The sequence below is a fragment of the Rhinichthys klamathensis genome, unplaced genomic scaffold (assembly GCF_029890125.1).
Source record: "Rhinichthys klamathensis goyatoka isolate OS25496 unplaced genomic scaffold, OSU_Roscu_1.1 h1tg001054l_1, whole genome shotgun sequence".
NCBI classification, from domain to species: Eukaryota; Metazoa; Chordata; class Actinopteri; order Cypriniformes; family Leuciscidae; genus Rhinichthys; species Rhinichthys klamathensis.
In genome coordinates this window covers 129,247-201,335 of record NW_026607323.1, presented here as the reverse complement: position 1 = coordinate 201,335, position 72,089 = coordinate 129,247, and the positions used below count along the sequence as shown (strand labels likewise).

Genomic DNA, 72,089 nt, shown 5'->3' with positions numbered 1-72,089 from the left:
CAAATATAAAATAGAGATATGCAACAAGCACGTTTAAACAACGACAAACAATAAAATCAAAACCAGCGTTTCAGTTGTTCATTAGTTCAAGTGGCCTTAATGCATGCACGGCTTTTCAAAATTTCACAAAGCGTTTTGAGATTATTTTGAATGAAATATTGAAGTTTATAATTAAGTGTTTTGGCAGACCACGCCGAGTGGCCCTATGCATTTTTCTAAAGTCGGGTTTTATTCGAACTTTTGCTAACGACAAAAACAGTTTATCTGTCGTCTCTGTCTCCGGGAACTGCGCGTCACAAAAATGAACCGAAAGCCACTTCAGCTCAGTCACTATAAGAAATCGGCTCTGTCTAAAGCCTTTAAATGTCTAAATATTCTGGCTAATAAATGTTATCTGATTATGTAATCCATATGAAAACGAGAGGTACAGAGGATGTACTCAAACATGTAGCCTGTAAGCGCTTCCCAATGAGAAAATGACAAGGGTGAAAATCTCGCTCTAATTAAATGTAGCAGGCTAAATCGCCCTGAATTAAAATGTAAAAACAGATCAAATAATGTATTTGTTGAAATGTTGCGATATTGTTTCATTTAAGTTCATAATTATTCAATACATGTTATTTAATTTAGCAGCATTACCACGAAGCACCGTGGTTTGATATTTATTTGAATAAAAAAAAAAAAATAAAAAAAAACTTAATTCACAAATTGCATGCCTGGTTGAAAGGATCCAAAGATCCATGTAGACTTTAATATTGAGTTGAACATTTTGTTCATGAAAACAAATTAACATGCGTTTTTTTCAGATTATATTTAGTTTTGCTTGGAAAAAGCTGGCCCAAACCAGTTTTATTTCATCAATTACTGAAATAATGAAATATTTAGTAATAAACTTTTATGACAGAAATATCACTAGGCTACATGTAACTTAAATCATTTAATTCCTTCATTATCAACACTGTCTAGAATAGCGATTTAAGTGTAAATTGCGACTTCTCTTTGTGTTAAATCAGCCTCAGACTCCGATAGCCGGTGGGGGGTTGGAGGGACAGTTCAGTGCTGTATCAAGCGCGCAGGACAATAGGCATAGGTGTTAATGTTCCTCTTTCATATGGAGAGCGAGGGAGACTAAATAAACTTGTTAAAAAGAGATTCAGCGCGAGAGAGGCAAAGAAAAACGCATGTTTTAATTTAATTATGTTGCTTTGGACAATTTTCGTTTTGTAGGCCTACTGTTTTAATTGTTTAATATAGCTGTCATTTCTTTGGCAATACAAATTTAAAATGTCGCAAGAATAAGATTAGCCTAGTGTTTCTTATTTTGCATCGCAAAAGAAATAAACTCTAAACCCGATGCAACCCTGTTTTAAATTTAAAAAACTGTCCCGACACTTTATTTAAACCTTGAAATGTTCGAACTTGGTTTCAAACTTAAGTAATTTTAGTGTTCTTTTACATTACACAATAATTTAGCAGACTAAAGACGTGCTTCTTCATTTTCAGATGCAATCGGCTGACAATCTTCCTTCATCAGTTTATGTCCTTTGTGCAGCGCTGCGGTTCCAGGAATGTAGCAAATTTATGTTGTAATAATAATTAAACAAAACTCTTGACTTTAAATAAGTAAACAGTTATAAACAGTTAGCTATTTAAGCATCAAGAAGGTTAAATATAAACGCTGTTGGCCAACATCGGTTAACAACATGTATGCTACATTGAGATTCGATCTCGAGTCGATTGAAGCTCCTCGAAGCTCGTGTTGTTGCGTTAACCACTGAGCTATCGTCTGTACGTCTGTAAATGTTTTTATTGCAATGTTTTACTTTTTCATTATTTATTCAATTTCATTTCAGTAGCCTAATTTCAGTATTGTGATTATGAATTATTTTAACTACGTTTCACTTGTTGAATTCATCTGCTACCAGCTTTCAATCGCTCTGAATCAGTGCGGTGCGGCAGCAGATTACGCATTAGAGAGAATAAACAAACACTTTTCAGAGTCTATGATTGTAGCGCCTCTTGGCGGTAAAAGGCAGAAAATACACCCCACATTTTACCGCCGCGGTGGAACGGCTGATGTGGGCATTGTCATGGCTTGCCTCAACATTTGCGTTTGAATAGCGCGCGTCCTCCATGGGCGTGTCAGATTAACGCGTAATGAAGTGTAATGAGCTGGGGAAAAAAAATCTGACAGCACTCTCTTTTCATACAGATTACATAAACTGAGAATATTTGTTTTTTATATAAATTACATCATTGAAAAGAAGAGAATTCAAGCTTCATAAAGAAAAATCTCTCGTGCCTGTATGACAAGTATTTGCAGAGTTAGAGTTAATTTTTCGGACGTGTTTCAGAATGGACTGCACTGACAGAGAGAAGGCAAAACTCGCATCATGTTTATTTTTCTTTATTTGACAAAAAGCACAAAACTTTGTTTTTATTGTGAGTATACAGAAAAATAATAGACAATTAACAGGATCGATTGATGTATAACACTTATATGTACGATCAAAATCAACAGAGTATTTTAAGTCTATTTTTCTGCTATGTGAAAAAAAAAACGGCAAAACGCGCGGGCGCGTTTCTGGTCCCCAGAGGGTTAACTCTTTATTGAAATTACACTCGATCATCCGGATTCCTATAACACATTGAGTCTCGCACCAGCCGGCTATACAATCTCATAATCACAAACTCGTCAGTCTTGGTCATTAGCCAGAGGCGATTGACTAATATCCTAGACGTCCGTACTCTACTTACTCATTCTAGAATATATTATTAGTCCTTATAGATCTGTACACACTTAATTACCAAATGCAATTAGGTTGCTAAATTTGCACAATTCTTTGACCTAGATGAGTAGTAGTATAAGTTTTTAATTAGTAGTTTGTGTTGTTTAATTGTATGTGTATGTGGTGTTACCTGTATGTTTACCTGGCTGCAAGACAAGTTTCCCTTAGGGGACAATAAACTGAAACTGAACTGAACTGAACTGAACTTGGTCATGACCATTACCACAGAACCAAGCTGACCAACTTAACTTCTTCTAATGGTAACTTTGTATAATCATGCCATGGTTTCCCACGTACACTTAGTTAGAATAATATTACAATAATCAGAGGTTGAGGCTCTCCCCTATTTAGACTGGTCTAACAACACTCTGTTGCTCTAAACGGAAAACCCATTATTAGCCTCTACAGTCTAAGTATACATGACTAATGCCAATGTGTTAGTCGGAGTGGAGTGCTCCTTTGCTCCACCCAAACTGTATCCGTTACTAACCTGAGCGTAAATCTGTGGTGCTATGGACTTAACGTAATCTACTAAAGTGAATCATTTCAGAGAAAATCAGAATAAATCCAAATGTAACCATTTATTAATAGTCAAATGTATCATGCCAAATATATAATCAATTCAAAGATAACCAATACAAAACATCAAATGCTCTGGAATAGAGAATAAAAGAGGCATTAGAAAAAATACATGATGCTGAGTGTCTGAGGATTCTTCAGATTGAGACATCAGCTAACAATGGGGATTTGCATTAATCTTGGGGATTATATATAACAACTAGCCTATATAACAATGGGGATTTGCATATAAGTCTCCAGACATAGGTTAGAGAGAGAGATAGTGTGTGTGTTTTCAAGTAGCAACCGAGTTTCTCAAAAATTGCTTACTGTACCTTTAAACAAGCCCTTTAGTGTTTTGTTTTTTTATTCACAGCCCTCTTGTATCTTAATGCTTAAGTTATGCATAGCCTTTGTGTCCGTTTAGTTAGATAACTAGTACATACAAAGCAATAGATAATACGATTTTTATAAAAGATAAATATATTTTCTTTTGGTTGTCTATCTTGGGAGAATTATTGTTGTTGCAGTACCAACTTTGACCAGTAGAGCTCTCCCTTCTGTGATGTAAATTGTAAAGCAATGTGGTCAGATCTCTATCGGGCAGGTTGCAACATCATACATATATTCTCCTTGGTAACAAATTAATTAAACAGAAAAAAAAGTGAAAACAGTAAAACTCACAAAGTAGCCAATACTCAAGTGCATTGACGTGTAGCGCTGATGCTGAGCTGTTGTTGCATTTAGTTCATAATTAAAGAAATCGCCAATGAACCAGAGAGAGAGAGAGAGAGAGAGAGAGAGAGAGAGAGAGAGAGAGAGAGAGAGAGAGAGAGAGAGAGAGAGAGAGAGAGAGAGAGAGAGAGAGAGAGAGAGAGAGAGAGAGAGAGAGAGAGAGAGCAATAAACACAAGAAACACCATGCAGACTAGTGTGTGTCCAGTCCTCCGCTGGCCAAATCTTATTATCTGAGAATAATTGTTGCTTGGCTTAAAATTGCCTCCCGCAAACTGCCCATTCAAAACAGTCACAATAAAAGCTATTTACTGTTATTACTTTGAAGCAGCTGTTGCCATGGCAGCAGCGGTTATTTTTGGAGGGAGGCTGACTGTAATAAAGAGGCCAGATTTGCCTGAGAATATTTTTTTTAATGTGATAATTCTTCTTGTGGAATTATGATAGATGCTGATTGTTTGATTAATGTCTCTTTATGGAGGTGAGGCGGCTTCTGTCGAACGGTTGATGATGTGAACGTGCACGTCTGGTTTTATCAGATAAAAATGGTTCGCCTCTCTACATGAACTCTAATTTGTCAAGTTCCTGTCTTATTTTCTTGTCATAACTCCCCAGGGGCACATTTCTGTTGCTCGGAGGTCGCTCTTTCACGTCTCATGAGGCTTAATGGAGTTCTCAGTTAAGTTTCTGTGAAGTTGCAAGATGTTGTTTCTTCTAAAACACGGTTGGATGAATAAAAATAGTCTCAAACCAGACAATTAGGTTTAGGGCAGGCCTACTTCATGCGGACAGCAGCTCAGATCATTTGGTTGTGGATACATTTAATGAGAAACTCTTGAAATCTCTTTCTTCTGACTGTGGTAAAGTTGAGACTTTGCTGAGATTCGATACAGTGGCCAAAGGTGATGTCTGGAGGAGATATTTGTTTTAAATGACCCTACAAGTTTGATTAAACCATCAAAATATGAGGAAAACATTTATTTTTTAAATGTTTTAAATATAAGGAAAGACTTGGTTAAATGGTTTGTTTACCCAAAAATGAAAAAAAATTGATATTAATTACTCACTTTCATGTCGTTCCACACTGGTAAGACTCGTTCATCTTCCGAACACAAATAATGATCTTTTAAATGAAATCTGAGAGATTTCTGTCCCTCCATATAACTACCACTTCAACGCTTCAAAAAGTTCATAAAGAGATCATACAACTATTCCACATAACTGACCAGTTTAGTCCAAATTTCCTGAAGACTCGATCGCTTTATACGATGAACTGATTGAACAACATAATTCGTTTTTTATATTTTGTTGTTTTTGCATGTGTTCATAATTTTTTTCTATGACAGCCTGGCCAAAAATTTTGTCTGCACAATTTGGCATGTTTCAACACACTGAAGCTCAATATGCTTAAAAAATCTTTAGCAGACACTGTTCATGTGAGATTACTGGGATTAAAAGTCTCTGTTTACTCGTATTTACTCTTATTGCAGTCTAGGAGAAACTACTGAGACATGAAAGAGATCTCACTTTTTTTTGCTTTTGCAGTCTTCACAAGTCTATCACAAATCTATTAGGAGAATAAAACTGCACATGAAGAAATAAGATCATTTAAAGACACAAAACGTTTTGTTTATATATGACAGATGTATGTTTATTTTTTTATCTTCCCTCATTGGACCGTGAGCAATGACCTCATCAATGCGAGACCTCAGGCACCTGTTCGCCAGTTCTGTAGTTCTCTTGCATAGGGCAGTAAGTAAGGAATAATAATAATAATATATACACTACAAAACACTGATTGTATATTTTCTTCATTTTTATAAACAGACATTCAGTTTATATGAGTTATATACAGTGGAAGCGGTGTGATTTTTTTTTTTTTCTCCCTAGGTTGAAGCCTGACAAATGAATCCAAACGAAATCCATTTCCCACTCAATAGCTGTTAGTCCGTGTTTTCTTCCCTCTCTTTGTGTTACATCTCTCTTCTTTTTGGGCTCCATCCAGAGGAAGATTATGGATATTTGTTCTTATCACTGCCAACATGATAAACTCTGTAGGGTATGATGAACACAATCTCTCTGTCTTTCTGTCTCCTGCTATACATGATGTTCTCTAGTTTATCAGTCGAGACAGCTACTGGCCCCGAGACACTCTCCTCCGCTCCGTGGAGTGGCGAAAACTAATGACTTCTTCTCTTTCTGTGTCAAAAAAGTCTTATAAAACATTTTCAATGTGATAATAAGCAATAATTAGAAAATGACTGATCGCATTCACAATGTGGTTTTGAAAATCAAAGAAAGAAACTGAATTTAAGAAGTAAGCCTGCTGAAGATTCCTGATGCGCGTGACTCACACAGATCTGTGTTCACCGTAGTCACTATTAAAATAGTGTCCAATTAAAACCAATAAGGGGGTTACAGTCTGATGCCATAGAAGAGCCTTCTACCAGTTTCTCAAAGAACTGTTAACTGTCTTGGTGAATCTCACAAACCAGGAAATCAGGAGCATCTGGGTCATACTTCACCACAAATGGGAAATACAAGAATGATTGAGATAGATAGATAGATTAGTTGATTGGTTGATTGATTGGTTGATTGTTGATTGGTTGATTGATTGATTGATTGGTTGATTGGTTGATTGATTGACTGACTGACTGACTGACTGATTGGTTGGTTGGTTGGTTGATTGATTGATTGATTGATTTATTGATTGATTGATTGATTGATTGATTGATTGATTGATTGATTGGTTGATTCATTCTTAGATATTAAGGTGAATGTGACCTGGAAACATTTTCATGGCTTGTTTTTATGTCCAAAGGACCATGTAGCATGTAGCCATTTACAGTGAATTTCTTTTTAAGACAAATGTTCTTTGTTCGACCTCAATTGAACCTCATCTTTGAGACTGTTGGGCTTTTCTTAGGGGGTACTACTGGTGTGCTCAGTACGGGCCAGGACGTTTCTGGTCTCTGGGTGTCTCAAATAAGAGCTCTAATAGAGCAAAGCCTGCGTTTGGCTCACTGGAGCAAAAGAGTCTTCTGTGTTTGAGCGATAAGCTGTGGTGTGCGGCAGAAGATGCATTCAGGCAAACGGCCAGTAGGGACACAGAGTGGATGTTAGTAGTCGTGCTTTTATCTGCACACACTCAACCCCAAATACAGGCCCAAAACTGCTGCTCAATTTGTAGATCTCATCTAAACTACGGCTGATACAGACTAAAATACACAGGCGTGTATTCATATCTGAATGTTTATGTAAACACATAATTGTCATTTTGAATCGGTCATATTGGCAGAGAGAGAGAGAGAGAGAGAGATAACAATATTAAGGTGGCAGGTTAACAAGGTGTGTGAGTGTGTGTGTGATGGAGGATGAAGGTACAAAGTCAATTTCACACTAGAAGAACTTTCTGGGGAAGCCAGACATTTTGATCACTCCATTACACTGCTGATAGCCCTGTCTCTCACACACTCACACACACTCAAACTCTCTCTCTCTCACACACACACACACACACACACACACACACAAACATGGGGACTGAGAGTTAGAAATTAGTAGTATGCCGTAGTAAATACTGTGCACAGTCTGCAAATCTTCAACAATACCTGAATGGCCAACTGCATTTGAAAAAATGTGCATGTTTACAACTATACTGCATCCCACAACGTAATGCACTCACCTTTCTATTAGTGTGGAGAAAGCAAAAAGTCAAAAGGTGTTGTAGCAAAGTCAACCACAAATTTTAACCAGGCCGACACAGCAACACTGGATTGACCAATGGTGTGAGTTTGGGGTGGGGCTATCTGTTTTTTGACCAATGACAGGAGGAAGTGTTTGTGGAAATCTCTTTGAAGACAATAGCTATTTTTGCAAAACTGCATGCTTGGTGACAGTATTGGCACAAAAATGGATTGAAAAAGCAAAATAACCAAATTTAGGCCAAATTCTGAGATAATAACAGAATGCCTCTTGCTTAAGTAACCATGCAAAATATTGAGGTTATGTGACAACATTGTGGATGGATATAACGAGGACATGCATTATTTGTTTCCTGTCTTGTTTTCTCACAATCTTTACTTATTTTTCTCTGTATATCGTTCACTATTTCTCTGGTCAGCTGTAAAGCATTTGATCAGGATCTTTCAAATATCCTTCTAAGCATGCAGACGTCCCAGTCCCTCATGTTGGATGGCAATGAAGTTGAGCTGTTTAAAGGTAAAAGGTAATACGCTCATCCATACACACTTCCGTTCAAAAGATTGAAATAGCCTACTCAAAACATTTTTCATGTTTTTGAAAGAAGTCTCTTATGTTCACCAAGGCTACATTTACTTGAATAAAAACACAGTAAAACAATTTAAAAGAACTTCTTTCTATTTGAATGTATCTTAAAATGTAATCTATTCTCATGATGCAAAGCTGAATTTCCAGCATCATTACTCCAGTCTTCAGTGTCATGCGACCCTTCAGAAATCATTCTAATATGATGATTTGCTGCTCATGAAACATTTCTTATTATCATTGCTAACAACAGATGTGAGGCTGTGGAAATTTCTTTCAAAAACTGGTAGCATATACAATATACACTCACCTAAAGGATTATTAGGAACACCTGTTCAATTTCTCATTAATGCAATTATCTAATCAACCAATCACATGGCAGTTGCTTCAATGCATTTAGGGGTGTGGTCCTGGTCAAGACAATCTCCTGAACTCCAAACTGAATGTCAGAATGGGAAAGAAAGGTGATTTAAGCAATTTTGAGTGTGGCATGGTTGTTGGTGCCAGACGGGCCGATCTGAGTATTTCACAATCTGCTCAGTTACTGGGATTTTCACGCACAACCATTTCTAGGCTTTACAAAGAATGGTGTGAAAAGGGAAAAACATCCAGTATGCGGCAGTCCTGTGGGCGAAAATGCCTTGTTGATGCTAGAGGTCAGAGGAGAATGGGCCGACTGATTCAAGCTGATAGAAGAGCAACTTTGAGTGAAATAACCACTCGTTACAACCGAGGTATGCAGCAAAGCATTTGTGAAGCCACAACACGCACAACCTTGAGGCGGATGGGCTACAACAGCAGAAGACCCCACCGGGTACCACTCATCTCCACTACAAATAGGAAAAAGAGGCTACAATTTGCAAGAGCTCACCAAAATTGGACAGTTGAAGACTGGAAAAATGTTGCCTGGTCTGATGAGTCTCGATTTCTGTTGAGACATTCAGATGGTAGAGTCAGAATTTGGCATAAACAGAATGAGAACAGGGATCCATTGTGCCTTGTTACCACTGTGCAGGCTGGTGGTGGTGGTTTAATGGTGTGGGGGATATTTTCTTGGCACACTTTAGGCCCCTTAGTGCCAATTGGGCATCGTTTAAATGCCACGGCCTACCTGAGCATTGTTTCTGACCATGTCCATCCCTTTATGGCCACCATGTACCCATCATCTGATGTCTACTTCCAGCAGGATAATGCACCATGTCACAAAGCTCGAATCATTTCAAATTGGTTTCTTGAACATGACAATGAGTTCACTGTACTAAAATGGCCCCCACAGTCACCAGATCTAAACCCAATAGAGCATCTTTGGGATGTGGTGGAACGGGAGCTTCGTGCCCTGGATGTGCATCCCACAAATCTCCATCAACTGCAAGATGCTATCCTATCAATATGGGCCAACATTTCTAAAGAATGCTTTCAGCACCCTGTTGAATCAATGCCACGTAGAATTAAGGCAGTTCTGAAGGCGAAAGGGGGTCAAACACAGTATTAGTATGGTGTTCCTAATAATCCTTTAGGTGAGTGTATACTGTATAATGACATCCAAGAGAAAACAGGTCAAGATCATGACAAAGCAAGACAGAAAAAATAATAATGCATGGCCTTTTAGGGCTTCTGTACTGTCTTAAATAGGCAATATACAGTATATGAGCAGCACATGTGGTAAATATTATGCTTATTATAATGAGGTTTTCTTTCTCTCCCTTCAACCAGTAAATTAGAAAGCACTTCTTATACATTTATGTTGTGAACAGCATGGCGAGCAGTTAATGATTCAAACTGTGCTGCCTCATTAACATTTGGAGTAATAGACCCGAGTCTAACCAGTGAGACTGTCTGTATCTCACACACACTCACACTCACACACACAGGCATACCAGAACATCCAGACTCTTTCATGTGGGCATGCGGGTCTAAGAACACACACGCACATTTGTTCTAATTAATCAAATAAGCATTTAATTAATTGTATAGATTTGATTAAATCAATCAGATTTGTGCCATATATGCTGTGTTTTATGTCACATTTTAACATAATGGTGGAATAGATTCATTCAAAAGCAGTCTGCTAAGATCACCCGAAATATCAGAAGGACCTCAATGTCACAAAATGAGTGCATACGTCTCAAGCACACCAATACTGAACAGCAAATCACCATGAGCTCCATGAAGGAATAGCTCACCCAATGGCTAACTGGCCTTCATGCTGGTCCAAACACGTATGACTTACTTTCTTCTACACAAGAGGAGATTTCTTAGGTTCTTCGTCTTTTCCACACAGTGAAAATATATTGTTGCCCTCTATGAAGAACTTTTAAAATCCAAGGAAATGTTCCAATGCACAAACATTTCTTTGCAGTGCGGTTCAATAGTTCAAAAGTTCATTGAACTACTTTTAATTAAAAGGTTCTTTCAGGAATCTAAAGTGGTTCTTTATGGCATCGCTGCACAACCACCTTTTTGGCACCTTCATCATTTTTAAGGGCTGTCAAGCTCCAAAAAGCAAAATATAAATACAAATAAAATCTGTATGACTATTTTCATATATGTCCAACAATAGCTTTGTGTGACAAACAAGCCAAAATGTAAGTGTTATTTGTCAAACTCTTTTGCCATATACAGGGATGCACTGAAAGTTTGCGGCTGAAAACAGCTATTTTTGGTGTCTGGCTGAAATGGTTTTGGAGGGACGAAATCAATCACCGAAACAGATGTTTAATTAACGCTTCTCCGATGGCACGTTTTGACAGCGTTGAACGCCTATTTCACACAACGAAAGCTACACAGTTAAACATGTCAGCTGTGTGGACACTAGCTCTGGATTGACGATATTCATTTCTTGATTTTAATAGGTAATGATATGGTTTCTTAAATCTAAAATCTTATAGTCAGTTCTGTTTTCTTTGATGCGTGAATACATATTTGTTGCGTACCTGCCATCCAATAATCGCAAAAAGCTTTGTGCTTTGTTACTTTTAATATGAAGCAAAAATTCGGTCGATTTTATAACGAAATTTAAACAATTAATGTTGTTTTGGTGCTCTTTAATACAGCGTGACAGATCACAGATCAAACACACGTGAACTGATCATCTCTTCTGCTTTACTACTGGTTATAGCAGCAAATAAACATGGGTGAACGTCAGAAGAAATGTTGAAAGATACAGTACAACTTACTGAAATGAATCCTCTCTCATGTAATCACCCAACCAGTGTTTTAACCGTGCAAGATGTCAATAAAACATACATACAGTGACTCTACAACGCCACTTAAAAAAGCTATTCAGAAAGCTATTCAATGTTCATAAGCCATTAGTTAGCTAGAAAACTAACTATAGAGAAGAGCATTTTGCTAAATATATGCACTGTATTACATATTCATTCGATTTTTATTTAACCTGTTAGTGATGTCTTGATTATTTAATGTATGTTTGATTAAAACAAGTTATTACAGTGTATTGTCGTTTAAAAGTTTATATTTCACCAATAAACTGGAGTAGAAACAATTCTGTTGGTAAAAAGTTGATATAAAAACTGTGGCTACTGCCTCAGGTTTAGCTATCTGAGTGTTGATTATTTAATAAGTTTGAATAATTAATTGATTATTACTTTAATATTTATTTTTTGTTTCGGTTTTCGGGCCAAGTGCATCCTGAATTTTTGGTTTCGGCTCATAATTTTCATTTTCGGTGCATCCCTAGCCATATGCACATTCACATCTATAAAAAAAATATAAAAAAAAAATTCAGTTTCTCACACAAAGCTATCATATGGCTTCAAAGTCATCTGGGCTTCTTTAATGATGATTTTTTTGGTTGTCATTTTTGGACGTTGACATCAAACATTCTACTAAACATTTCCTTTTTTGTTCCATGGGACCATTTTTGAGTGATCTATTCCTTTAACATTGACTTTTTGTGACAACTAATAGTTGGTGGATAATGAAGACCTCGACCAATCACGGTTTAAATCCAATTTACACATACAAAAACAGCCCTATGTGGATTGGTGGAGGTTTTCACCGTCCTCTGGCTCTTCTATGACAACATCGGTCTGTTTAACCCTCTTATTGTTCGAAATGACTCCAGAAGCATCATGCCGTGTGCTTCATTTGGAGAAACTCCTTGTCCTTGTTTATAGCAGAGAATGTATCAGCTATAAGACAAAAAGTACTGAAACAATGGAAATTAAAACTCAAATCGAACTGAACTAAACTAAAAACAAGCCATTCAACTTCAAAAACAATGAGAGAAAACCATAATTTGAGCTTTAACGACTTAATTTGTAACGACGACAATTCTTTTAGTCTCTTTAAAAAATAAAAGACATGCATATGTGTTTTTCGCTGATCAGCACACGCTCCCTTCAAACGTTTCCTCTCGGCGAGAAAACACAGAATAGATACCATTCATGAAAGAACTGAAAGAAATACTATGTCAGAAATATGTCTTCTTGGCAGACATCCACAAGGTCAGTTCAGATCTATTGGGTTCTTCGAAAGAAGGATTTTTTCCCCCCCGGAAGTGTCTCTATATAAAAATAGACTAAACGGCCCTGGTATTGGTCTGTCCTATTTAGTAGCATTGTTTCTTCTTCAGTGTGTCCGGCGATAAATAGGACAGGCCGGAAATATGGCTATTCAAGACAACAGATAAATCTATTGGATTGTTTTTTAATGTAATTATTTTTACTTATCATAATATATCCACATGCTTAATCTTGTGTACGGCCCTTTCGATAAACAACAAAAAAGTTATCTTCTGTGCGCTCGTCCAGTTTTGTCTGCCGTAACAGAATTTCGTTTCTTGGAATTGCTTGGAACAATAGTTGAAGTAATCCTTTAGAGGGCTCTTTATTTCATTTGTTCAGCGAGTTGTAGAAAAAAAAGGGTACAAACAACCAAGCCTGTTCCTGTTAGCCTCCCTTGGCCTCCATGGTTTCTTTGGATAAGTAAACCACCCAGTACACCATATTGAATGCCCCAAAGGACACTGGGAATAAAATACGTGCATATTCGTCGATCTTGCTGGCTCCTCCGGTCGCAGGAGCGGCAGGTTGAGGTGCGGCCTTGGCTTCCTTCTTTTTAATATTTTCTAATTTCGGGCCGAGGAGATGGTGAAGAGGGGCGGAGCCAGCGGTCGCTCCGGGCGACGGTTTCTCGGGAACTGTTGGCGTAGAGGGCGGGGCTGGCGGTGTGGTCTTGGAGGAAGGGGCTGCATTTGATTGGCTGGCAGAACTGGGGCTTAGACGTGACTGGCTGGAGAAACTGCTGGTACCCTCTGAGGTGGAAGATGATTGGCTGGTCAGAGTTGGTTTGGATGTGGCTGCGGCGCTCTTGCTAGACGTTTCGGTTCTTTGGGTTTTCTTGGAGTCCGGTTGAGACTGAATGCTGGAGTTGACGCGTTTTCGCAGGTTGCCGTTGGTATCCGAGGTTTGCTGTTGGGTAAAAGAGAGAAAACGTAACTAAAGTGCACAACGGATGTTCTCAGCAAACCCATAGATCATTTATCCTGCACTGTAAAAAAACAACAAAAAAACATTATATGTATATTTCAAAGTTGTGAATAAAATAAAGATTATTGCAGTACATTTTACAAGAAAATATTTCAGTATTTATATGTAAAAATTTCACATTTACTTAATTATTTGCACACTTTACAAGAATTTTTGAGTGAAAATTCTATGTAAATGTTACACTTTTTATTTTGTGTCTGTATATTGCTGTTCAAGTTGCAACTAAAACAATTAGTCGGGTAACCAAACAGTTAATGGTCCCCTTTAACTTCCATAGTATGAAGTCACTGTTTGGTTACCCATATTCTTCAAAATAACAAATTTTGTGTTCAGCCAAATAAATAAATTCATACAGGTTTGGAACAACTTGAGGGTGAGTAAATAATGGGAGAATTTAAATTTTTGGGTCAACTATTCCTTTAAACTGGATGCTGACAGTAACTTTAAACATAAAGCAAGCAGAGATGGAGACAACTGTAATATGAAGCAATATAAAATCAAGTTTTGGTTTAATAATATTTTCTAAATGTTTTGATGACACTATTGCATTGCCAAACTTGCGTTTTTAATGAGAAGACATGCAAGAGTCTCGCAACAGTCTCTGACACAAACGATTCAAAGTAAATTCAGAAATTGAGGAAACCATTGTATTGCAGGCAGCTAAAATAATGACTCTTTACACACAACATTTCTGTTTGTAGAATATTTAAAAGCATCATTGAAGACATTTTAAAGGAGATGTCAGGAACCGAATGTGTCCCATGCAGCGAGCAGCGCGTGTCTGTTTTGTGCAACCGAGCAGACGTCACGCTTGCAGTAACGTTCAGGGCTGTAAGGAGCTTTTATGATCAGATGGTTTGCTGTTAGTGGGTGTACGGAGGAGGAGGAGGGTGGAGCTATTCTATAAACAGCTTTTTTCATATAAACAAGGACAAGAGATGAGTCCACTCAGTGTGTGTGTGTATGTGTGTGGCCTGGTAAAGCCTACATTATGGGAACAAAATAACACCTCAAAGATGGCAATATCCGAAATCCTTGTCCTTGTGAGGAAATGTTTTGGTCCCTATGATGAAAACAGCTTATTAATCAAATCAAGTGATGCTTTTGACAATGTAAAAATCCAGAAAGTTTTCTGTGATGGGTAGGTGTAGGGGTAGTGTAAGGGGAGATAATTTACTGTTTGTACAGTTTAAAAATCATAATGTCTATGGAAAGTCTATGGTAGGTCCCCATAAAACATGACAACAAAACGTGTGTGTGTGTGTGTGTGTGCATGTGTATGTGAAATTCCTGATTGAAAGTGCATTTTTCAATGCACGAAAACAAGCAAGTTTTCAATAACACTTTCAATGACCCGCTTTCTGTCTTCTTGGCCATACTGTATGAGGAAACTATATATATATAACACTATTACACTAAATCACACAAATTACTTAAAGTATATGTAATAGAGTACAGTACAGTGCTGTTCTGTACATGAGCTAAACACATACACTGGGATTATAGTGAAGAGAGATCTTTCTTTCTCTCACTGGACCTGATAGCCCAGTTTCACCCTCAAATTTTTCACCATTTCCTCTGAGAATTGAACAGTTGGCAAAGTGTAATTGGTGTCTTGTGGTGTATGGAAAATATGTTAGAGCAAGCTGTGAGGAGAGAAGAAAGAGACTCAATACAACAGCTCTGTGAGACGTAAGCTGTGTATGAATTCCTACCTTCATCATAGAACGTACTACATTTGACGATTAACTCACTTGTCATAGGTACATGTAGGCATGCAGGTGTGCAACATAAATACATTCCTACACCTCATGCTTTGACCTACTGTATGATCAGACCCACAAAGAACATTTGGGGGCCATTCTTAGGGCCATTCACACCAAGGACAATAACTATAATGATTACGATATAGTTTTAGTAATCGCTCAAATGTTAAAGAATAGCAGAGTCCACACCACAACTATAACGGTACAGATATCGTTGGAATCACTTTCAGAATTTTTTTTTTTTTCAGCTGATAAATGTTGATAAAAAACATTGACAGCCAAACAGAGTCCATTCTGCTTTAAAGAGCTCCAGCTCGTGTTTATAATAGAGGGTGTGCGCATGACGTCACCGTCGGCCGGAGTGAATGCGGTCACGCCCACAAGTGGCAAAAAGACTGAGCGGCAGCATTTGTTTTCAGCGTGAATGCCGTGAAAAACACACAAAACACATCTAAAACGGGAAAGAGCTTTGCGATTGACTGTACAAGATTTGACCAGAAATCTGAGGTGCTGTATATTTTTACAGACTGCAAAAAGCTACAGAACAGACTATATTCTGCATAATTGGATGTTTTTAAATAAACACTGACAAAAAACTATACAAGTTAGGCTGGACGATATGATGATATACAGTATAACATTAATGTAAGTGATCACTCGGATTTAGACCTATCTATATTGTATTTATATAAAACGTTTACAGGCAAATTTTCTTAATTTATATCCCCGGCGTCGAAATCAGGCGCATATAAATGTCAGGAAACACGATTCCTGGCTGCATGTCAATATCCATGGATCACTGGATCTTTGATAAGTTGTAAGGAACACTATATCGAGTCCAACTTTTAGTTTAAACTGATAATAGTTTGTTTTACCCGTGTTTTCGCAGTTTCCCCTATTAACTCCAGCCACCCAGCAGCTCTTTTGCCACTCAGTCCGGCTGAGGGGGGCGTGTTCCGGCGGGAAAGTCACGTTAATGCATTCCCTCTATAAACAGGGCCACAGCCCGTTCTCATCCCAAGGCGTCATGCATGTGACGCTTTTGACATTTCGTCTAAATCCGACGCACATGGCATCCTTTAGCGTCTATATGAGACACAGATCCCAAGGCGTCATAACCGTACCCTACCCCAGACCAAAAACCTACCCATAACAGTGCGTGTTATGTTGACGCTAAAGGATGCCATGTGCGTAAAATTTCGACGAAATGTCATATGGCGTTACCTGTATGACACCAAAGGATGAGAATGTATTGGGTTCCCCGATAACGCTCACTCTTAGCGCGCTAAGAAGACTCGAAAGATATATCTTACCAAAGTTGTTTATGTTCCTAAGTGTGTTCCCCGAAGTGTCCCTTAGGAAGCTTCTTAACCTCTTAGGTTCGAAGTGAAGGCGCTGAATTAGTTGGCATCGATTGCTCAGGAATCGATTTTCCACTTCACGCGAAGGTGCATTACGGCGTTAAGAAAGACAACGCGTTCTATGCAAATGAAACATTCCTCAAATTATTCCAGTAACATTTATTTGAACATAGTTTAAGTTATCAGTAAAATATAGACTATTGATTAAATTATCAAATTGTCAGTTATATGTTCACACGATATGTTGTGACGGGTAGACGAACCGGGTATCCCTCTCTAATCATCCACCCTCCTTATCCCGTTGTGAAACTCTTTGGTCATTTTTTTTTAGAAATGCTAATAGTCTTGTCCACTTCAATGATGTATGCTAAGCTATCTAAAAGTGGTACCGCCAGAACCGGAGATCGGTTGAATCGATTCAAAAACGGTAAAACTCAACAGTTTAACTCTGGGGGAGTTGTAAAATGAGCCTATTTCCAAAAAAAGTGGAGTATCCCTTTAAGGCCTTAAAGCTAAATTACGCCGCGTTAGCCTGGCAAGCGCAGGTCTGAGAAGGTCCAGCAGCTCCATAATGAGTTGTCTTGGGAGGCGAATTGTTTTTAATATAGCCACGTCAGGCAAAATGTCAAAAGGGCTTAAGTTTTGCCGAATAAAAAAATTGACATGGACTAAACGGCTCCGCGGCCGGCGCCGTCCTAGATTCAATACAAGGACACGTTGGATCGCTGCCATAGTTGGTCGCTTACTGGACACCACCATGCTTACCCATTTATAGATCTTAGCCATTTAGAGCCAAATTGTTTGCCCAATTTTAATTATCAAAAGCGATTGCCAATTTAAACGCTTTAATGACATTATGAAATAGCCTAGGCGAATTACCACCATATTAGTTCTGACACCAAATAAAGTCAACTTTATAAATAGGCCTGTATCCATTGCGAACATACACTCACCTAAAGGATTATTAGGAACACCATACTAATACTGTGTTTGACCCCCTTTCGCCTTCAGAACTGCCTTAATTCTACGTGGCATTGATTCAACAAGGTGCTGAAAGCATTCTTTAGAAATGTTGGCCCAAATTGATAGGAAAGCATCTTGCAGTTGATGGAGATTTGTGGGATGCACATCCAGGGCACGAAGCTCCCGTTCCACCACATCCCAAAGATGCTCTATTGGGTTGAGATCTGGTGACTGTGGGGGCCATTTTAGTACAGTGAACTCATTGTCATGTTCAAGAAACCAATTTGAAATGATTCGAGCTTTGTGACATGGTGCATTATCCTGCTGGAAGTTGCCATCAGAGGATGGGGACATGGTGGCCATAAAGGGATGGACATGGTCAGAAACAATGCTCAGGTAGGCCGTGGCATTTAAACGATGCCCAATTGGCACTAAGGGGCCTAAAGTGTGCCAAAAAAACATCCCCCACACCATTAAACCACCACCACCAGCCTGCACAGTGGTAACAAGGCATGATGGATCCATGTTCTCATTACGCCAAATTCTGACTCTACCATCTGAATGTCTCAACAGAAATCGAGACTCATCAGACCAGGCAACATTTTTCCAGTCTTCAACTGTCCAATTTTGGTGAGCTCTTGCAAATTGTAGCCTCTTTTTCCTATTTGTAGTGGAGATGAGTGGTACCCGGTGGGGTCTTCTGCTGTTGTAGCCCATCCGCCTCAAGGTTGTGCGTGTTGTGGCTTCACAAATGCTTTGCTGCATACCTCGGTTGTAACGAGTGGTTATTTCACTCAAAGTTGCTCTTCTATCAGCTTGAATCAGTCGGCCCATTCTCCTCTGACCTCTAGCATCAACAAGGCATTTTCGCCCACAGGACTGCCGCATACTGGATGTTTTCCCCTTTTCACACCATTCTTTGTAAACCCTATAAATGGTTGTGCGTGAAAATCCCAGTAACTGAGCAGATTGTGAAAAACTCAGACCGGCCCGTCTGGCACCAACAACCATGCCACGCTCAAAATTGCTTAAATCACCTTTCTTTCCCATTCTGACATTCAGTTTGGAGTTCAGGAGATTGTCTTGACCAGGACCACACCCCTAAATGCATTGAAGCAACTGCCATGTGATTGGTTGATTAGATAATTGCATTAATGAGAAATTGAACAGGTGTTCCTAATAATCCTTTAGGTGAGTGTATTTTATTATTAGTCTTAAAATGTCCATAACATAAAATCATTGTTGAGCCACATCATTGTCAACATCCCATAGTTTGACTTGTACTGATTTCTAAAGACTGCTGCACAGTGGCGGCGACTAGCGTCTTGAGCTCAAACAACGCTAAGAGAGAGCTTACGAATGGTCCAGACCAACCTTACGAAAGTGTGACTTACAGAAGATATACTTAGCGTACGAACGTGTCGGGAATCGTGCCATGAAGTTAAGAGAGAGGTTAAGGAATAGGTTAAGAACTACTTAGCGGTAAGAACGTTTTGGGGAACCGGGCCCAGAGCGGTATTGTGCTTTGGTGTGGACACTAATATAGATATCACTATAGTTGTCTGTTATCATTCTTGGTGTGAGCAGGCCTTAAATCTGTAGTTAAACAAGTACTCTCACCACAACAAGCAACTACTTTTTCCTGGCATCTACGGCACTTTTTCTCCCAGTACTCCTTTGGATAGCAAAGTGTCTGGTTCTTGAACGGTTCAGATCTCAGCAGATGCAGTTCTCGGACCCAGGGATTCAAAAGGATTGCTGGAATCCTACCCATAATGCAGAGTTCACGTCATTTCCCTGATCATTTGTATCCTTTGCTTATTTTCTCTCTCTCAGCTCTCTGTCTGTCTAGGTAAAGAACATTTTCTTTTCAGTTTTTTCCCCCCCTTTCTTTTACCGAATAGGAACATCTATTAAAGGCAGCTCATTAATCCGTGGCCGTTCTGTGGTCAGCACATACACAGACTTAAATTGCTCCATATTGTGATTTTCTCTTAATGTGACTTATTGGGTTCAGATCAAGCATATAAAAACACAAGAGGGAATTGCGGCATTTATATACACGCACTGTCTGAGAAAATGGAAAGCCCCATTAAGATCCTGTAATTCGTCCTGTTACTTTCTAAATCATCGTATTTAAAAAAAGAAAGAAAAAGTATTGCATATCAAAACTTAAACCACCAGCAAAAGTTTAGAATAATAATAATTATTTTTAATGTATTTGAGAGAGGCCTCTTAAGCTCACTATGGCTGCATTTATTTGATCAAAAATACAGGAAAAAAACCTCTAATATTGTGAAATATTATTACAAATCTAAATAACGGTTTTCTATTATAATATTTTTTTAAAATGTAATTTATTCCTGTGATGCAAAGCTGAATTTCTAGCATCATTACTCCAGTCTTCAGTGTCACATGATCCTTCAGAAATCATTCTAATACGCTGATTTGCTGCTCAAGAAACATTTCTCATTATTATCAATGTTGAAACAGTTGTGCTGCTTCGTATTTTTGTGGAAACTGTGATTAATTCAGAAAGTTCAAAAGAACAGAAATTTATTATAGAAATCTTTTGCTACATAATAAATGTCTTTACTGTCACTTTGATCATTTTAATTAGTCTCTTCTGAATACAGTTTCTTCACCATAGTTTATTATTTATATTATTTTAGTATTGTTCCAAACTTTTGCCTGGTTACTCTAGTTGGTGAAAGTCTAGCTATGAAACTCTGAAGCAGTACTGAACATTAGGAATGTGAGTGCTGAGATAATGCCGATGAATTCCCAGGCTGGATTATTTGTAACGCGTATGAATTCAAACGTACAGTAGTTCCCGCTGTGTTGAGCTCACCGACTGAGTCATACGAGCTCCAATAACCTGCATCTGCTGAGATTTTCCACATTCACCGTAAAGAACCCCATCCTTCTACTCGGCGAACGGAAATGTGTGTTATGATGAGCAGAAGACAGAGAGGGGGAGACAAGGAGGAAGAGAAATATTGGTGGTTTGAAAGGCTTACAGAGAGCCACCATTAGATAAGGGACATTAACATCTTCAACAGCCTGTAAAAACGAACGACCAAAAAACAGGCCCGTAATACATCACGTCAACAGTCAGACACACTCTCACTAAGTCTCACAGCTGTCAGCATGTGCCACTTCTAATCCGCCATCTCAGCTTACGCACATTATCCCAGCAAAAGACCAAACCCACAGCGCACAAGCACACTCGCAATGTGCTGCTCTATCAGCTGTAATAAAACTAGCATCCGTTTCGTGACGTTTACGCTACAAAACTCCCATGATGCCCCAACGGTGGCTCATCTTACTCGACGCAAAACACAAAAAATACAACAACAAATGACTTGACTTTGTGTTACTCCTTCCTTAGCTGCTTTACTTTTATGCATACTACTTTTACACATTATTTATTTTATTGCAGAAGTGTTAGAAGATGAAACCGTGGCCGGAACTCAAAACCAGTGAAGAACAAGGACAGGTCATTTAACCCAAAATCAAAAGACAATATAAATAATAAGAAACTATGTTTTGCTTCAGGAAAATGAAGACTATTAACATTTGTTGCATTGCAACATTATTTACCTGACATATTTCCACAGATTATTATGAGTGGAATGTGGAAAAATAACGATATTTAGAAGTGTTTATGCACCATATACAGTATACATACACATGTTATACTGCCTTGAATTTAGGGTTAAAATACATTTAAATGAAATACATTTTATTAAAATAACAAATTACAATTATGTATCTTTTTTTTACTGAAAACCAGTTTTGAAAATCTAATGAGAATCACAGAGAATGAGAATTACCAAAAAAACAACAACACAAACTCAAAAGGACGCATTACATTATGATTATGATATTTATGATTAAAAAATATTCTTAGTTCCCATAAAGATAATGCACATGCAAAAAACCTAAATGGTTCTTAAAATAGCTTTTATTTTCTTTATGCAAAATGAAACAATATCTTATTTTACATATAAAATTTAGTTTCCATGCATTTTGTGTGCTGCTGATAAAAAAAAAAAAAAAGCTATTAAACTTGCCATAAAATACTACTGGTTGAGACTGTAATAAGATGAAAGACCTGTGTGACCAAAACACTCTTCCCATCATTCTTTTTGGCAGCATCCGAATGATAAAATACAGGTTGCACCAACCATCTTGGTAAGTAAAACTTTGCCAGTGCGTCCACTTTTCCCCCATTGAAAATCACTTGAACGCACATAACATCATAATTATGTCTTTGGAGCTTGTAATAGGAAGCTCTCAGGAGGAGTTGAAGGCAGCATTAGAACTGCAGCATTAATAAATGAACTGATGTACAGCGTAACATCTATTATACACAGTTTCAGACATGGCTCGTCCCATCAAATGTTAAAGTAACTGTGTGTTTTATAATGTAGATGTGGTGTTTGTAATGTGTGTAACAGCATCTCACCTGTAGAACCTCCTCTGTGTCTTTGGCTTTGCCTGACGCTGTGGAGCTCTTGGCACTGGCGGCAGCGGCGGCCTGTTTTCTCTTGGCTCTCTCCGCCTGCGCGTTGGTGAAGTAGTTCACGGCGGCAAACTCGATGAGAGCAGAGAAGACGAAAGCGAAACACACCGCGATGAACCAATCCATGGCCGTGGCGTACGAGACCTTGGGCAGAGAGTGACGCGCGCTGATGCTGAGGGTCGTCATCGTGAGCACGGTGGTGATTCCTGTGAGAAACACAAAGAGAAGAGTACATTCAAATAGGTCCTGTTATGCTTTTTTACATTTTCAGCTTTCTTTAGTGTGTAATGTTGCTGTTTGAGCATGAAAAGGTCTGCAAAGTTACAAAGCACAAAGTCACTCCAAAGGGAGTTATTCTCTATATCTAACTCCTTGAAACGCCTCCATTGTAGTCTTGAGTTTTCTTCTGGGAACGAACACGTCACAATATTCCTCATCTAAATAATTCCCGCCCAAGGCATATGCAAAATAAAGGGGCGGGGCCTGATTGAGTTAGTTAGTAGTGTGTTGAAACTTACAGTTATGTAAGGGGCGGGACATTTCACAAACAGGCTGGAAGCAATTGACCAATCAGAACACACTGGTCCAGCCGACCAATCAGAGCACAATGCACTTTTCGGAAGGAAGGGCTTCATAGAGACAGGAACTAAACAGTGTTACTGACAGACTGGGAAGAGAGGAGCTGCAACTATGTACAAACTAATGTGTTTTTATGAAAATGTGTGAATATATGCATACAATTCTGATACAAACTCCTGCCAACCACTTTATCTGATATCATTTTGTCTGCAACAATTAAGTTATGATAATTAAAATGGTCTGTAATGAGTTGAGTGTGAACATACTGCTCTTTATGGGTCATTTCTACTGACATAATCTGTCTTTATTGCTTATAAACCGGTAAAACTGCTTCACCTGTGACTGCAAATCATGTAAACAAACTGTTTGAGTATCATTCCAATAGTCCATAAGTGTCTATTAGTGATAATAATTCCTTTATTCTCTTCTCTTTCCAGTCTGTGTTTCCCTTAGGAGTTCATTAAAACTGACCACCATGAAACAATGTAATTTGCTGAGAGTTTAAAATCAATGAGCAAAACTATTAGTGCCCCATTAGTTTACCACAAAAGTCCATAACATTAGGCTAACAGAAGAAACTGCATATAAAGACACAATAAGGCATAATGAAACAATAAATGAAGACCCTTTAACAATCAGGGAACCTTTCCATTGCACAAACGTTTTTTCTTCTTCTTTTTTTCTAATATAAAAATGGTTCATTTAAGAAGTGTTCACTGAAAGGTTCTTTGGGGAACCAAAAATGGTTATTCTATGGCATCACTGCAAAAAAAAAAAAAAATTAAGAGCTAATGAGAAAAAAAATAGCAAAGGGTCTTGATTTTATCCTTCAAGAATTGTTTGAATCATGAAAACAGCTGAGAAATGAAGGGATTTGTGATGTCAGTCAAATGCACATAAAACAATATAGGAAAAATGTCTTATTTAGGAGTATTTTCTCCTCCTTTATGATGAGCTATATTAGTTACATTTTATTATTTGGATTTTATATATTTTTTTTACCAATGTTCTGCACCTCACAATGTTCAGCTTGCAGGACTTCTCCAAACATTCACGTTTTGGTCAATCTACAGGTGTATTTGGTTTATGGGGTCATCCCAAACGAGGAACTCTATAGCAGTAACACTGTGAACCACCAGGGGGAGTCAGGAGTTCACTCTTAACCTGAATGTCTTAAGTTGGAAGCGTTTCTGCCACAGAGCAGTGAGCATGCCAGACGTGAGTCACACACACACACACACACACCAACACACAAATACACACAATCACGGAGGCAGCCTGTATCCCTTCTCCTCCCTCCCACACACACACAGAATCTCTCTCGACTCACACATACACCCACATGCACACGCTAATAAAACATAAGAAAACACACACACACAAACCTCTTGCACATAAAGCCAACCCCGCACACAAGACTAACACACTCTCCTACATATTTTCTCTGTATTCTTGAGTTTGCAAGTGCCTGTACGTTAGAAATAAACACGGACATGAAAAGACACTTTCACAAGTAATGGTTTGTTGGTTGGCGTGACAGCTGTTTTCTGAACCACTCGAGTCCACTTGAAACGAAGCCTGTCAAGAACATGTCTGGGTCATATTTCAACAACAACAACAAAAAAATCTATGTTTATTTCTATTTTTTTGCATTTGCATTATTTGTATGACATTAAGCACATGTGCCCTCTGTTCTTATTATCGTAATGTTGTTTTTTACTCTAATGTGCTTATTTACTTTATGCTTATTTAATAAAAACACTATTAAAGTACTTTTTATACGCTAATACAATACTAAAAATACAATACTATTAATCTAATATTGAAAATCAAGAATTAAAATAAAAACCATTACAATAATGACAATTTGTGGGGAAAGTGTTTAATTGACAAAAAGAAAATATTGAAAAATAAAAACAACTTAATGGTCCTAAAATATTTAATTTTGTTAATATTTCAAAAATAATAATTTTTATTTCATATATTATTTGATATATTATGTAAATATTTTACTTTAAATATATATATATATTTTTGGGGGTGGTGAACATGACCTGTGCATGATCTCTCTCTATACATGCACCCTAAAATACATGTCTCAAAGCTGCTATACTCTGCAGAAATTGCCTTCCGTGAGTATCATTCTTTGCATCTCTTACCACATACCTGTGGTAGACAAACACAAGAGCTGTTCTGTGCATGCATTTTGTCAAAGGACAAACCCATGAATAAAACAGTGAAGTTAACACCTCTACCTGAGTTACCTAGCTACAGTGGTAAACAGGTGCCGCTAGTGCTCACGGTGGCACTCGGATCTGCGGGGGCAGGCCGAGGGATTTGCATCGAACTCTTGCCTATAAGATGAGCTCACAGCTCTGGAGAATCATCCACACTCTCTGGAAAACTTCACACGATCACAGCGCACTCACAAACGCCCACATACAGACCGATCTGGAGCGATCAATAGGTACATCACAAGCTACATTTAGCCAGAGGTGCTGGATGTGTTTTTTCTTCTGTTTCACTGCCGAATCCACAGTACTGTGAGAGCGTTGCTTTAGTGCCTTTCTGCTATTGGCTGAGAAGGATGAGGATGTCGCCAATACAAGCAAACACGAATAATAGAACAAACAAATGGGGTTACAGAGCCGGTCACGGCCTTCAATCGGATGCTAACTAATAGAAAAAGTAACTAATTTAAAGTAAAAGTTCAGCTTTAAAGACAATTATGTCAATATATACTCACAATATGTTTCGACTACCTTTCTTATATACTTGGCATGTGAAGATGCGTTGTGTCAGATTTGATGTCAATGACACCAAATAGCATCAATTTCTAGGTGAACTATCCATTTTAAACGGGTCCTATTCTATTTTATATTCTAGTTTATGGCATGGATATGTGAAAGTATTATTAGCATATGCGCATATGCTAATGTCTTCAAGGTCCGACTCGCGTCAAGTCAGATTCATTTGTATGGCATTTTACACAATACACATTGTTCAAAAGCAGCTTGTTATGCTTATAATGTCTTAATATCTCCGTGGCATTTAGCAAAGCTGTATGAATGTAATATAGTTTACTTTCTCCAACGAAACATACAAGCAATCAAGCAGGTGAGATTTGCTATATACTGTAGTACAGGCCTACACGAGTGTATGTATGCAGATAAAGTTGGACTTACTTATATAAAATCTTTGTATAAAGAGCTGGGTGATAATATAGTTTGCATTAACAAAATAAATAAAAAATCAGCAAGTTGAGATTTGATGTATATTATATATCGCACTTCATGAGTGTACTGTGTATGAGTGTACTGTTCTGACATTATAACTGAATGACCCATTTTTACAGCTTAAATGGTCTAAGTAGAGAAAAACGAGGCAAAACGTTTCATTAAACACTACCAAACTACTTTCAAACTACATTCTGCTGACAAAGGTAGTAAAAAAAATCAGTAACTGAGCCATTAGGAAGCCTTTCCAAAATACACTAGAGCCATGTGTAGAGAAAGCGAAATATGGAAGCCATCCCAGAACAGATAAACAACAGATCATTGTGGTCTCCTGCTGCGTCCATTCTGCACATGCACCGGCCATCAAAAACCCACCCTGTCATTACCCACAAACCCCTTCACTAAGCACACTTCCATCTAGGACACCAAAAGCCGCTCCTCTGGCCCGAGTCCAAGCGCACCGCACTGTTAGTAGCCATCTGAAGGTGGGTCATTGTTACACTTTTCCAGTGGAGAATGAGAGCGTGCTATTCTCAGCATCTCTAGTGCCCCAGGTGAAGTGTGGAGGGAAACAGGAGGTGTGTGCACGAGCGTGTGTCAGTGTATGTAGATGTGTTTTTGTCATGTAAAGATGCAGCACACATGAGTTTTCAGGACTGATCGGGCACATGGTGCTCAAGCGATGCCTGCCAGTGGAAACGAGAGCTTGAGCCTCCTAACTATTAAGACTGTATGGGCAGGTGAACTCATGAACATGAAGCTCGTTTAACAAGCGTACACTCACTCACATTTTTTTGTTCACTTGATCCTGCAACACACAAAAATCAAACTCTATCATTTTCATAGTACTGGGTATCGCCAATTACCTCATGATATGATACACTTCAATCGTGACACGCGTTATGATTCAGTAGCTTGTGATGCATCACAGCATCATGCATCAGGACTGAAGCCAAACCAAACTAACACTTTAACACAAACAGAAAACACCCTTCACATAGATGATTATCTTGCTTCACACATATATTCTGGGTTAGTAATTAATCCTTGGTTGTCAAGATTTGAGATTTCACACTGTACATACTCTACCATTCAAAAGATTTATTAAAGAGGACCTATTATGCTTTTTCAACTTTTAGTGTAATGTTGCTGTTTGAGCATGAAAAGGTCTGCAAAGTTACAAAGCTCAAAGTCACTCCAGCGGGAGTTATTCTCGAGAATAATAATGATATAGATCTATATCAGTGTCTGTTTCTGAACTCCCTGAAACGCATTTTCTTCCATGAACGAACACGTCACAATATCCCTCATTTCAATAATTCCCGCTAAAATCATATGCTAAAAAGGGGGCGGGGCCTGTTTAAGTTAGTTAGTAGTTTGTTGAAAGTGAAACCTGGGGTTATGGTAAGGGGCGGGACATATCTGAAACACGCTTAAAGCGGTTGACCAATCAGAACACACTGGGCCAGCCGACCAATCAGAGCACATTGTGTTTATCGGGGCTTCGTAGAGACAGGAACTAAACAGTGTTACTGACAGACTGGGAAGAGACGAGCTGCAACAATGGAGAATATGTGAAAAATAATGTCTTTTAACAAAAATCAAGCTTGAAAACCTATTCTAGTAGCTCCCAAATACAAAATCAAGTTGCATTTATTTGATCTAAAATAGAGGAAAAACAGTAATACTGTAAAATATTATTAAAATAACTGTTTTCTACTTGAGTATGTTTTAAAATGTAATGTATTCCTGTGGTGCAGAGATGAATTTTCAGCATTATACTCCAGTTTCTGTGTCACATGATCCTTCAGAAATCATTCTAATATGCTAATTTGCTGCTCAAGAAACATTTATTATTAATATCAATGTTCAAAACAGCTGTGCTGTTTAAGTTATCTTAAAATAAAGTTTAAAAGAACAGCATTTATTTGAAATAGATATATTTTGTAACATTATAAATGTAATTACTGTTACTTTTGATAAATATAATACATCCTTGCTGAATAAAAGTACTGAAACTGACCCCATTTTTTTTTTTAAACGATATTGTACCTATTGGCTTGTCCATCTATGTAAATGTGAGCATGTAAATCTGCTCTAGTTGTCATAAGAATTTACTATGCATAAAACAGAAAATGCAAGACAAAAAAAAAAAAAAGAATACGTCAGAAATCTCCAACCTCCATATATGAAAGTGTGAAAGTTTCCGTACAAAGTGCATGAATATCTAATGACACCAGCTTTAACGCAGTTCATAATCGTTTGTCATTTGCTAAACAATTTAATATCGCATCTCTAGTAAGGCACAACTTCACACTGTATATCCTCAGCAATGCAATCTGGGTAGAAAGTAATGCTAACCCACTTTCAAAAGCGGCCTTTACCTGAGGTTAAAAAAGAAATGAACCCAGCATTACACATAGCAGAATAAAACAAAATGATACAAAGAAAGAGAAGTGTAAAAAATGATAAATGGATAGAGGGAGGAAGGGAGACATGACAGAAGGAAACAGATCTCTTCTCCATATTTGCATGAAAATGGTGTTGGCGGCTCAAACAGTGCAGAAGATTTGAGAGTAACACATACCAAAGACAGTTCTGGCGGGTACGGATTCCTTATTTATCCAGAAAGACACTTGGGAAAGGATTACAGTCATGATGCAGGGGATGTACGTCTGAATCATGAAGTAGCCCATTTTCCGTTTCAAGTGGAAGTAGACCGTCATTACCACATATTCACCTGAAAGAGCAGAGAAACAGAAACGGGAAGTGCCTTATAATCCTGAAAGTGAACACGCATAGGAACAAGGTCAGAATGACAGTCTGTCACCACGGCAGACTTATTTTGGCTGAATAGCAAAGTTTTCTGGCTGTTAAGCTGCGCTGGCAGATTCATCTTATTTTAACAGAATGAGGCTTGCAGCCGTATTGGGAACCAGAGCTCCAGTCATCAAAACACACGCTGAATGCTCCAAATCTCTGATGTCATTTTGATAAGAAAGATGTAATAAATAAATAAACAATTGGTATTGTTTCCCCCCTCCCCCCTTCTGTTTAACTGAAGTACACAGTTGCTCTAAAAAAAAAACCAAGCCGTTCTGAAAGCGCTCACGCTGACCTTTACGTTTAAGCTGACATGTGGCATGAGTAAAATAGTTTTTCTTTTAATCTAGCTTACGTCGCTATCAAATATTCTCCGTGATCAGGTGACTCTCGGACACAGACCAGGTGACTCTGAACATGTGCGTGCTGAAAGATGGACGTGTGTGTGTGTGTATACGTGACTTTAAGAGTATTTGTTCAGACCTACTGACTTTTGGTGGAAGAAAACAATTGGCATTTGTAACGCACAGGCTAAACCGTAAAGGCATCAAATCTGTGGCGGCTCTATGTTTAAAATGTAATTCTTCCATTAGAGTGAGCAGTGGCCTATAATTAAGTCTAATCAAAGCTAGATTTGCATTTCCAGAAAGAAATTGAAAGTTCTTGCAATGCAGCACAAGGATAGACTTTTAGGTACGTTTAGGTTTTCTGTGTCAATTAAATAATGTTGTTTCACATATAGTCGCTGTAAAGAGTAACAGGCTCAAATTGGGAAGTTTAAGTGGTCATTTTGTTGACTGCATACGAAAATGCTGCATAATGTGACATAATAACAGCCAATCAAAGCATATTATATGTTATAGTTATGGAATGTAGGAGTTGGGAGTAATGTTTTCATGGTAGGGGCGACATAAAAAGAAATCAAGTTATTGTCAAAATGTCCATGTGGTCACAGCTGGCTTGGACATGTTTCTATAAGTGGTAAAACATATGAAAGAAGACACCCCTCCCACATTCATACACACACGTATATTCAATATGTGTATATATGGGTGTGTGTGTGTAAAAGTTTTATATTGATCGTACTTTCAACATTAATTGTCATCATTGCAAATTTTGCATTCTAAATCCCTTTCTTTCACCTACTTGCATATTGGAATTGTGATTGGTCGGGTCAAATGCATTATTAATTGTATTCGGCAAGGATGCATTCAACTGATCAAAAGTGACAGTAAAAACAGCAGCACAAATGTTTTTTTTTTTTGTTTTTTTTAAGATTAGAAAACCCCAAAATTAATATATTCTTCAATTCTCAATGGGGTTTAGACCTCAATATATGCTGCTTTGCAAGCACTACTCCAGTAAGATTTTTTTGAAAGACTAATACTTTATTCAGCAAGGATGCATTAAACTGATAAAAAGTGACAGTAAAGACAGCAACACAATTGTTTTCAACATTGCACATAATAAGAAATGTTTCCTGAGCATCAAATCAGCATATTAGAATGATTTCTGATGGATCATGTGACACTGAAGACTGGAGTAATGATGCTGAAAATTCAGCTTTGCATAACAAGAATAAATGACATTTTAAATATATTTAAATAAATTGGAATATTATTTCACAATAATACTTTTTTACTGTATTTTTGATCAGATAAATGCAGCCTTGGTGAACATAAGAGACTTAGGCTATGTTCAGACTGTCGGTCCAAATCAGATTTTTTTGCATATCCGTTTGAAATCCGATCAGATTTAGCCAGTGTGAACGGCAAAAATATCACATGAAAAGCGTCATTTACAAATCTGTTTACTGTTTACAGCTACATTCATATGTGGTTTGAAATCCTATTCAAATAGCCTTTATGGACATCCGTTTCAGTCTGACCGCTCTGACCGGATTTCGCATGGTTTATGTGACTTTCTCACGGCACGTAAAACATTAACGTCAGACGTTGTTGTAAGAAAACATGCTGAAATTTGTCGCTGCAGAAACAAGGTCGTGTTGTTTCAAAGTGCCGGACGAAATGACAATATAACGTATACGACATATCTAAAGGATTAGTAGGAACACCATACTAATACTGTGTTTGACCCCCTTTTGCCTTCAGAACAGCCTTAATTCTACGTGGCATTGATTCAACAAGGTGCTGAAAGCATTCTTTAGAAATGTTGGCCCATATTGATAGGATAGCATCTTGCAGTTGATGGAGATTTGTGGGATGCACATCCAGGGCACGAAGCTCCCGTTCCACCACATCCCACAGATGCTCTATTGGGTTGAGATCTGGTGACTGTGGGGGCCATTTTAGTGCAGTGAACTCATTGTCATGTTCAAGAAACCAATTTGAAATGATTCGAGCTTTGTGACATGGTGCATTATCCTGCTGGAAGTAGCCATCAGAGGATGGGTACATGGTGGCCATAAAGGGATGGACATGGTCAGAAACAATGCTCAGGTAGGCCGTGGCATTTAAACGATGCCCAATTGGCACTAAGGGGCCTAAAGTGTGCCAAGAAAACATCCCCCACACCATTAAACCACCACCACCAGCCTGCACAGTGGTAACAAGGCATGATGGATCCATGTTTTCATTCTGTTTACGCCAAATTCTGACTCTACCATCTGAATGTCTCAACAGAAATCGAGACTCATCAGACCAGGCAACATTTTTCCAGTCTCCAACTGTCCAATTTTGGTGAGCTCTTGCAAATTGTAGCCTTTTTCCTATTTGTAGTGGAGATGAGTGGTACCCGGTGGGGTCTTCTGCTGTTGTAGCCCATCCGCCTCAAGGTTGTGTTGTGGCTTCACAAATGCTTTGCTGCATACCTCGGTTGTAACGAGTGGTTATTTCAGTCAAAGTTGCTCTTCTATCAGCTTGAATCAGTCGGCCCATTCTCCTCTGACCTCTAGCATCAACAAGGCATTTTCGCCCACAGGACTGCCGCATACTGGATGTTTTTCCCTTTTCACACCATTCTTTGTAAACCCTAGAAATGGTTGTGCGTGAAAATCCCAGTAACTGAGCAGATTGTGAAATACTCAGACCGGCCCGTCTGACACCAACAACCATGTCACGCTCAAAATTGCTTAAATCACCTTTCTTTCCCATTCTGACATTCAGTTTGGAGTTCAGGAGATTGTCTTGACCAGGACCACACCCCTAAATGCATTGAAGCAACTGCCATGTGATTGGTTGATTAGATAATTGCATTAATGATAAATTGAACAGGTGTTCCTAATAATCCTTTAGGTGAGTGTATAAGACATGTTATATTGAAATATTTGAAAGCCGATAACAAATATATTGTCTGACACCGCGGAATAAAGCCACTCATACAAGCTTCTTTGCCTCCACATTTCTGCCGCTGCCAGAATCATCAGAAGACGCAGTAGTCCAGCGCAGTGGAAACATATTGTCATCTTGTAAATAAAACAACATCTGTATTGCAAACCCCTCCATGTTAAGGTTGTTGTTGTTTTGGTGTATACCTACCAATGCAACACCATTGCCATATAAACAATGCAGATATTTCAGAAAACAAAAGAGCGGCAAGGGACACTCAAATCGGATCTGAACAGTTGTTATACAATGTGGACAGTCAATAATTTTAGATCAGATTCCAATCGGATACACAAATAATCGGATTTGGACTGACAGTGTGAACGTAGCCTTACTGACCCCAACATTTTGGACAGTAGTGTATACTGCAAGATATTCACATAAGAAAATGTTGCCGTCATTGTGATAGTGTGTTATGTGCGTGTACCTGTGATGGACTTTACAGTCTCGCTTGACACAGTCTGTCCGATCAGGTCGTACTGGACCAGGCTGGACGACTCAGGTGGGACCTCCACAGAATGCTGAGGGCCTTTGGTCCAGGTGTAGATCACCTCAGTCATTGGATAGGCATCTGATAAACAAAAGAGAGCCATCGTAACAAGAACAGAGGGAATATGTGTGTGCATAAACCTAACAATCGGACCATATCTGTGGCATCGTGTGTATCCCGGTGGAAATGAAAAAGACAGAAATGAGATTAAACACAGGGTAAATGGAGACTTCTGCTGCAGTCTCCTGATGCTCAGGTTGTTCTCAAGAGAAAAAAGGCCTTAGGTAAAATGGAAACAAATGAGGCAATTGTCGGCGTACTGCTGGAAACTGCAGATCATAGGGGAAAAAATGGTTCAAATTGAGCTTTATGATCACAGATTTTGCTTTGGCAAATCTGAGCACAGTTTGAGACATTGCCGAGACTATTGTTTTAGTGGAGATCTGAGATTACAGGTTTCAGTAACACTTTACAATAAGGTCCCATTATGTTAATGCAATAACAATGAGCAAAAAATTCTACTGTTCGTTGTTAGTTCATGTTAGCTCTGGTCCATTAAAGCATATTTACATATAGACGACATTTGATTATATGTTAAAAACCTAAATTAAACCATATTGTAAAGTATTACCCTGTTTCCATTTCTCAAGAGAAATGTCTGAGAGTTTTCGTTTGCACCTCTACTTAATTTCATTCCTGTCTTTGAGAAACAAAAAGATCTCATTTGTGATGTTCCCTTCCTGCAGGATATCAAAAACTGCTTCGATTTGCCAATCAGAAGAACCAACTCCAACATTTCTGATCTAATTTCACAACAATTGTCTACTTTTATTTCTATTTTTATTTCACCCGAGGAAATAAAGAAGTTAATACTTCAATTAAAGATATCTGGGAACTTCACCAGGTCTCCTGAGCTATGAAAGCGCAATCTATGAGCAATGAAATCTTCCTCTGGATATGCCTACGCATGGAACCGTCCATATTAGTCCTCGAGCTCAGGGTCGAACGGTCGCCGCTAAGACACTGCTCTTTCCTCACTGCTGCCCACTTCCTCCACTGTGCGTGCCAATCTCAAATCTGAGCCAAGCAGAACAATCATCCTGACACAGAAATCAGATCCGCTGAGATGTTCTCCAGCTGAGAATCAGACAGATTTCATTTATGGAGGAGAAATCCATACATCAAACAGCGCAGAGACTGACTGCGCATCCAGGAGTCCGTCGGCACGCTCCCTCCGCTCCTGTCCTCCTTTGAGATCATCACCATCATCCTCATCTCTCTCTATCTTCCTTAATTCTCTTTTTTTTCTCTCCTCCTTGCTGTCTCTTTCTCCATTTCTGCTTCTGAACCCCCACACACTGGGAAATAGAGCAGAGGAAGGACTTCCAAGACACCCACCAACAACCCCATGAAAATAGAAAGAGAGAGCGCAAGAAAGAAAAGAGAGGGGGACAGAGAGACTAAATGAGTTTGAGCATGACAGAATTTTTTGAGGGGAACCGAACGAACCCTAGTGAGAGAGAGAGAGAGAGAGAGAGAGAGAGAGAGAGAGAGAGAGAGAGAGAGAGAGAGAGAGAGAGAGAGAGAGAGAGAGAGAGACATACTGTATCAGTGCAACTTGAGTTAAATTACAAACTACATTTTCTGATGTTCTGATGTTTTCTGTCCGCGCAAAAGTTCCTGTCACTATGCTTATGTTTTGTTTAGGGATGCACCAGTGTGAACATTTTGGCCGATACAGATAACCATTAATTCTTTATATTTGAAAGCCGATAACGAATATATTGGCGGATAAATCTAAATCCAAGTTTTTATATGATTTTTGAGAGCCTGATTACAAAAACGAATCTCACCATTAAAATCCATGTCCCAAGCACACAATTATAATGTTCTCATTATAATGTTAATGCACTGCACATGTTGTGTAAACTGTATTTTCCTTTTTTGAAGTGATTCCAATCACATTTCAAGTAATTCAAAACCATCATGGCGAACAGTTCGCATCTGAAGTGTCTCAGCTGAAGGAAATAATCCATTATTTATCGGCCATATTTTTTAATTGGGCAGATAGCGATAACATAAAAAATGAAAATATATTGGACGATACCGACATGGTGGCTGATATATCGTGCATCCCTAGTTTTGTTGCCAGGGTTTTATCGTTGCCAGGGCATTTAGAGTTGCTCTGCGAAATATTGTCAGCGAAATCCAGTCATTTCAATCTGGAGTTTTGCTCGTGTTCAAGTTGGTCGTGCAAATTGAGTTTCTTTTTATCAGAAGTCTAATTGCTTAGTAAGATACCAGCCCACTTCTCAACAAAACACTTGATGTGAAGAATTATTCATGTCTAGAGGTTAAATTGTGGTGTAGGGCTGCATGATTTGGAGAAAAAAAATCGACTTGTGAATTCTTTTTTTTTAAAGGTTTTATTTTTTGAGATAATACAGTATAGATAACCGAGAGCAAGTGAAGTGGGAGAGAGAGGGGAAAGGATTATGTTGATCTCTGTTGATCCTGGAATAACATTTCAATCAACAAATAAGATTTGAGGGTTAGGAAGTTTACAGTTTATGTCAAGTTTTGGCTTACAACCAGGGTTAGGTGTTACTACATCAGTGTTATATAATTTACCTCTGATTTTAGGGATAACTTATGGGTATAGGGTTCGGTTTAGGGTTAGGACACAATTTTCGGACAGGAATGTTGTTCCAGGATCAACTAATTATGTTGATCCAGGAACATGTCTTACTTGGCAAAATCACAGTGACCATAAATGGACACAGTAAATACATATATATTTATTTAATTATCTTACAGCCTTTACGATTTAATAATTGCACAAAGCCATATATCACGATTTCGGTTTGATTTCGATTCATCTTGCAAGCCTACACTGTAAGATACACTACACAGTGAAGTTTTGTAAAAAAAAACACTAACCCTAGCTACCTGTATGAGTGAAAGTAACCCTAGCAAACATCACTAATAAAAGATGACACGACATGAGAGAGGAGCAGAAAACTATATCAGAGTGCAAAGGAAAGAGCGTAAAATGAAAACGAGAGCTGTTATAGGTCTGCGCTGTCCCGGGGCAGGAGGGAAAGCTGTGGTGACCTTCTCGACTCTACAGGGGACGAACAGCTCTCTGTCTAGATGCTTCCCCTCAGGCCCAGAAAAAGGACAGAAAGATGTATATAAGAAGACAAAGAGAAGAGAGAGCGAGATATCCGTCAGCACATTAGCACAGCCACCACTACAAAACCAAAACATCGAGATCGTCCTCATCACAATGTCACAATGCGTCAGCAGGAGCCCTCTGGACTGATTTTATCTCCAGATCTCCCAGCAGTCTCCATAAAAGAGCCCTACCCACCTGCCACATATTCCCATTCGAGATTAGGCCTTCTTTTCAGATTTCGCTTTCTTTTACCTGAATCGTTTTTTTATGTTTTCGTTTTCATTTTTGCTGACCGACTGTCGTGAACAGTCCTGCTGATATAGAGATTCTTTGTTCAGTTTTTAGAATATGAACTAAGTCTGTATTTACACACTCAGAGGGAAAAGTAATTTCTCCTTGAGGAGAAGAGTTGTTTTTTCAGATCTCTAAGGTAGAGGGCTTAAATTAAACTTGTAGCTTATGTATATAAATTTATATCTATATATATATATATCTACAAGTTCTCTCTCTCTCTCTCTCTCTCTCTCTCTCTCTCTCTCTCTCTCTCTCTCTATATATATATATATATATATATATATATATATATATATATACAAACAGGGAGAGAGTTAATATATATATATAGATAAGATATAGATATACAGTATATTAACTCTCTCCCTGTTTGTATATATATATATATATATATATATATATAGAGAGAGAGAGAGAGATAGATAGATAGATATATAGAGAGGTAGAGAGAGAGAGAGAGAGAGAGAGGTAGATAATTATAGGTATATATATATATATATACCTATAACCTCTCTCTCTCTCTCTCTCTACTCTCTCTCTCTCTCTATATATATATATACATATATATATATATATATATATATATATAGAGAGAGAGATGCTGCGTCCCAATTCGCCTACTTATACTATGCCCTATACTGTTTTTATGAAGAACAAATACATATACTTTTGAGTGTGTAGCAGAATAGAGGGCAAGCTTTTGGACATACTACTTCATCATAATTGTGTCTTTAACTAACTCTGTCGTGTAGTAAAGTGCATCCTGTCACTGTTTAAACTGCCCTGTTAATCATCTTGTCACACTTGAAAACCACATTCAGTTTCATTTATTTTCCCACATGTACGTTGATCTGCCAGTCGTGGGTCTTTCATGCGGAGACTCTCCTCATGTGTTTGCAATTTGCATAATGATGCATTTATGTTAATGACCAAACGTATCTTTACAAAAGTTCACAATGCTGTTGCAGATTAAACATATTGTGGATAACATTGAATAAATATCTTTTCATCAGGTTAGATAATGATTATTAATCATTCAAACCACTTTATCTAAACCTCTCTACCTAACTGTCGGACTAGCACATCCACCATGTTTGTAGTTTTTAACACTTTTTATGTGAGTTTGTAGTTCTAAATCAAATCCTCGTCCGACTCCAACGCACAATGGGTTGTGGGCAATATTAGCCATTAGAGTGTGCATGGATCTGCACTTCCGATACTAACTGAATAAAAGTAGACCATCTGGGTATCTTTGGAATACTCATTTCAACATACTACGTTTTGGTAGCCAGGGAAAACCCAAGGGGGTAATCCATCGACCAGAAGTTGAAGCCGGCTGGGTGCCGCCATGTTGTAGCAGAACTTCACTTGCGTTAGAATTTCCATCGACTCCCATTCATTTTGGCGTCACTTTGACAGCGAATAACTTTACATCTGAGGCGTTTAAAGACTCCATTTGTCCATTATTTATTTCTAAAGAAACACGACAATGTATAAAGGGCTCCATTACCTTTTATGTTACATTATGGCCCCGTAGAAACAGATTTTGTAAAAATAGGCTAACGATTGCGTCATAACCACTCGACTCTCTGTCGCGCTGTACAGAAATGACCGTACAGACAGGAGCAGAAGCTCACAGGCAATCGGGGGGACGTCCCGTCAAGGGAGAAGCCCATAGATAATGAGTCCATAAAAGCAACGGAATACTTTCTCCTGCTCACTCACGCCAAAGAACTCTTTGCTCAAGTTCTCCGTCTCTGCAAGATTAACGTTGGCAATTTTCACGCACAGCTGCTAGAAGATTAACGTCTGTCAGACAGGTTGCTCACGTCATCAAGCTTAGTTTGAGTCGGTTTGAGTCTGCGCGTCAGGAACGGAAGTGCTCAAAAATCGCTAAAAATGGGCTTCAACTGTCTCAACTGAGTTCCAATGAGATGGCTCTGTCCATTTCTTATACTGTCTATGGGAAAACCCAGACAACTTCCGGCAAATTTAGATTTGCTCTGCAAGTTAGTCTGGCAAAGAGCTCATTCAAGCCCATTTCTAATCCGTCGAAATCGAGGCACCAATCAGAAACGTTGGGGCGGGCTTTACACGATGACGACAGCACAGCGACGGTGAAGTTGATTTTGTACATTTACAAAGATGGATGCCGTCGTGGAACTAGGGGTGTGACGGTTATAGTTGAACACCTATAGGTTGAACACCTATTAGAACTCTATAACCGCCAAAACCATGTTATTAAAATATTTTTTTCACAAACATTTTTTATCATAGAGAATGTTTAAATACTAATATCAGCTTACGAGGGAAACGGAGGCGGAGATAGTGCTGCGATCGGAGGCTGCTACTGCTGGAGATGATTCGGGAGAGGTCTGTGCACCTTTACCGATCAGAGCGCGCGCTGACACGGAGTAAAGCCTTGTTTATACTCGACGCGTCCGCACGAGCGCGAAGGTGCGCGCGGCAAAAATGACGCGTTCGGTGCGCAAGACCGGGAAGACCCCATTTTGCTTGGCTGTGTGCACGGCTTTTTTTGTAACAGCGCGCGGCGCGTCCGAGGATGACCGACTTCAAGCCGAATCTGCCCGAGCATATATGTCTCACCGCACCGGCACCCATTTTAAATAAACGTAGAGCAAGTAGCTAATCAGTGTCTGCTCGTCAGACGAACGTCACTCTGATTGGTTTTAGGTCTATCCAATTGCGCCCAGAGGCATTTGAGCTACGTCCGTTGGTGACGCCTCTTTGGAAATGATTTGTCTATGATGCTTTTTTCCCGACCATAACTCAGTTACAACTGAGAATGGTCTGGTTTTAACCAGGCTAACGTTTTGGGACACACCAATTCTAATTTCGAATACAATTTATGATGGATAGCACGCAAATTGGGATGCAGCAGAAGTCTCCTTTCTTACGTTTAGGTCTTAAAGGGTTAGTTCACCCAAAAATGAAAATTATGTCATTAATGACTCACCCTCATGTCGTCCCAAGCCCGTAAGACCTCCGTTCATCTTCGGGACACAGTTTACGATATTTTAGATTTAGTCCGAGAGCTTTCTGTCCCTCCATTGAAAATGTATGTACGGTATACTGTCCTTGTCCAGAAAGGAAATAAAGACATCATCAAAGTAGTCCATGTGACATCAGTGGGTTAGTTAGAATGTTTTGAAGCATCGAAAATACATTTTGGTCCAAAAATAACAAAAACTACGACTTTATTCAGCATTGTATTGTCTTCCGGTTCTGTTGTGGATCCGCGTTCAGTGCCGCTGCTGACGTGTGTCTGGTGTGTGTGTGTGTGTGTGTGTGTGTGTGTGTGTGTGTGTGTGTGTGTGTGTGTGTGTGTATTCCGGTTCTGTTGTGGATCCGCGTTCAGTGCCGCCGCTGACGTAAGACGCTGCTGACGTGTGTCTGGTGCGTCCGTGTATTCGGGTTCAAATAAATATGGCTGCAAGTCTTCCTCTGTGTGGAAATCCTTAGACATGTTTGTGAAGATTGTTTAGTTTCCAGCGTGCGTCTCCCTCAGACTGTAAACGAAGCTCGGGCGCACCAGACACACGTCAGCAGCGTCTTACGTCAGCGGCGGCACTGAACGCGGATCCACAACAGAACCGGAAGACAATACAATGCTGAATAAAGTCCTAGTTTTTGTTATTTTTGGAGTAAAATGTATTTTCGATGCTTCAAAACATTCTAACTAACCCACTGATGTCACATGGACTACTTTGATGATGTCTTTATTTCCTTTCTGGACAAGGACAGTATACCGTACATACATTTTCAATGGAGGGACAGAAAGCTCTCGGACTAAATCTAAAATATCGTAAACTGTGTTCCGAAGATGAACGGAGGTCTTACGGGCTTGGAACGACATGAGGGCGAGTCATTAATGACATAATGTTCATTTTTGGGTGAACTAACGCTTTAAATTCATTGGAATAAATTCAAACAAGATGAGTCATCAATAGGTTTGGTCCTTTTTCCTGCTAGAGAAAACCTCTACATTTTAAATGCATATAGGCTAAAAGTGAAAGTGCCAGCCTTTAGGAGTACACTAGCATATCAATAAACTTCAATTCTGATTTTATATCTCTACTCACAAATGAAAACCCATTAAATAATCCATTCTGTTCCCCATACGATTTGTTTAGTCATCTGACAGTGAAGAGAGAGCGAAATCCATTTTTAAAGAAGGGATTACTTCAGAGCTCTTCAAGAAACGGTTCATAAGTACTGTTCTTTTCCTGACCCCAAACACGTCATATAAACTGCCATGTTCCTTTACTCAGAAACAGTGTCTCAAATCATGCTTTAGTGTTTTGTGGGATGATGTAATAAGCATATATAAAGTATAATCCTCACAGCTGCCGAACTTCAGAGGACAGGAATGGCCATCCATCGGGAAATTGACGAGTTTCATCGGGCATTCTGCACTTATTGTCAATCTGTGGGAAAAAAAAACAAACAGATATAAATGGTTAAAATAGTGAGGGTGAGATATTCACTAAAACCTTTAAAGGTATTTCACCAAGTAGGATATGGAACAAGATTTCTAACAACCATCCAGTCCTGTAGGCCTTAGGGGCCGGGATTGAGGCTTCAACAACATTCATATCAACCTGCTGTTTCCCACAACACCATCTTTTGTTGGTCCTGCAACAACATTTATCCAGGAACACCTCCTACTTGGCAAAATGACGGTCACCCACGAGCAAACACAGCCTGCCAAAGTCTTTTCAGCGTAAATCGGACTCAGGACTGGACATGTGCGTGCGGTACCTCATAGTGTACAGGATGGTGCCGTTCTTCATGATTCGGAAGAGTCTATTGGGCGCAGTCATGTTGTGAGCCACGGATCGTTTGCCATTCCTGAAGAACGTGTCAGGGGTCCAGACTTTGGTCACCATCAGGTTATTTAGACGGAGGATCTCCACCGGGCCCTCATACCTCAACCGCCTATCCACCCACGTCTGGCGGAAGAACACATCCATGGTGTACTCCTGGAAGAAAGCACAAACACAGAGCTGTCAAAACCACACGCAAATCAATCTGACAGAAAGCTTCATTAGAGAGATTCTGTAAAAAGCAAAAAAATACATCATAATGTTGTCTTAGATTCTTAAACAAACACTTCCCCTCATGCTGACAAAACCCTTAAAAACAACATGAAATCTAAATGATCCATATTTACTTTTTAAAGAAGTTAATTCAATTCACATTTATTTGTTTAGTTCACAATACACATCGTTTCAAAGCAGCTTTTAGAGGTAACTGTCTAAGTTATGTATTTCAAAAATGTACATAATACAAATCACACAGTTAGCTAAAAATGTATTAGTTTAAATAATTTGAGGCAGAAACAATGTGCTCTTTGAAGTAATGAATACATGTTTGTTAACAAATTATTATGACATTTAGAATATTTTCTCAAAAAGTCAAAGGTGTCAATATGAACTGAAGCATTTATTATCAAAATCATATTTCCTGAGAAATTCCCCTAGAAACATTAAACCAAAATGAATCCTATTTACTTTTCAAAGAAATCAATTTTGCAGCGTTTTTCATTATTTTCAGCGTTGTTTCAAACTGTGCATGTTATGTATGAAATCAAAAGTCAAAGGTGTCAATATAAAACAATTTCTCATCAAATGCATCCAAGAATTTCATTTCATCCCCTGTAACCCTTAAAAAGAACATGAAATCAAAATGAACCCTATTTACTTTTTTAAAGAAATGTCCTGGTTGTTCTCTACACCATTAATCAGTCAATCTTATTCTACTGAATAACTTTTATTTTCATAATCCTACAATAAAAAACTACCTTTCTACACTTCTGAAGCAGCTTTTTAAAAGCAAAATCAAATCATACTGAAGAAAGTTTGTTTCACTTCACAGAATCTCGGATGTTAAATGTGTTATGAATGTGTTTTTTTGCTGGTTTTAATATTTTAGGTACCAATCTGTGCTGAACACTATATATGGTCACATTTAGCACTGTTATGCTCTTTTGCGAGGTGCAGAACCTCACATTGTTCTCAGGGGAAAATCCCTGCCAAAATTGTTGACTCAGTCACATTTAAAAAAATATATATATTTTGAATCTCTACCACACTGTACTTGATTTACTCTGACTAGGCAGATAACAGCACCTTGCATTGATCTAAATGGCAAGCTGCCTGAATTATTTATTTTAATAATATCTCAGTGGACGGATATGATGCCTTATATAACTCATGCACACATACATGTACACACACAAATCCGACCTGTTCACATATAATCATGAACATCTCCGAGCACTCACCATCTCCACGTCGGAAACTGGGCCAAAACTTGTGACGTAAATATCGGTCTTCACTTCCGTCACTGGACCTGGACAGAAACAGGAATCTTTAGAATCACATTACAATGACCATAAGCCTCTCATGACTAGAAATAGATCTGAAAGAAATGTTTACTTTTTTACAGAATTGATGTGATCTTAATAGTTATTAGTCCTTCTCAGCGTGACCCAGTTATTACGAGTGAAGTAAACGGATTACCTTTGGCTCTCAAAGTCAACATGAATCATTCTCAACCAATTTGACTTATTTGATCAATCAGAAATGCGTTTGATGGTGTAAAGTGTGTGTTTCGTATCAGAATGGAGTCAGAGCTGAATGTGAGAAAATCATTCATTATTTGCTAAAATTGCGGTAACCTTGTTAACCAGCATTAGATAACCACACAGATTATAGAAAGGCTGCATTGCCTACAATATGGTGACCTAAAACAATGTCTAAACAGCTATTTGGCTACTGGTTAACATGACGTAGCAACCCACACAGTCTAAGGGTGTGTTCACACTTGTAGTTCGGTTCTTTTGGTTCAGAAAATTATACATTTAGTCCTGGATCACTAAGCGTTCACATTGCCATTTTTAACACTGAACCTAAATTTTTTTTTTTTTTTTTTTTTAAATCCTATTTTGCAAACTTATCGCACGTCCAAACCAATGCAGTATGCTGGGCTAAATGGGCTCGTTGTATGTGTCTACATATGATGCCATTTTTACCAGCTGAGAACTCACAAAAAGCTTAGAAAATGCGTAAAAGAGTCAAAAGTGCCAGGAATTCCTTTGCACACACAAAAATAAAGATTTGCGGCAAAGAGATGGACAACTGTACTGAACTGTAATGGGCAACAAAGTTCCTATGAGGTGAAAAACCAGATGCCTGAGAATTATCTCCTTTTTATGGTCCAACCTTATGACATCACATCCTGTTTTTGGTGTAAATGTCTCTGTTGCTTTCATATCTCAGTCGAACCACCGAAGTTCATTTGAACCCTGAAAAGAAGCACGGTAAAAAAAATACTACAGTAAAAAACTGTTAATTGGTTAACAGTAAGTTTCCTTATACTGTACGGTGAATAACTGTAATAGATCAAACCTCACGGTGAAATACTGTTAAATTGACCGTTTTTGGAAGTGAAAAAGAACAAGTCATTTTGTAAGTTAAATTTACATTCCCAGAATTCCATGTGTGGCATTTCACATCTGATGTGTTTTCGTTGAAATAACTGTTTCTTCTTAGTTTTTTCTTATCGGTTATGTACTTTGGGGTTTTATGTTACATCTAATGTTGTTAAATTAATGTTTATTGCATTACTTTAGTGTCATGTGTGTTACTGATGGTGTTTTGTGTGTGTGTGAATGACACTGTGCGCCTTTTATATATCAGTATTTACCTACCAAGCTGTAATTCATCCTGTGACTTTCTCATCACCACGTGTTTGGTGGTTGTCAGTGTATTTAAAAAGGTACAAAACAGACAGTACTACTTGGTTGGCATATTATATCAGTAAATTAAATAATATGTTTTTTACTGTAAATTTAAGTTTAATCTGTAAAACCTAAAATGTTGCTACCGTACCACAGCTACCTTTTTTTATTTTTACCGTAAATTTCACAGAATTTTTACAGTGTGGGTCTCGGTTTACTTGTATGGTGTTCACCAAGGCTCAAATGGCAGTGTTCACAATTATTCAAATGAACCGCACTAACAGAGCAATCGACTAGAGTTTGTTTTATTCAAGCCAAACTGCAAAGTGTGAACACAAGTGACCTCAGCCAACAGGAAAGACATTTCCAAGGCATATTAAGCAGATAATGAGACATTTTTTTCTTAAAAATAAAGTACACTTACAAATATTGAATAAAATGACCAGGAATAGGAAAGGATATGGGCTCAGTTTCGATTTCATGTTGATTTCCCTTAGTTTTTTCCAGACTGAAACCATTATTTATTTATCTACTTTAACCAAATTCATGTGGAGACAAAAATTAAAAAAAATAAACCAAAAAATAAAGACGGAAAGTGTGAGTGAAAACAGACTCAGGCACTCAAAGCTCTAAATCACATGATTTATCACTGAATCGTCTCATTGGCTGAACTTGTGAGGGTTGAACTCCTAATGTTCTAGAGGCTCTTTGATAGATGCTTGAGTAAATCACTTGCGAGTGAAGTGCCTTCAGTCAAACACAAGAAAATGGATTATCTGTCATTAAACAGACACTCTGAGCATCTCTCACAGTTGACAACCATGAATCCTACAGAAATATGAAAGACAGGAAGAGTTTTACTCAGCCCAATGCACACACAAATCACAACAGAGATCCCTTTAATATCTCAATTGTTTCTGCAACAGCAATGAGACGAAATAAAGAGTAAATGGAAACTTTTTCTAAGATCTCCTGCTTTCAGATTTTTCCACAGGTCTCCACTAGAGTTTCAGAGGATATCTCAACAATGTCTCAAACTGTGCAGATTCGCAAAAATGCCATTTACAATCAAAAGTCAAATGTCTCAATATAAACTATTTCACAGCAGCGCCATCTTTTAACGGGAATGAAAGCGAGGCTGTGAGGGATAGACATGCACTACATCTCTTCAGTGGGTTGTACTGTTTTTTAATGCGTTTCTGGATTGTTCTGCTGACAAAACACTGCAAAAATATCTTCTGAGAGATTTCAGTAGACAAAAAATCCCAGCCAACATGAGCCGTGTAAAATTATAAGTGATCTAAGAGCTTTATGCAGCTTTTTAAAGCGGGTGCCATTGAAAACACGCTAAGTCTATCCCTCAGAGCCTCGCTTTCATAACCTGGCATGGTGCTGCTCTGTATAAGGTCTACAGTTTTACTGTATGGCAATTTTTGTCTCATTTGTTTCTATTATTATTTATTTAGGAAATCCAGGATAAATGTAAGACACAAAGTTCAAATTGAATTTAGAGAAAACTGAGAACTTCACTATTTTCTTTTTTCCCCCTCAAAATGTTGCTCCAAAGCCTGCATTAACAGAAGGAACATGTTCACACAGGTCATATTATTCAGATGTCAAGCTCTAGAAAGTATTAAAAAAAACACCTTTTCATAAAATAGTCCATATGACTCATGCTCTGTGTTTAAAGTCATCTGAAGCCATAAGACAGCTTGAGTGAAACAGAAACACAAAATTTAGTTTGTCATTTGCATAAAATCAAATACAGAAGACCTGAAATTTAGTGCACAAGTCTTATGGACTATTTTTACGTTGCTTTTTTGTCACAAGCAACATGCATCAAATTTGCTACTTATGTTCCACAGAAAAGATAACAGCATACGTGTAAAATAAAATGACAGAATTGTCATTTTGGGGTGAACAATTACATAACAGGCTGCTTCAGTATATGACGAAAAGTGCATTTCCTCATCGAACAACAATCAAACACATTTCAGACGACAACAACCGGGCCAATGGTAAGAGACGCGCCCGAGCCCTGATATCCATCATCTCTGAAGCACTACATTCTTAGGCAAGGGCAACTCATGCGATCCTACTAGAACTGTGAACCCACAGCACAGATAGCTGAGAGCTGATCAAGCCCCTCCAGCCTGATCCAGCTCCGCTCGAGAGCTCTTGTCATGTGAAGGTGGGTGTGCTGTTCTGTTTGGAGAGATGTGCTCTCTGCCTCTTCACTAAAGTTACATAAAAAACTAGAGCTTCATTCCCAAAGCTCCAATCACATCCCGGCATTACACGCAGAGATCCACAGTCTTTGATTTGATTATTTATTTCTTGGCTAATAAAGAAATTAAACGAGGAAAAGGCGAGAGCGGAAACATGTGCAGCAAGTCTTGATGTTTGTCTTTTTATAGTAACTTTCATCAATAAGTTATTAATCAATAATATGCAATGATTAATACATCACTAGCTATATAGGACTAAATATTTAATTTGCATGCACACTAATTCATGATCTCTAAAGCATTATATAATCTGATCATGCTTTCCATGCTGTTCATGAAGATATAAAGTGTTAAATTTCAGTTAAATCGATCAGAATTTTTTTTAATATACATATATTCCATGCATACACTAAGGGGTTAATTATGAAGTTTCAGGCACAGTGACTGACCGTCGTAATATATGTTGGGCTACTGTACACACAACTAGAGCTACAATACAATTGTTTTCTGCTGACCACTAACTATAACAGCAGCGCACCACTTGGCTTCGCAAAACAGGTTAAAACACTGATGCGCGCGGTTAAATGACAGGAGAGCGCGGGAAATGTTATCGGTTTACGCACACAAAGCGAACATCTGTACTCTACTTAAAATGTGCATTAAGCGGCTTTCTCAGCGCGATTACATAACCAAACTCGCTTAAACATCTAAACGGCACCGATCTAACAGATACATGGAGAGCAGAGAAAGAGAGTGGGCAGCAAAAGGACATTTGGAGTTGGCTTACACCTCCATCTCCCCTCAGAGGACACCAACCCTCACCAAACAAACAACACTTAGTAAACAGCATGCGACCTGCATAAAAAAAACACACAACATTTGGAGAGCATGCTTTGCGCAAGAAGCTTTAAGCACTGCGCGCTTATTCTGGCCACATGATTGTGAAGATTTTTAGAACTAACCCCCAAATCCAGGTCGGAGTCTGTTGTCGTATCCATCCAGGAGTCGGTCCAGAATGCGCGTGAAATTTTCCGGGTATAATTTCTCATCCTTTCTGATCTGTCCAGATATTCTCTTTATGCTAAAAACAACACAGAGCAAACTGAAACATTTTAACATTGCGCACACATTAAATCTACGCCTATTTTCGTATCAATCAACAGCACAAATAGTTCAAAATCGCCCGAGTTTGACGTGTGTAACCTCGAGGCGTAAAGATGCCATGCGTAACGCTCATATCCAGTTGGAACTCACCAAGCCGCCACACAGAGAAAGTAGAGGAGAGTGGAAATAGAAGTGGGGTACATCGCAGTCACCATCTCCTTCTTGGCAGAAACCATGTTTACATGCCATTCTTTAAGCCTTCTTCACATTTCCCTTCGCCAAACGTCCCGAGGAATGATCGAGGAAACGTGCGGCAGCGCGCAATACGCGCTTCACCATCACCCGCAAAGCAGTGCCAGCGAAGCATCCAAATCCAGAACTCGCTCTGCGCCCGATGGATCGCCTAAATCCCAACCCCAAACTCAGTGGTTAAGAGAAGCATATGGTGAGGCATCCTGTAGAATCGTGCGTCTCGCTGTGAGGAGGTTAGAGGAGAGAGAGGGGGACGCGCTGGGTTCCTACACACTCGCATCAGTGCCAAAACTGGGACGCGCGTCCGACGCGCGTCCGACGCGCTCAGAGAAGTCTGCCTGCGAGCGCTTCACTTTGGTGATGTAGTAGTGGCGGCATTGCGCATGAACTCACTTTACGCAGCAATTGTCATGTCCGATCTTGCCCGTGTTAACCGTTGACTTTGGGGGACGGGTGTTAATTGATTTTGGCAACTAAAAGATGTAAATTTGAATTCTGGGGTTCATGGAATATAATTAATCTGTTTGCATTTTACATTAACAGTTCCCACTCTCAGGAAGAAAAAAAAATAGAAAACTTATCTGGGCTTGTAAATACTAGGCCTACAGCTTATTGAAATGGGTCAGTGTTTGTCGCAACGTTACACACATGCTCGCACACGGTCCGAGGTACAGTCACACTGTACAGGAAGTAGGACAAGCCACACGCAGCTCTTAAGATTCCTGTACACCTGGGACAGGACAGTCTTCGGTGTAGCGTGCGCGTGTGCGCGTGCTCGCTGCCTTGGGAAGAACAGGAGCCCGTGTTTGGTTTCTATCCTGGTTGGCTCTTCGATGGCACCCGTGAAAAGAAAAGCTAATTAACTCTTGTCCAATTGTTTTTGATAGCAATCATACCCACCGATCCTTATCAGCACAAGCTGACATACACACTTGCACATGCATAATAACTCCAGTCTGTCACTATCATCACAGCCTATTTAAAGCTTCAGATTTGAACTGATCCTGAATCAGCTGCTGTGTCGTATTTAGTTGGCTATAAAAAGCAAAATCTTATCCTCAATCGGCAGCACTCTTGCTCTGGTTTATCTCGCATGATCTGTGGGCAGCTGGTGGCGTATTCACCGGCCTTATTCACAGGTTGTTCGCGTGAGAAAAAGCTTATAATAAACATAATGAGCTAGAGGTGGCACTCTAGTGTAACATCACCTATGAATATGTGGTAAAATAATGACGATCAAAGAATTCTATTAGCCCTCCGTGTGCTTTTGAGTGAAGAAACCAGCCAAGAGTTTGGAGCTGTACGTGTCACTCTTCATCAAGAGGAGATCAATGTTTAAACACGCTACTCTTTCTAGTTTAATGTTATGCCATAATGCTTTTTTTTCATAGTGATTATGATTTAAAGAGAATGAGGCTTTGGAGGCTTGTCCTAATTTTGATTTAAAATAAGTCAGCACAACCTCCTCTCATAGCATGAAGCAGAGAGTCTGCGCACAACATTAAATCAAACACAGTCGAGTCTAGTCGAATTAAAGACTTTCTAACCACGTCTTATTTTGCATTAGTCATCAGTGCACATTATTCTAAAGATGTATGAATGTTTTCATCATTTTTTATCAAAACATTATCTAAAAGATTTGTCCACTCAGTATACTATTAATATCCAATAAAATCCATTTCATACAACCAAGTCCGAATTTCTTGCATTATGGAATTTGATTTAATTAATTAATGAATAATGTTTAATATTTAAATATAATATTGTTTAAATTTGAATATTGTTACATTTGGTCAACAAATGACATGTGTTTGGGAATCATGTTAGAAAAAAGTAATTATTTAAAGGGTTAGTTCACCCAAAAATGAAAATGATGTCATTAATGACTCACCCTCATGTCGTTCCAAGCCCGTAAGACCTCCGTTCATCTTCGGAACACAGTTTAAGATATTTTAGATTTAGTCCGAGAGCTTTCTGTCCCTCCATTGAAAATGTATGTACGGTATACTGTCCTTGTCCAGAAAGGAAATAAAGACATCATCAAAGTAGTCCATGTGACATCAGTGGGTTAGTTAGAATGTTTTGAAGCATCGAAAATACATTTTGGTCCAAAAATAACAAAAACTAGGACTTTATTCAGCATTGTATTGTCTTCCGGTTCTGTTGTGGATCCGCGTTCAGTGCCGCCGCTGACGTAAGACGCTGCTGACGTGTGTCTGGTGTGTGTGTGTGTGTGTGTGTGTGTGTATTCCGGTTCTGTTGTGGATCCGCGTTCAGTGCCGCTGCTGACGTAAGACGCTGCTGACGTGTGTCTGGTGTGTGTGTGTGTGTGTGTGTGTGTGTGTATTCTGGTTCTGTTGTGGATCCGCGTTCAGTGCCGCTGCTGACGTAAGACGCTGCTGACGTGTGTCTGGTGTGTGTGTGTGTGTGTGTGTGTGTGTATTCCGGTTCTGTTGTGGATCCGCGTTCAGTGCCGCTGCTGACGTAAGACGCTGCTGACGTGTGTCTGGTGTGTGTGTGTGTGTATTCTGGTTCTGTTGTGGATCCGCGTTCAGTGCCGCCGCTGACGTAAGACGCTGCTGACGTGTGTCTGGTGCGTCCGTGTATTCGGGTTCAAATAAATATGGCTGGGCAAAAAAATGCAAGTCTTCCTCTGTGTGGAAATCCTTAGACATGTTTGCGAAGATTGTTTTGTTTCCAGCGTGCGTCTCCCTCAGACTGTAAACGAAGCTCGGGCGCACCAGATAACACGTCAGCAGCGTCTTACGTCAGCGGCGGCACTGAACGCGGATCCACAACAGAACCAGAATACACACACACACACACACACCAGACACACGTCAGCAGCGTCTTACGTCAGCGGCGGCACTGAACGCGGATCCACAACAGAACCAGAATACACACACACACACACACACCAGACACACGTCAGCAGCGTCTTACGTCAGCAGCGGCACTGAACGCGGATCCACAACAGAACCAGAATACACACACACACACACACACACCAGACACACGTCAGCAGCGTCTTACGTCAGCAGCGGCACTGAACGCGGATCCACAACAGAACCAGAATACACACACACACACACACACACACACCAGACACACGTCAGCAGCGTCTTACGTCAGCGGCGGCACTGAACGCGGATCCACAACAGAACCGGAATACACACACACACACACACACACACACACACACACCAGACACACGTCAGCAGCGTCTTACGTCAGCAGCGGCACTGAACGCGGATCCACAACAGAACCGGAATACACACACACACACCAGACACACGTCAGCAGCGTCTTACGTCAGCGGCGGCACTGAACGCGGATCCACAACAGAACCGCAAGACAATACAATGCTGAATAAAGTCGTAGTTTTTGTTATTTTTGGACCAAAATGTATTTTCGATGCTTCAAAACATTCTAACTAACCCACTGATGTCACATGGACTACTTTGATGATGTCTTTATTTAGATAAACGGAGGTCTTATGGGCTTGGAACGACATGAGGGTGAGTCATTAATGACATTTTCGGGTGAACTAACCCTTTAATTTAGTGCCGGAGAGTAGATGTATAGAAATGAAATCCTATACCTTTTAAAAAAAATGTTGAAGTGTGTATTTGTGTTAAAATATAATTGGACATTTTAAACCTTTTGCTGGCCATTCAAATTAATTCATCAAACTGTACAACTTCCCTGTAAAACCAATTAAGCTAATGAATGTCGATGTACAGGTCAAATACAATTGACAGATTCATTTGTTTCTAATTTGCTAGCGGATTCATTTTATGTATTTTTTTTTAACTTGACACTGCTTCATATATATATATATATATATGACAGAAAACTTTATAAAAAAACTGAGAAACTTAAGAGAGATAAAAACAACAACAACAAATAAGCAGAACTATCACAGTGTAGCTATAAATAAACGGTGAGGATATTATAGAATTTTCACTTTTTTTCCACAGTTGACATCACATCCTGTGTCAAGTGGTTTGATTTGTTTCAATTTTGGCAATTTAATCGATGTGCATTAACAACACTCAGGAACATGTGAGGGAACGGCGTGTAAAGGTGTTTAGAAGAGCTGGAAAAAAGAGAGAGAGAGGCCGAGAGAGGAGAGGGCCCTTTTACTGCATGTTTTCCAAGCTCTTATGGAAGGACTGGCAAATGAAACTAATGACTCAGAACTGTGACTCAAACTGTCTGGTAATCAAATCCTATCCACAGAAAAGCACTTGACATGAGCAAACATACGCAAGCAGATGAAAACACACACAAAACATGCCACATTTTCTTGTGATCACCATTGCCCCTGACAAATCCCTGTATTATTGTGCTGAAAAAAGCCCATCCGCTGCCCACAATCGTTCTCCCACACTACACGAAATCTCTAACAGCCACGCTCCAGCGTTTCAGAGCTTCACAGCTGTCCTGCTCACATTTCAGATATCCTATCGCACCCTCCGTTCTCATTTGTCCGCTTCCGTCACCGTGTTATCGGTTTGTCCAGCTCCTTTTGTAAGATCCATGGCTGTTGGCAGACACTTTCTTAAAGCCACTTTGTGTGTTAATGTGTTTTATTGCAGTGGTTCTCAACTGGTGGGTTGACCCAAAAACAAACAACTGGTTTGTAATGATAAAGTCGTTGAGAGAAGGGTAAAAACAATGCTAAATGCAACTAGCCAAATAAGCATGCATAGTAAGGTTCAACGAGATACATGGATAAAGCTGTCCGTAAACATTCCCAGTCATATGAACGGAGCTGTTCACGGGCCCTCAGTTCTCCAGGTGGTTTCTGAGCCAATCACCTGAGGCAGAAATGTGATTATTCACTCTGGAGACAGAAGAAAATGACATCATGACAGCGTGGATTGACTGATGGCACCACAAGAACACCAAGACATTCACTGGCGACTATCCTATGACATCGTAAAAACAGCAGACAGTGAGAAAAATATAAACCTATTCAGCCCATTCTCATCCCTAGGCGTCATGAAACTGACGCCTTGGGAATCATTTTGACCATGCTTCAATATTCGACGCTTTAGGCACCCTTTAGCGTCAGTTACATGACGCGATCCTAGGGCGTCATCTTACTGACGCTTTACCTTTGACGTCAGTTAGATGACGCTATCTAATCCTAACCCTACCCCAGACCTAAACCTACCCGCGTCATCTAACTGACGCTAAAGGGTGCCTAAAGCGTCGAATATTGAAGCATGGTCAAAATTGTCATTTTAGTGACGCCTTGGGATGAGAATGCGTTGACCTATTTCACACTTTTAAGAGCCTCCAAAGACAACATAGGCTCTGGTAAAAAAAACTACTATAATATAACAGGTTACACTTTATTTTACAATGTACTTGCCTGAAAAAGTACTGGGTAATATAAGGTAACTAACATGGGTTAAGGTTAGGTTTAGGGGTAGGTTCAGGGTTAGCAGTTATTGTTATACACTATTATTGTAACATGGGGAACAGTACTGTAAAATAAAGTGCTACCCTATAACCAAATACACTCTTAAAAATAAAGCTTCCAAAAGGGTGTTTTTGCAGTGATGTCATTAGAACCATTTTTGGTTCCTCTGAGAACCTTCCAGTGAACACTTCTTAAAATAACCTATTTTTTTCTTAGTGTGAAGAGCGTTTTAAATATCTAAATAGTCTTTTGTGCAATAAAAAGGTTCAATGGATGCTAAAGGTTCTTCATGAACCTTTATTCCTTTATGAGTGTACAGGTTGCTTGCAAGAAAACAGATGGCTACATTTGAACGACCATCGATGGTAAAAGATGCTCTTTGCAGCCAGATAGTACAGTTATGATATCTGCTAGCAGGGTCATGCTAACTAGCTTAACCTTATAAAAAGCAATAGGCCTATCAACTTTTAAAAGGCAGGGGAAAAAGCTTCCCATGTTTGTTGTTGACGTCAAAAGCTGCGTTTCCAATCAAACTTTATGGTATTTTGGCACAAATGGATCAGAGGCCCTGTTTACACCTGGTGTTAAGATGCGTTTTGATCGATCCGATCACAAGTGGACGACGCTAAATACAGGTGTAAAAGGGGTCTAAAACTTTTTGAGCTTGTCCACTTTGGACCACTTCCAGATGTAGTCGAAAACACATTGGACCGGATTGCTTTCGTAGCGTAGACGCTCATGTGGTCGAATGTGTTCAAACAGCCACAAAAGACGCTACTCTCCGCCTACTGACCTAACGCGTGAACATTATGGGAAGAGCTCTAGACAGACGGGATTTAAACTGTTGGCTGAAGACCCAAGTTTGGTTTGAAGAGGAAAAATGTACCAAGCACAATGTTCTCTCACCATTCCTGATTTCTAACACACACTCACAGCGTTCGGCTGGTCTTGTGGCTGTCAGAGCAGAAACGAAAGCTGTTTTTTCGTCGTCTCCAACCGCGTTCATATGTAAATTGCATGAGCTTATTTTGTCCATTAGATTGAAAGATCTGAAAAACCCATACATGTACCCTCCCATAGACCCTCCCCTTGAAGAAATCAGGACAGAAGTGGTTGAAAGTAGAAAAAAGAGACACCAGGTGTAAACGGGGCTGAGTTGGTATAAGCAGCCAAACTAGGCAGATGCCAACATGTCCTCATCCTTGAAAACCATGAATAAAACTACACAAGGCATAAAAATAAAATCCAGACCATATTAAATATAGATTGCAGCAAGGATAAACATGGTTTATGCACAACCTCTTTTGGGTGCTGACTTAATGGCATAAAACCATTGAAATCAGTTTATTTTAAGGAGCTCTTTGTTTAATTTTGTACCCTAAACCAATCTGGTAGCGTTTTGGTCTCTCCACATCCGAGTCCTGAAGCATTGAGAACCACTGTTGTATTATGAACTGCTCCATAACATCTCAAAAGGTGAGATTGTGGACACACTGCATCAACAATCTGTGATCTGGCCTCAGGCAAAGATCGAGCAGCAGGACAATATGCTCAGCTGAAACCTGAAAAAAAAATAATAAAAAAATGCAGCCATCGCCTCGGACGTTGTGTTTCTACCTCAGTCGTGTGAGTTTTGAGGGTTTTTCTGACGGGCGATGTTGCTCCATCGGGTTCAGTGCTGTTTTTTCGGCTCAGCAAAAGCCCCAGTGAAGTGCTGGGACTACATCTGCTGCTGTTGGCGGGGGGTTGTGTCGCCACGGCGATGGCTGAGGAAGTGATGCGGGAGCCAACAGAGAACATTTTTCCATGAGGATGAAGGAATGGAAAAAAGTTATTTTTTCATTTCTAAAAAAGAGGGAGGGAAAGAGATGGCCACACAGGGAACAATTAAGGAAGAGACATACCCACACACTGAAGGGCACTGAAAACACCGCCCACCTGAAATGAAGCATGATAGATATTAGTAGCCTTCAGAGAGAGAGAGAGACGCATTCAAAACCCAAAAGTCTTACCGTGTTCTGCGCCTATCTAACAATTAGGGTTGATAACAGAGCAAAATAACTTGATTCTTTGCGGTTAATGTGACTAATTTCACATTTTAAATCCTATGGGTACATTTTTATCTTTTTGAAGACATGAAGGACACATTAAAGCATTCCTGGAAACTTTTTAAATATTTATTTTTGGCAAATGCCTTTTTATTGTTTTACGATTGTTTCAGACTTTAAAAAATATAAAAATACTTTATAAAATTATGAATTAATGCAAAATAAAAATTTATCTAAACAGAGAGTGAAATAAATACAAACCATTACAGTTTTCGTTGTATGAATATTGTTAAAAAGGAATAAGAAAAAGGAATATATATGTAATAATATACACTATACCGTACACATTTTGGGATCTGTAAGTGTTTTCAACATTGATAATAATCAGAAATGTTTCTTGAGCATCAAATCAGCATATTAGAATGATTTCTGAAGGATCATGTGACACTGAAGACTGGAGTAATGATGCTGAAAATTCAGCTTTGATCAAAGGAATAAATTACATTTTACAATATATTTTAGTAAAAAACAGTTACTTTAAACTGCAATAATATTTAATACTTTAACTGTATTTTTGATCAAGTAAATGCCCCCTGGGTGAACGTAAGAAACGAAGAAAAAAAAAATGTATATATATATATATATACACTCACCTAAAAGGATTATTAGGAACACCTGTTCAATTTCTCATTAATCCAATTATCTAATCAACCAATCACATGGCAGTTGCTTCAATGCATTTAGGGGTGTGGTCCTGGTCAAGACAATCTCCTGAACTCCAAACTGAATGTCAGAATGGGAAAGAAAGGTGATTTAAGCAATTTTGAGCGTGGCATGGTTGTTGGTGCTAGACGGGCCGGTCGGAGTATTTCACAATCTGCTCAGTTACTGGGATTTTCACGCACAACCATTTCTAGGGTTTACAAAGAATGGTGTGAAAAGGGAAAAACATCCAGTATGCGGCAGTCCTGTGGGCGAAAATGCCTTGTTGATGCTAGAGATCAGAGGAGAATGGGCCGACTGATTCAAGCTGATAGAAGAGCAACTTTGAGTGAAATAACCACTCGTTACAACCGAGGTATGCAGCAAAGCATTTGTGAAGCCACAATACGCACAACCTTGAGGCGGATGGGCTACAACAGCAGAAGACCCCACCGGGTACCACTCATCTCCACTACAAATAGGAAAAAGAGGCTACAATTTGCAAGAGCTCACCAAAATTTGACAGTTGAAGACTGGAAAAATGTTGCCTGGTCTGATGAGTCTCGATTTCTGTTGAGACATTCAGATGGTAGAGTCAGAATTTGGCGTAAACAGAATGAGAACATGGATCCATCATGCCTTGTTACCACTGTGCAGGCTGGTGGTGGTGGTTTAATGGTGTGGCGGATGTTTTCTTGGAACACTTTAGGCCCCTTAGTGCCAATTGGGCATCGTTTAAATGCCACGGCCTACCTGAGCATTGTTTCTGACCATGTCCATCCCTTTATGGCCACCACGTACCCATCCTCTGATGGCTACTTCCAGCAGGATAATGAACCATTTCACAAAGCTCGAATCATTTCAAATTGGTTTCTTGAACATGACAATGAGTTCACTGCACTAAAATGGCCCCCACAGTCACCAGATCTCAACCCAATAGAGCATCTTTGGGATGTGGTGGAACACGAGCTTCGTGCCCTAGATGTGCATCCCACAAATCTCCATCAACTGCAAGATGCTATCCTATCAATATGGGCCAACATTTCTAAAGAATGCTTTCAGCACCTTGTTGAATGAATGCCACGTAGAATTAAGGCAATTCTGAAGGCGAAAGGGGGTCAAACACAGTATTAGTATGGTGTTCCTAATAATCCTTTAGGTGAGTGTATATAAGTAATACTTTTTAAGTTCTAAATAATGTAAAAACGAAATGAAAGACCCATTTGTACAAGCATACTTATGAACATTTGCCTATAAGTTTACTTTTTCCCTATACAGTGACTCATGTACAGTCTGCGTAATTTCACAGATAAGAAAGTACTGTGCGTGCTTGAAGTGGTTTCAGACCCAGATAGATCTTAGACCGCGAACCCTGGGGATCTAAGTGGTCTATATGGTTGTAAAAGCATCCCTAAAGCATCAATTACACTGATGAAATTCATCAGGGGTGTTGATTCTCTTCACAGGAACCTCAGGAAAAGAGTGCAGCGCGTTATTTGAGGGGTAGAGTGAGAAATATGGCATGGATATAAAACCAGGGGGGGAGGGGTGCTTAAATATGTCACCTAATTAAAAAGAGTTGCTCGGAAATCCAGCCGTGGAGCTGCGGTATTGTGCTGTAGGAGCGTGTGGAGATTACAACACAACTGTGGAGCCTGCAAGCCTAAATATTTCATTCGGTTTAAAAAAAGAAGAGGAGAGAGTGTCAAACAAAAAGTCAAAGAGGACGAATTGTGATTTACAGTAACGTTCCTTCCTCTTTTTTTCTCCGTTTTAACAATTAACTCTGATCAACTGCCTCAGGAAAAGGCTAGAAATGGACCCACTTGGCATCTGTACGTCCCGGCGGGCGCATTAAAGCGCTAGTGATGAAGCTATACTGTCAAACATCACAACTTAACTCGATAACCCCCAAATCAACAGGAGGCTGCTTCCCGCTGCCTTCTGCTGCAATATTCAGGCTCTGTGTGTGAATACACAAAAGCGAAGGGTAGGGTTGGGTACCGAAACTCGGTGCCAATAGGGAACCGGTTCCGACGTAAACGGTAGTAACCAGACCGAATAAGAACGAAAATTTCGGTGCCTGATTTCGGTGCCTAACTTCATTAGGCACACACGCACACACACACGCAAGGTCTCTCGCTCTCTCCCTCTCCGCCGTGCCCGTGCGTGTGCTACACAGTTTGGAGCACAGTTTCTTCTGTCTCGCATGCGCGCTCTTTCTCGCAAGGTTTGGCTGCATTTCACGTGTAAAATTACGTGTCAGAACGCCCTCTGGGTGTGCCGATAGTCTGAATCCCATATAGAATCAAGCCAATCCATTGGCTGATGGCGCGGGCGCCGCATCGACGCACTTACGTCGTCATATTATGTTGGCGCGCGCGCGCCGCCATCTGCTCCTCAGATTTCTCTGCCGAAAAAGGAAGCTGGTCGGCAGCGCAAGGAGCTTGGCAGCGTCCCGTTCCCTATTGAGAGATATGTTACACCAGTAACCAGAGATGTTCTCTTTCATAGGTTCACTCAACACTGCGTAGCTAAGAAGCAGTGGATTTGTAGGCTGCTGTATCACGTGCCGTTTGAACTGACGCGCTACAGCGATCTGTCACATTTCAAAGAGCCAAAACGTTATTTATTGTGTGAATCTCGTAAAAATATTGACAGAATCTGACAGCTGTGGATTTGTTCCATATCAAAAGTAACCTTCTCTGTCTTGTCTGTCGGTGTCAGTGTCCTCTTTGTCCGCGATTTTTCTGTGTGAAAAGGGTCATTTGCGTGAGTCTCACGGTCAATGCGTGAGAGTTGGCAGCTCTGCAATCTCCAGTATTATTACATTGTTTGATACAATATTGTTTCATTTGATATTATGTAAATATGAATTTTTATTTTATATTGGTTTTATTATTACCATATGTTACTTGTATTTATATTGTTTAAAGATTTAAGTTAATATTGTGTCCAGTTTGGCCCTGTAAATTAAAGGGTATTATTTTTTGATAAAGTGTGTGCGGTTTCATTTTCTTAAGTACCGATTTAAGAACCGTTTAAGCACCGGAACCGTTTAAAAAATACCGAGTAGGTACTGGAATCGGATAAAACCCAACCGATACCCAACCCTAGCGAAGGGAGATAGAGCGATGAAAAAAGGCTGAAAGAAACCCTCTGTACACAAGTGTAAACCCCAGACTTATATCTCTTGCCGTTTTATCCAACACTATCGCCTTGTGTTCTTCCACCACCCCAACGTTTCTCTCCCCATCTCTCTCTGGCCCGGGGCAAGAGCGTCAGCGGTGTGTAAACGGCCAGTGTTCGTCGACGCCTCATTGCCGCCCATGTTAAAGCAATAAATACCTGCCACCTACACAGCCCCAGCAACATAAGCACATCACTCTCTGCAGTGCACACCAGTCAGTCCAAATCCAGAGCAACTGCTCAACTCTGACCAGATCCACAGACTTCACTGCACTGGGATTATATCCGGCTTAGTTCCCCCCTCTTACTACGTCCCACAATTCAGCTGTCTGTAGATTTTACTCTGTCTGATGCTCTGGGAAGACAGAGAACAGCAAAAAGAATTTGAGTTTTTGTGTTGTGAGCTGGAAAAAACATCAGGAGAGATGCTCCTCGTGCAGTTTCGTGGTGTCGGACCAGACTGGAATATCACATGATTTATTCACCCCGTATATTATGCTACACAGTTTAGCCAATATTAAATAAATCGATTACATACACTTTATAGGGAAATGGTATTCACGAGCCATTTTATATCCGTAATGTCACGCCTTTCTGAGTGAATCAGATTATTCAATGAGGAAAAATAATGTAGGGCGGGATTTGATTGGATCTTGAGGGGACGTTCCGGACTAAAGCCAGACCTGGGTGTGAGTTTGCAAAACCATTTTACAAAACTGCTCTGAATGATTCAAGAAATGGCTGAAGACACTTGATCTATTAATACAAACTTTCTTTTCTTCTTTCTCTTCTCTTCTATATCTATTTAAAAAAAAAACAAAAAAACACTTGCATATATACAGCATTAGAATAAACTGCATTGGGAAGGGTCACAGCACTTGCATATTGTTGTCCTATTGTTAGTCTAATTGCTTCTATTGCTCTCCTCATTTGTAAAATGATTAAATGATTAAATGTAAATGTAATGATTCGTTCACAAATTAGACAGATCCGGTTCTTGAGTTCAGTGATCTGCATGGTTGCAGTGGTTTTATGTTATTTATATACTATTATAGCATTTATTCATATCTTATTTGTATAATTAGTTTTCATTTTACGCTTTAACAACTATATGTGATTTTGTCATTTTTATTATTGATGTTTAAACACTTCTATTTAGCTTTATTTATTTTTATTTCAATTTTAGTTAATTTTAATTAATCTTAAACCGTAAATCTTTATCGTATTTTATTTCAGTTAGTTACACAGGCAAAATTTCTAATATTTGTTTAAGTTTTTCATCTAACATTTAGATTTTATGTCATGAGTGACAACAATTTTTTAACAGTTTTTGTTTTAATTTTTGTTGCAGTTGCTAACACTGGAGGAAGATTTTCAGAAAATAACTTAAATTGTTATCTTTTCCACGCATAAAGCTAGTACATGAATTCAGAAGGCTTGAAATATAGCACACAAGTCATATTTGCCACAGTAATTATATATTTTTTGCATTATTTTGCATGGAAAAGTCAGATAAGTGTAACATTTTTCTTGTTTGGTTTCCACAGAAGAAAGAATGTCACATTGATTTAGAATGATGTAATGACCGATTTTTCACTCTTAATGCTATAACACACATCAAATTGTCTACTTTAATGCATGAGCTTAACTAAATGTGTGTGTTCGTGTGTGTTAACTCTCTCACCTGGTATATAATATCCACAGAGGCCAGATGTTTGTATTGAGGGCAAACACACGCTTACTGTAAATCACTGGACCAATTGAAAATCCATTGCAGAGTCACCAGGCCTGACACGCGACGGGATAACCTGCACTAAAGTTAACAGACATGTTTAAAAACAGCTTTTACAGTGAGTTTGGAAGAATTTGAGTAACTGTAGTTTTTGCTTTTTCTTTTCTCTATTAGAAATTCAAACTTAACTTGTTTTGTGCTCAATGCACAGATCCACAGCTGCGCGTAATTGTAAAAATGTGTTTTTCAACGCTCTGTTTCCTTTATTGCTTGCTGATTTGTGGGGCAATTTTCCATGCAGTAGATTTGAGTGTTGACACACATGATGTATGAGGACGTGCAATGCTCCTCTGTTCTGTGCCGCTAAAAAGATGCTTTAGTCTCTGTGGGGGAAAGGGGAAATGAAAATAGGAAACGTGTTAGTAACTACATTATCAGGAGGGTCGGGAATCAACACTCATTCATCAGTGTCCCTATGGAAACAAAGTGTCATACATCGTAAAACATGAGAGGAAGGCATTGTAAATCTATAATAAAAAGTGCTTGTTAAAAATGATGTGCAAATGTACAGTAGCTAAAATGCAAATGTTGACAGTATATGATTAATGAAGAATAAAGAATATATAGTGGGGTTTGGTTTACATTGAAAATCCGGAACTCATCTAAAAAAGCACACGATGCTCTAAAAAAAACTTTCATTTTATGAAATAAATGTTCATCAAATGTTATGCTGATAATATAATTTTTAATGGGGAAAAAATAATTGGAAAAACATGCACTGTACTTTATATCAAATGCATATATTAAACAAATAAATCAAAATCAAAGCAAATTAATTAAAAATGCCATGGATAGGGGGGAAATAAAAATAAGACAAAGAATAAAAAAATATATTTATCTATAATGTTAAAAGCTGACATCAAACGGATACGACAGACCTTCAGGTGTTTTTCTGTCAGGTGAGTTTGTCCTCACACCTGCTGAGATCTTAACACCTGGTTCCTCTGAGTCCTGCGACTGTGGAAAATGGATGTAGTTTCCAAGGGAGGAATAAGTGTTCATTTACAGCACTGTGCAGCCCACTGACCAAATCTCTCATTACAAAAAGCCAGCGATTAGGAAGTTCACCCGCAGGGGACTGAAGCAGAACACATTCACAGAGAGGAAGCAGTTGGCTTTTAAATGAGCCTGCAGTGGCAAACAAGAACCTGCGTTAGTTAACAACAGCATACAGTATTTCACAACCAACTGCAAAGATGAAACGAAAAAGCAGAGACTTTCAGCCCTTACAAAACAAGTACAATCTTATCAGATGGTAAAACTAAGGTGCTACATTATATGCAATATTACTACCATCATCATGCACCATGGCATTTACATATGTCAGTTTACTACTATAAAGAATTCCATTGTTACGTATAGTATAATTTTATGGAAAATGACTTATGATAGTGGAACAGACTCTTCAGAAGTTAGCCCACTCTGTTCTTGCGAGCATCTCTTTGCAGATCAACCCCGGACCGTCCCACATTGACAGTCTCTTCGGTGGGGACGCTGGTCCCCTTCACCAGCTCCTCTTCATTCAGGATCCTGTATATAAATAGGAGTTGCAGAAATAAGCATCAGTTCTCACAGGGAGCTCTCCGGAGATGGACTCATGGATGGCCACGTTCCCAACCAGCCGCTCAAATTTCCAAAAAGGCCACAAGCGCACACACACACACACACACACACACACACACACACACAAAGACCTATAAAAGGGAAAATAGCAGAAGCAGGATTGGAATATTATATTTAGTAAATTAACCTCCTCGCCAGGTTTTTTTTTTTTAAGTTGCCACCCAGCGCCAGCATTTTTGATCATTTTCATGAAAATCTGAACATGCAATATAGCAAAAGAAAGAATTCAGAGCCTCTGCTTAAAAAGAAAAACAACGTTTTATTCTAGCTTAATGCATCATTTTTTATCAACACTTGAATGTGGGTAAGTTTTATAAAAAAAAAGAAAAAAACATATTTTGAGCAAAAAGCTGAGAAAAACACGTTTTTGTCAAAGACTACATCCAGATCAAATTCAGAACGATCAAAACAAAACGTTACAGTAACGTTAGATGGAGTAGATCGAGTCCATCAATAAAGCTTCACAGTCCTGTAGCTCGTCCTGGGTCGACATTTCATTCAGTAACATCAGGCAGTTTTGATTTATATGCTGTTTAATGTTGATAATCGCGTTATTTTACATATTCATCTGCTTCCCTTGGCCTGGTTTCTGCATCTTCTTCGCATGTGTTTTGATCAGGATATGCAGTGCTCTTTCAGAATATGTGTGATAGCGCCCCCTTCCGTATAACAGTGAAAACATATAAAGCCGGAAATTTCCGTCAATGACAGGGAAGGGTGTCTCATAAATGACGGAAATGTGGCGGGGGATGGTGGGAAAAGGGATGTTGAAATGTAATATGTCATCATAATTATAATTTTTATGAAGCACAAGAAGTTTATCTCGTCAGGCTTTCGGTTGGTTACTCCGGTGTTCATTGTATTTGGTGATAGTTGTGTAATTGACCTGCAGAGTTTTTAACTTTAATATTTTACCCATTTTCTACCAGTGATCAAACTGAGGGAGTGGCACTAGTAGGAAATCTTTGAGTTCCTGCGAGCTCCAAAATAGCACTATAATATACAAAATATCCAGGTGTGTGACTCTGTCAGTCAGTTATTGTCTCTTTTCGCAGGAACATTCATATATGTGTTAACATAACACTTCATCCTTCCCTGTTTAGAGCTATTGTTCCTGTCTTTTCAATGCTTTTGTCATCAGACTCTCACCCCATCCCTAAACAAAAACGCTGAAGTGAGCAATAGATTCATTGTTTCACTGAGCTGGACGAGCTGAATTGATTTCAATGAATTTTGCCTGTTTGAAGGGCTCACTTGTTTTATGCTGTCCCCGCAGGGCGTACGCAGCAATAAAAACATACATCAAGGAAAGAAAGCTGTTCGGTTTCTGTTCGTTCCCAAATTAAAAGAAAATTGAGAACGATTGGGGACAGTCATGCTAAAACAACCTGCCAAACAGATGTGATGACGCCTGCCGCCCTGATAATGGCTCTGAAACCGCAAAACAGATTATTCTATTAATGGAGCCTGAAGATAGTTTGATGAATGTAAAGTGTTACACCTGATGATTGCTGACATCACTTTATATTGATCTCAGTTCATAAACACAAATGCATGCATCATAAGCAGAGTTTAGGGGATGCCATTATTGAGCATATGACCAATAAATGACTTTATTGTCATCGTTGGTGTTGTAAATGGAATATAGCTGTGACTAAATTAATATCATTCTACTGAGTCTACCCTTCTCGCTCTGCATCATAAACTTTGCCGTTGTCATGACAATCAATTCATGTCTTTTTCAACCACGTTGTACATTGGCCTACTGTAGTTCCCCCTATTTGTGACTAGGATATTTATTCTGCCTCTATATGCACTAAAGCGTTTTTTGTAAATATGTCAGGGCTAGTAAAAGTTAGCAGATTTATTGGTCATTTGGCTGGTAATTAGGGGCCAAGCACCAAAGGTTTACCTATTGTAATTGTTAGTCTTCTTCTTCTGCTCTTGTGTCTATGATATAAAATTTGGCACACAGGTAGAGGACAGTCTAAACCAGTGTTTCTCAACCTCTCCTGCAGGGACCCCCTGACAGGCCATGTTTCTGTTTTAACCCTGAAATGGCACACCTGATTCAAGTCATTAAAGGCTTAATGAGTAGTTGACTAATTGATTAATTGAACTATTCCTACTCTAATTACTCATTAAGCCTTTAATTACTTGAATCAGGTGTGCCATTTCAGAGTTAAAACAAAAACATGGCCTGTCAGGGGGTCCCTGCAGGAGAGGTTGAGAACCACTGGTCTAAACTGACACCACAGCAAATTTGAAGTCTCTAACTCGATCGCTCTAGCACCATCAACTGTCCAAAGTTGCACTCACATTTATGCTAGTAACTTTTAAACCATGAAGGCTAGAGAATTTTTTCCCCCTGTGATTCCTTGGCTCAAGACGATTCGATTGTCATTTTCTGTCATGAAAAATTTTCTGCCATTTTGAATTTTCAAAAAAAAAATCAAACTACTCCTAGGCCGTTGCTCCAACCCGATCTCATGGCAATTCGTACGTATTTTATGAGGTGGCTAATTCATACGAATTCATACGATTTTTGCTAAATCGTACATATTTTACGAGTTGCCCAATTCGTATGAATTCGTACGAATGACCTACACTCAACCCCGCCCCTAAATCTACCCATCACGTGGGTTTAGACAAATCATATGAAATTCATACGAGTGAGGTCGTACGAATTCGTACGAATTAGCCACCTTTTACTCGGTCGTGAGATAGCGTATAGGTTGATCAGATTTGCACAAAAATGTAACCAATGTGAGGCTATATCTCCGCAATGCTTTAGCGTATTCTGACCAAACTTGGTGTGTGTTATGACAACCATGACCTGAAGGTACCTGCACAGTTTCAGCGCAGTGCCATCTAGTGGTCAAAATATATGAAAAATCGTATAGCTCTTTTTGCCTATAACTTGTGAACGGTTTGGCCAAAATTACACAACTGATCTCGTTGGATTTGGTGCAGCATGGCAAGTCGAACGATACCAACATTTTCCCATATCGGCCATTTTGGGTGTTTCAGGATGGCTTGTATCTTCAAGCTATCCTGAAGAGCTTGATGAGCTGATTCATTTGGGGGCCCATATAAAGCTTCAGATTCATACACATGCAACTGGATAGATAGTAATGCACGTACACACATCCATGTCTAGTACACCTCAAAACAAGCATGCATGTTAAACAGACACATTTAGCTGTGTTATTTTCTTGTCATTTTCACTAGCTGCTCCTTCCTAACACGGGAGACTAAATGCATTATAGTGTTGCTTGGAAACTCCTTGAAAGAACAGGAACAACTTACATTTGATAATTACAAAGGAAAAGGCAAAAGCATCGCAGTCATTAAGAGCTGAAATTGAGGGTCTTTGGACTTCCTGACTCGCTGCTAGTGTGTTTATTTAATAAACGATGACAGTGTTTTATCTTGAATGCTTTAGTTCACTGGGTTTATGGCATGAAATCAAATGCAGGAAATGAATCAAAATATGTTTGTTTTTTTCTTCCTATGGAGTTAGTAACAGGCTAGTGTGGTGACACACTAAACACTAAGAGCAATGCTGCAAAGCATTGCCAATTTGTACTAATTTGTGTCAAAAATGTTGACATAAAGCATGGCATGAATTTTCGTCAGCCTCTGAGACTACCCAAAAAGTTGTAAATACTTAAAGGAAAATGCGATGCAACAGGAATCACCAACAAAATGCATCGTAGAAAATTTGCATCAAAACTATTCACATAAAGTATGACATGATTTTACTTTTAGTCCTTTAGCAAATGCTTTTATCCAAAGTGACTTACAAATCAGGAACAGCGCAACCAATTCATCATAAGTGCTTGTGGAAAAGGTGTGTCAGGTTCAGAGGTTCAGTTTGTTTTTGTGTTTTTTTGAAGGTTGTGGATGGTCTCAGCGGATCAGTTGGAAGATGACAGCTTTTCCCACCATGAGGAACACAAAGGGTTGGTATCACAGAAAACAAATGATCATCTGCATTTAAATGAAAGTAAAAACGTGCTGTTTGTTTGTTGAGGCTTTTTATGTCCATTACAACAGAGTGAAGATATCAGCATTTTAACATCAATCTGGAATGTTGATTCTCGACATGACCCAGAAGGTTGAATCTTATTGTTTTTTGTTTTGTTTTGTACTTGTTCTTTATTTATATACTTAATTTGGTTACCAATAACTTCCATTGTACACTGAAAAACTGGTAACCTAAAAATGGGCTTCATGTGGTAACATAAATTACTGTAATTGATTTATTGAAATAAAAATATTATTTAACATTACCGAATCAACCTAAATATATTTGGTTTCACTAACACAACTAAATTTAAGGGTACGATCAGGTAGAAATAGCTCTTTAATGTAACAATTGCAGGTTATACCATTTTTTGTATGGACAAAAAAAAGAGGTCAAAATAGCCAAAAATATTTTCAAAATATCTTCTTTTATTTTCCAAAGAAGAAAGTCCGGTAACGCTTCCTTTTACAGTCCTGTTACCCATGTACTTACTATGTACTTATGATAGTAATTATGGGTAATAACTAGGTACTAACCCTGAACCTACCCCTAACCCATGTACTTACCTTATATTAGCCAGTACTTTCTAGGTAAGTACACTGTAAGTACACATAAGTACTGTACTGTAAAAGGAAGTGTTACCGAAAGTCCTACAGGTTTGGAACGGTGAGCAAATTATGGCAGAATTTACATTTTTGGGTGAACCATTAAGTATCTAAGTCAACATAAAATCACAATTCATCAATTTTGACCAATAAAAAAAAGTTTGACCAATAACTTTTTCTTCAATTGAAACAACTTTCCTTTTCAGATGATGTCTCCTAACGGCTTGATAAGGCTGATATCCCGATCCACATATTTCCGGGTCCAGCTGCGTTATCAGATAGCAAAAGTAAAAACAAACAAACAGTGCTTATACACTAGCGGTGTGCTGTATTCTGAAAAATCATGATCCTAACCTTTATCTCCATACTGAAATCTCAGATGGCCAGTGATTCATCCTTTATGAATCATTAAAATATTAGTGTCGAGTTTGGATGTGAGCATGGAGACTATATTGTACACTGTGAGTTTTTAAAAGCTTCACTAAAAAGTGTGATATACATAAACAGTGAGATGGTATTCTCAGTTGAAATGAGTAGAGGCATGAACCCGTGTTGTGCCGAATTCTGTGATCCACTGAATTCTGTGACCGTGTGTGTTGTATTGAGCTAATCCTAACCTATACCGTCACAACATTATGCGTGTGGTCACAGAATTCGGTCACCGTGATTTTGTCAAGTAAGACATGGTCCTGGATCAACATTCCTGTCCCAAAATGTAGTCCTTACCCAATCCCTACCCTTAAACCTAACCCTACCCATAACTTTTCCCTAAAATCAGAGGGTAATGAAAGGTGAATAACACTGATGTTTAAGTACTTCACTCTGGTTCTAAGCCTAAACTTGACATCAACTGTAAACTTGTCCCTCAAATCTGATTGGTTGATTGGAAAGTTGATCCAGGATCAACAAAGAGGTTGATCCAGGAACATGTGGTACTTGGTGAAATCACGTTCACCCACAGGGTCCAGTATAACACCGGAAACATTCCTTACTTAAAAAGCAATTCTTTATTTATTTATTTGGTAACCAAACCATTTGTTTACCATTGACTTGACAAAAGAAATCACACATTAGACATTTTTCGAAATATCTTCTTTTTATTTTTGGATGCACTATATAAATCTGAATTGAAAATCTAAACTCTTTTCTTAACTCAGTCCTGTTTTTCATAATATAAATCTGTTTTTCATGATATAAAAATAAAAAAACATTGATAATTTACAGATAAGATAAAAACCTTGAAACAAGTTTCCTTTTCAGATGATGTCTCATATAGGCCGTACAGATGGATAAAATAATGTTAAAACAAACTTGCATTCAGGTCAGGCTCTTCTGAAATGCATCGGCCACTTTTCTGAATCCAATCAATTCCTGATAAATAAAACCAACATCCCACCTTCAATTTCACATTACAAAAGTAAAATGGGTTGCAAAATGTGAACACTGTTTGACTTGAAGTGTGCTTGTGTTTGCTCAGTCAGCATGACATGACAGAGGCAGTTCCCATCCATTTGAGATTAGACCACGTATCTCTCTCTCCCTCTCTCTCTCTCTGTCTGTCTCACTCTCTTTCTCTTTGTCTGTCTATCTCTGTCTGTCTCACTCTCTGACCGGCTGTCCGGCCAGCAGGACCAGATGAGCACTGATAATTACCAACTGGCAGTGTGGGGCAAAGGACACCTTCAGTGAGTGTGAGTGTGTGTTTATGTGTGAACAATGGATTTGGCCGGGGTGACACATGACCCTTTCAGTCCCAGAGGCAGCGTCACACAGTCATTGTGTTAAGGACGCCCAGGCCGTATCCCAGCTAAATAGGGATGGCGACAAGGGAGACATCTGCAAAGATGAACGATATGATAGAGGGTCAGATCAGGTGAAAACATCAGTTAAGAGAACAGGTGTGTGTGTGTGTATGTGTGTACGTGTGTGATTGAGGCTACGGCATCTGAACTTAAGGCCCATTCAAGGATGACAACTATAAAAATAAGTATAAATATATAGTTCTAAAAATCATTCTCAATATTAAAGAATAGCAGAGTTCACAACACATCTATAAAGGCACAGAGAAACGATATTGTTGAATCACTTTCATAATGATTTTATCCAGCTAATGAATGATAAAAACATTGACAGCCAATCAGAATCCATCCTGCTGTAACGAGCTCGAGCATTTAAAATGATAAGAAGAAACAGAACAATTATCGTCCAATATAGTCTATATTTTTATAACTTTAACCTCCACGCTTCAGCACAATGGTAAACTTCAACAGAACAGAATATTTTAAAGGGGCCATGACATGTTTTTTAAATTTCTTATTTTCATGTTCCTTGAGGTTCACTTATAATGTTAATAGTTAAAAGTTAAATGTTTTTTGCACAAATTGCACAAATCATTCTGACCCTCTGTCTGAAATTATCCACTTTTTAAAGGCGGCTCCTTTAATGCTTGACAGTAAACAGCCACTGCTGTGATTGGCTAATGACATTGCACAGGAAACAGTATCAGCGCCCACTCGCTATTGCATGTGAGTAAGTGTTTTGAAAACATTATCCATATAAAACCACCATTTGACAAAGCAAGTTTGCTACAAACTATTTCCAACTAAAGTGAGTTGTTTACTCTGGTAAACGTGTCCACAGCAGGCTGATGGGAGTGGCCTCAGACGGCAACATGCCCAGTGCATTATGCATTATAACCCATAGATATCAATAACAAAGGCTAGATGTCTCGTCCGCGCTGCTGGCCAATGGAGGTCGACGTCCGCACCTGGCGGCCATCTTGTCACAGGCAGCTCGCTCACTCGTAACATTGTGTTTTAATGGTGCACATACTTTTTAAATAACCATAACTTGCTCAATTTTCTATCGGTTTTCAAACGGTTTGGTTTGTTATAAACGTCAGAGATGTAGTTATGACACTGCATACTTATGAATAATAAGTGTATAAATAAATAATCATCCAGAATTATAGCCACGTTAATAACGTAAGAAACCAAACCGTTTGTAAATCCGCCAAGATTTCAACGAGATAAGAGTATTTGTGTTCGTGCTGATCACTCATCTCACATCAGGCACCACAGAGCCTTGCCTGTGACAAGATGGCCGCCGGTGATGACGATAGAGACTCCGCCGTAAGACATCTAGCCTTTATTATGAATATCTATGGTCCTACCTATTTGGCAAACGGGAGGACAGCAGCCTTATTCTCTATTTTCAGTCAGGCACTGATTTAAAAACCTTCAACCTAGACAGCCAAGTTTTATTGAAAGTCCATTTTGCCAATGGTGAAGTACCCGTTTAACGTTCGCAATGTAGCTGCTGTCAGATGAACTTGCAGGATGTTTTAATGTACAAAGACCTTTTATATGTCAAAAGATCAAGGCAAATTTGATTTGAACGCTTTAAATGTCAGCATTACACATTAACACATCTTTCCCTTTACTAAAAAACATTAAATACTTCATTTCAACATTTATTCTCCTCTCCGACCCAACACAACTAGAAATCTACTGTTATAAGATAATTTCACAACAGCTTAATAAAAAAAAAAAATCCATTAACAGAAATTTCAGTTTAAATTACACACAATATTATGCCCCCTGAATGAGTTTTAGAGAGCACTTAATAGGACGCATTGTAGCAGAAATCCATTTTTTTTTCTCTAAATTAACTCTGGATTAAAACTACATACAACAATAGCAGCTTACACTCTCAAATGTGTCTAAATTTTTTCAGGAGCATTTTTTACAATTTGAAACTCTCAGGATGTCAAAGTCCCACAACCAAGGTTATCATGGAGCCATTGACCCCAGCTGATGTTGTAACTACACTGATTGCTTTATATATTCATTTGGAAGCAATAAATACATTGCTAATATTTCATTATATTACTGTGGATGTCCTGTGTCAGCTGCGATTGAGTCAAGTCAAGTCAAGTCATCTTCATTTATATAGCGCTTTTAACAATGAATTGTTTCAAAGCAGCTTTACAGAGATAAACATATAATTTAAGGTAACAGATTGTTTTGGCGTTATAGCGGTTCTTGAATAATGTTACTTCCAGCTAAAGTTAACTTTGATTGATTCACCTCCGTCGAAATGATCAGACTTTAAACGCGAACCTGTGATTAACGCTGACGGCGTTCACATGCTCATTCAGAATTCTATAGTTATGTGCTTTTTAAAATATGTGCGCAGGTTTGTAATTCATACAACCCAGCCTAAACAAACTACTTTTCTTGCCTATAAATTTTGATACAGAATTTTGTTTAATTTTATCACTTCGGGGTACGCGAGCCGGAATTCACAGCTCTTTATCTGTAGCGCTGAATGTGATGAATGTGAATGCAAACGGGTGGCTTTCTCCAGGCACAACATGGTTACCGACTACTGACGCCTTTGCTGGATCAAATTTAGAAATTTTCCAGGTAACCATTTACATTATGCATTGGACAGACACATACATCCATATGTTGGTTATAGTTATTAATGAATTCCCTGGAAATTGAACCCTTGAATTTGACGTTGCTAATTATGTACGCTAATAATTAAACTTGTAAGACAGTGATTTGAACATGGCAAACAATGCTTTTGTGCTTGAATAAGGTGCTGTAAGTAATGTTAACAATTCTAGAACAACTGCAAGACTTAGCCACTGAATTAGACATTTATTAGTCATACCTGTCAAGCAAAAGCAAAGCAAACTCTGCATTTGTTTTCAAGCGCTTTGAAGTTCTCCGCTCCCTCCAGCGATGAAAAGCTTTACCGATGTTCACTCTCCTCTTGCTTCTTTTTTGGTCTCTTTATTTTCTGATGTCTTTATTCTTTGTAGGACATTTGGCTGTGTATTAGTTGTTGACGGATTTATTAGTTTT

General features: G+C 38.9%; 1 protein-coding gene across 1 annotated transcript; it reads right to left on the bottom strand.

The window, feature by feature from the left end:
- Positions 1–12,951: 12,951 nt before the first annotated feature.
- Positions 12,952–48,099, bottom strand: gabra4 (gamma-aminobutyric acid type A receptor subunit alpha4). Its single transcript, XM_056244712.1, has 9 exons — positions 47,691–48,099; positions 47,399–47,517; positions 42,751–42,818; positions 41,226–41,446; positions 40,809–40,891; positions 32,909–33,052; positions 28,902–29,054; positions 22,443–22,705; positions 12,952–13,803 (listed from the first exon to the last, which is right to left on the bottom strand). Exons 1-9 carry the CDS (start codon positions 47,774–47,776, stop codon positions 13,282–13,284), a joined length of 1,659 nt encoding a protein of 552 aa, XP_056100687.1. The 5' UTR covers positions 47,777–48,099; the 3' UTR covers positions 12,952–13,281.
- Between the last annotated feature and the right edge of the window lie 23,990 nt (positions 48,100–72,089).

Excerpts from the sequence above, each read along its gene's own strand:
- gabra4 (XM_056244712.1), bottom strand. The coding sequence starts at position 47,776 with ATGGTTTCTGCCAAGAAGGAGATGGTGACTGCGATGTACCCCACTTCT. Across the intron at positions 33,053-40,808 it reads TCCTCTGAAGTTCGGCAGCT|ATGCCTATCCAATGACTGAG; the intron begins GTGAGGATTATA and ends TTTGTTTATCAG. Across the intron at positions 29,055-32,908 it reads GACTGTAAAGTCCATCACAG|GTGAATATGTGGTAATGACG; the intron begins GTACACGCACAT and ends CTGCTCTTTCAG.